The sequence below is a fragment of the Papaver somniferum genome, chromosome 7, assembly GCF_003573695.1.
Source record: "Papaver somniferum cultivar HN1 chromosome 7, ASM357369v1, whole genome shotgun sequence".
In the NCBI taxonomy this organism is placed as follows: domain Eukaryota; kingdom Viridiplantae; phylum Streptophyta; class Magnoliopsida; order Ranunculales; family Papaveraceae; genus Papaver; species Papaver somniferum.
Genome location: NC_039364.1, coordinates 6,736,017 through 6,808,105, shown reverse-complemented (window position 1 = coordinate 6,808,105; position 72,089 = coordinate 6,736,017). Strand labels below are relative to the sequence as shown.

General features: G+C 35.7%; 4 protein-coding genes and 2 pseudogenes across 5 annotated transcripts; 1 reads left to right on the top strand and 5 right to left on the bottom strand.

Moving 5' to 3' along the window:
* The first annotated feature begins 7,939 nt into the window (after nucleotides 1-7,939).
* Nucleotides 7,940-9,263, top strand: LOC113293990 (annotated as a pseudogene).
* A 205-nt stretch (nucleotides 9,264-9,468) lies between these two features.
* LOC113293989 lies at nucleotides 9,469-11,016 on the bottom strand (annotated as a pseudogene).
* A 15,186-nt stretch (nucleotides 11,017-26,202) lies between these two features.
* On the bottom strand, nucleotides 26,203-27,757 carry LOC113293988 (1-aminocyclopropane-1-carboxylate synthase 7-like). Its single transcript, XM_026542424.1, has 3 exons — nucleotides 27,569-27,757; nucleotides 27,182-27,480; nucleotides 26,203-27,061 (listed from the first exon to the last, which is right to left on the bottom strand). The coding sequence occupies exons 1-3, from the start codon at nucleotides 27,755-27,757 to the stop codon at nucleotides 26,203-26,205; spliced, it is 1,347 nt and encodes a 448-aa protein (XP_026398209.1).
* A 14,646-nt stretch (nucleotides 27,758-42,403) lies between these two features.
* LOC113300521 (1-aminocyclopropane-1-carboxylate synthase 7-like) lies at nucleotides 42,404-43,948 on the bottom strand. The gene is made up of 3 exons (XM_026549726.1): nucleotides 43,757-43,948; nucleotides 43,363-43,661; nucleotides 42,404-43,262 (listed from the first exon to the last, which is right to left on the bottom strand). The coding sequence occupies exons 1-3, from the start codon at nucleotides 43,946-43,948 to the stop codon at nucleotides 42,404-42,406; spliced, it is 1,350 nt and encodes a 449-aa protein (XP_026405511.1).
* Nucleotides 43,949-48,139: 4,191 nt separating this feature from the next.
* Nucleotides 48,140-53,124, bottom strand: LOC113295001 (far upstream element-binding protein 1-like). 2 transcript variants are annotated; one of them, XM_026543363.1, is made up of 6 exons: nucleotides 52,668-53,124; nucleotides 52,225-52,544; nucleotides 51,910-52,008; nucleotides 51,756-51,827; nucleotides 51,492-51,608; nucleotides 48,140-49,422 (listed from the first exon to the last, which is right to left on the bottom strand). In XM_026543363.1, the coding sequence occupies exons 1-6, from the start codon at nucleotides 53,038-53,040 to the stop codon at nucleotides 48,301-48,303; spliced, it is 2,103 nt and encodes a 700-aa protein (XP_026399148.1). In that variant the 5' UTR covers nucleotides 53,041-53,124; the 3' UTR covers nucleotides 48,140-48,300. The 2 variants fall into 2 exon arrangements, with proteins under 2 accessions (XP_026399148.1, XP_026399149.1); XM_026543364.1 differs by having other exon boundaries at nucleotides 51,910-52,005.
* A 730-nt stretch (nucleotides 53,125-53,854) lies between these two features.
* Nucleotides 53,855-58,504, bottom strand: LOC113295000 (NADH-quinone oxidoreductase subunit B 1-like). Its single transcript, XM_026543362.1, has 2 exons — nucleotides 58,060-58,504; nucleotides 53,855-54,337 (listed from the first exon to the last, which is right to left on the bottom strand). Exons 1-2 carry the CDS (start codon nucleotides 58,437-58,439, stop codon nucleotides 54,103-54,105), a joined length of 615 nt encoding a protein of 204 aa, XP_026399147.1. The 5' UTR covers nucleotides 58,440-58,504; the 3' UTR covers nucleotides 53,855-54,102.
* Nucleotides 58,505-72,089: the final 13,585 nt, after the last annotated feature.

Here is a 72,089-nt window from a genome sequence, read left to right as displayed (position 1 = left end):
ATACTTCAACCTTACAAAATAAGAGGTGGTTGATTAGAGCCTTATATTATCAACAACGAAACCAAACATTGAATGTCTGTTAGCCCATCGACATCACATTTACGGTAATTACATCCACCATAATCATATATGAAGCTAGCAAAATTAGTGGAGTTACTTTCTTGAACTAAAAGTTCAAGAAATCATAAGCAAAAGACAAAATACATTAGTGATATATCAGTGTACAAGTGAAACCTATATTATGAGTATACAAGTGAAACTGATATATCGGTCCGTATGGACGATACACGCGTTTTTATCTTTTCTCCTTCGTATCGCCGATATTCTCAGTATCGTAAAGGTTTTTTCCGATATCCTATAAAAACTTTTAATATCGGCCTGTACAACCGATATTGACTACCTTGGGTATATGAATGTGTTCATATTGTTGTGATGACTATGGATGGAATTTGGAAATTAAGTATCAGATGGAGCCATGTATCAACCATGTATATTTTCTTGGTAGGCTTTTTCTTTGTAAAAAGTTGTGGTCGTTCCCCTGCTTATTTGGGTTATGAGTTTGATTTTCATTATGTAAAACCATAGATATTGAACTAGGAACCGGCGTTAGTTATTCGATTATGGTATAGGTATAAACTTCACAGCTAACTAGATAAAGCTTCCTTTTCTTTATGTGATCTAGGTTACTAGTACTGACAGGAAATGTTTCCACATTACCTTATTGAGGAGCGGATTTGTGTACTAATAGAGGTATGCTTACATCACTGTCTTCCTTGGGAATGATTCCAATTAATGCTTTTATTAATATTTTCCATATGGTGACAGGTTAATACTTTATTACTTGACTCTTTGTCGGACTTGAATATATTGTATGGTATAGGAATATGTTCATATTGTGATGACTATGGATGGAATTTGGAAATTAAGTATCAGATGAAGCCATGTATCAACCATGTATATTTTCTTGGCAGGATTTTTCTTTGTAAAAAGTTGTGGTCGTTCCCCTGCTTATTTGCATTATGAGTTTGATTTTCATTATGTAAAACCATAGATATTGAACTAGGAACCGGTGTTGGTTAGACGATTCTAGTATAGGTATAAACTTCACAGCTAATTAGATACAGCTTCCGTTTCTTTATTTGATCCAGGTTACTAGTACTGACAGGAAATGTTTCCACATTACCTTATCAAGGTAGTACAACTTTTGCATATGCTCAATGTGAATTGTTGCCTGTTGCATTCTCGTTTCCTTAACCTCTTGATCTCTTTCCATTTTGTTCTTTTTTTTTAAATGTGTATTTGTAGGCACATGTTGGCGTTGCGATAAATTTTCCTCGTACTACAAGAAGCTCAAGATGGTATTGAAGGTAGATAGGAAGAAGATGAGAAGGCTTATGAGGTATAGTTGTTTTATAAAGTTTATGTATCCAACTGTGAGGTATGAATGTTAGAGATGGACATGGAAAGTTCACAATAGGAAATGGGTTCCATTAATGTATATGTATTGTAGCCTATAATTTGATTTACCCCGTTGTTATTTTCTGTGAATTTTGAAATATAGTTCTTCTGATTTTAGCAATTGGTTAAGCCACTGGTAAGACATCACAAGGCTATTCGACTTGAAACTTCATACTGATGTTTGAGCAGTTGAGCATGATGATTTCGGTAGTCTGGTAAACTACCAACTTCTTAAGTTTTATGACTTTTGGTTAACTTGTCTTTGCTTAACATTGTTTTTTTGCTTGAGTTTTTGTTTTGCATATACTTGTAACAAGGTCTTGTGGTTATAAGAACTGATTTTCACTGGACATTTTTAGTTTGCTGAGAAGTTCATCTTATTTGAACAATATATAATGGAAAAAGATAAGAAGAAAAAGGTAAAAGTTAGAACCGCTGCACCCACGTTGTGATTGCGTATCTATACGATTTGTTATTTAAAGGATTCATTTGACATGAAACAATAACCTATTGTGTAATTTTATTTGTTACATTTTCTTGAACTGTATGAGTAGTACGTAATACCTTGATGTACCAATTCATTTTCAAACTTCAAACACTTATGGTGTTAATAATTTCTCGAATCTGTACACTGGTTTTGTTAACAACTTCATACACTTTATTTTTATTAATAACTTCAAACACTTTGGTGTTCTTCTAGTTTGGTGATCATAGCCCTTAGATTAATGATGCTACTTTATCTGCGTGAATTTTTGTTCGTCCAATTTGATTAAGCACATTCTTTTGGTTTCACTCTTTTCTGGTGGTGCTGTGTTTGATGTGGGTTTGAATTTTTTCATTGTTCTTGATCGTTGAATATGGGTGATATATTCGAATTTCTAAGAACTCTACCTTGATTCCATCTTGACAGGAGGGATTTATTGTTTCTAGTTGGCATTTTGCTGTACTGGAAAGGGTATACATTTTAGTTGTGCAAGTATGATCACAATTGTCCATTTGTCAGTTGTTTTCAGTTTTTAGGGATAATTGCTAGTGGAGATTCTATTTCATAGCCTTCTATTGATTCATATTTCTAGTTATGGTTTGAATTGCTTTTTATTATGGTGACACATTTGATTTGTGTAGTTGTCCGTCTAATTTTCCCGACCAATGCCTTATGTACATCTGATAAAGGTGATGCAGATCCTAATTCTTTTTTTTATATGTGATGCATTACAGGTTGATAAACTAATAAAGAAGGAGACCCACGAAATGGATGTAAAAGAAGTAAAATGGAGCTCTCAGGTCGGTTTTATTTTTCTGAATTAAACACACTTCATAATGTTAAATAGATCTGTCCCTGGACTTATAACTATTACTTACACAAACTTATGATGCAGTCTAAATTTCTGAATTGTATTTAAGTCCCAAATATTTAGGTTCAGATACATGTGGTTCTAGCTAGTTCCAAATGGGTTCATTTCACTGTCTCTAGTCGCATCCTCTTATGCATTTTGTCATTAAACCAGTCAAATATTGACTACTCATGCTTGCACGTTCTATCAAAATTGTATTCATTATATTTTTCATTGCGACTGAATATCAGATAGTTTTTCCATAAGAATGCAAAGCTGTAGAAGTGTATCTCTTGGTATTGGTACATGGTGGTTTGTGAGCCTGCTGGTGCTTATTGTTTAAACACCTGTTGTGATGTTTCCGGTAGTAATGGGTTCATTAGTAGGTATTTGTTTCCTCATGGTTTTCTCAATCACTGCGCTAATAGCAACTGGCTTATCAGTAGGAAGAACAAAACTATTGAGTACTTTTGGTTATTCATCTTGGGGCCTCTCTGCAATCTTACCTGCAATACCTTTTACCGTTCTTACATTAGGATTCCATGTAAAACCCATTCTTTATCTTATGCTTGAGATATGTCAAGGTCGTGAATTAATGAACTAGTTATGTTTGTGACGTTGTGTCGATGTTGGACAGAGACAAGTAAAGAGATTGACATCATATTGGTTAGGATACCCACCTTTATAGATCATTTTCCTCTCACGTGCATGGCATGGTTATTGTTTTTATAAGCGTTTTCTTTAGTATTGTGACCTCTCCACATTAATCAACTGATGGATTTTGCTGTGAAGGTACACCATTATGAAGTAGGAATAAGTTCTTCATCATCATCGGAGTTTATAATTTTGATGTTTAATCAATAGTTTTTTAGTTCATCGTTTTGTAATCGAATCCTAGAACTACAGATTCCACTGGTCAGAACTACAGATTTTAATCCTTTGTGTATTTTGAAACCAATGAATCAATGAATGTTAAATCGAATGATTATTTGTGTGCAAGTTTAATTTGATTTGGTTTTCATTTGATTTCTATTTTGAGTTTCATTTGATTCTCATTTGCATTTGGTTTTAATTTGATTCTCATTTGAGTTTCATTTTAGATTTAGTCAGATTCAGTCAGGCTAGATAGCCAATCTGAATCATTTTTTTTATTAAGATTTATATATATGCTTGATTGAAGTCAGTTATAAAGTATTGACAGTTAAAATCGGTCGTTGATATAAGATTTTCAACGACCCCCAGAGACACATCATACTTGAAAAAGACGCCCAAACAGCGACCCTTTCTTCGACCGACAAAGAAAGTCATAGATACGAGTTAAATGACTCGCTTTGTCGGTCGCGAAACTGCTGATTTCTACTAGTGGGCCACCTGTACATCATATGACCACTAGGTCTCAACTTGGCATTGTAAAACCCAAGTACTTACCAGACTTCGTCATTCATTACACTATCACTCATCCTATACATTTTTCCTTTACCTCAAATATTATCAATACTTATGAACCCAAAACCTTTAAGACGGCTACTACCAAAACCTGATTGGGTCACAGCAATGGAGAATGAGTATGGTGCTTTAGTGAAGAACAACACTTGGGAACCTATTCCATCTGATCCGTCAATGAATATACTTGGTAACAAGTGGGTGTACAAGGTAAAACTCATGTCAGATGGGATTCTAGAAAGGGTCAAAGCCAGGCTTGTTGCAAAAAGGTACCATCTGCTGGATGGTATTGATTATCATGAAACCTTCAGCACTGTCATCAAGTTTACAACTGTCAGAACCATTCTTACTCTTGAAATGACAAATGGGTGGTATATCAACCAACTTGATGTTTCAAATTCTTTTATTCATGGTGAATTAAATGAAATCGTATACATGCAACAACCAAAAGGGTTTGTCGATGCAGATAATCCTGATTATGTGTGAAAGATCAAGAAATCACTATATGGGTTGAAACAAGCACCCAAGGCTTGGTTTGAGAAGTTTAGTGGCTTTCTAATCTCATATAGGTTCATCATGATTGATTCAGATCATTCTTTGTTCATTTATTTCTCTAGTAGTGATATTCTGCTTCTCCTTTTATATGTTGATGACATCCTTCTTATAGGAAATACAAAACCATTGATAGACAGCTTCACGTCAAGGTTGAGCTCATCTTTTGCAATGAAAGACTTGAGAGATCTCCATTATTTCTTGGTTATTGAAGTTGTCAAGTCCCAAAGCAGCAGTTCCTTACTACTCGCTCAGACTAAGTACACACTTGAGTTGCTTGAGAAGACAAACATGATGGATTGCAAACCTTGTTCTACTCCATCCACAAGTTGTACAATATTATCTTGTCATGATGGTGAACCTCTCTCCAATCCAACAGAGTATAAAAGCATTGTGGGTGGACTTCAATACTTGACTCACACAAGGCCTGATATTACTTTTATTGTAAACTATGCTTCCGAATTCATGCACTCTCCAACTTCTAATCACATGATGGTGGTTAAACGTATTCTCAGGTACCTGAAATCCTCCATTGGGTCTGGCATCACTATCACTTCAGGAGACATCACACAAATTTTAGGATACTCTGACTCGGATTGGGCTGGATATCCAGATACAAGCAGATCCACCACTGGTTTATGTATTTTTCGTGGCTCTATATTGGTTTCTTGGGAATCTAAGAAATAACATACCGTTTCCAAGTCATCCACAGAAGGAGAATACAAAGCTCTATCCACCCTTGCTTCTGAAGTCATGTGGCTAGCTGGCCTTCTTGAGGAACTGAACATTTCATTCACCACTCCTCATCACTTTTTCTGTGATAATATTGGTGCTCGTGCTTTGGACATGAACCATGTCTTCCATGCTCGAGAAAAACACACATTGAGATGGCCTATCACTATTCAGAGACTTGGTTCAAGCTACAACAATATATGTTGAGTTCATAGCTTCTTCTCTACAACTTGCATATATTCTTACCAAGGGACTCACTTATCAAGCCTTTGATAATCTCCGTGACAAACTAATGCAATGCTTCAAGAACCTTGCTTCAGTTTGAGGGGGAGTATTAGAGATAATCATTGTGTCTTTTACTTACCTACTGTAAAGAGGAAGTCTTGTTCACTCCTCTCTATCTGTTACTTCTTTTACTTTTCGTTAGTTGTTTTCTAGCTAACAGGATACTCAATGGTTTATCCTTTTATGATTTCTAATCTAGTAGAGTCATATTTAATCTTTCCTTGTAAGGTCTTTTTCATCATCTCTGAATAATAATTATTACAACTTATCATCTTATCATTAATAGTTCTTACAAGATCGATGTATTTTGTTGCTTAAACTTTGACTCGATCTGAAAACTTGTTGCTCAAACTTTTCTGCAAACGCATCTATCGTTTTGTGGACAAAGTTGCAAAGTGCTTGCATGATCATGTACAAGACATAAAGGATCCATGTCAACAACAAAATGGGATGAATATACAAGAATGAATTTGTGATCAACGAACCATAGTTTGAGAATAATCAATAATCTTTTATTTGAACAAGGATTAGTTCGTATCTTTAAAAACCTATTTATAGATGAGGCCTGGACTCCGTTGATTGAGAAGAATGCTTTTGAGATTAAGGAATGCATTTTCTTTTGGGGTTTAAAAGAATATTTATGGGGTTTTGATCTACTGGGTTCCTTAAAACCTTTATTTGGCGATGTTCTGATCTACTGGGATTTTAGTTTCCTTGGAAAACCTTTATTGACCGATGATTGATTGACATAGATTTTGATAATAACCTTGCGGGATCTTTAGTTTTCCATGTAATGCAGGACTAATCTCAACAAACCTCTAAAAATTATTAAGGTTATGTGACATCCTCCACTTTAAGGCTGGTTTAGGCGGTCGTTGTTCTCATCTCTTGTAGGTTGTGGTATTGTTGGTAGTAGAGGTGTAAACTGGGCTATATCAGCACGAGCACAGCCCAGCCCAGCACGTTAAAGTTTGAGCACAGCACGTGATTAGCCCAGCACATCCCAGCATGTTAGTTTTGTGGGCTGTACTGGGTTAGACTAATTGGCACAGTGGCACAGCAGAACACGCGGCACGGATAAGAGGGTGGCACAACACGACACAACACGTTAAGAAAGCACGTCATAATATGCATAAAACGCTACAAATTACATCACATTTTGTGTATATTTCATAAAAGAGTGTTTATTCTAGTCAATTTTTGACATTTGATCATCGTTATATTGACTTATTTTTCTAAAACTCATAAAATACATAAATATTTGAAAAATATTTCCTTTGAAAAACATAAAATAAATGTGGCCGACCCAGCACAGCACGGAAAGCCGTACTCTCCGGCACGGCACAATACGGCACACATCACGCTAAGCACATGACTTTGTGGGCTCAGTTGTGTTGTGTTGGGCCGACACGTTTTACACTTGTAGTTGGTAGAGACAGTAATGGGCTTGTGGAGGGTAGTCTTGCTCAATCCTCCATTGATGGAATTTTGGGGTGTTACCTATGAGTTTCGGATCGCTCAACTTAGGGGATGACCAAAATTTGGTTAGAATGTGATCATAGTCCTTGTTATCATGGCAATCTGGAATATCTCTCTAATTCCTTCGAAGATCCTGGTGCACTGGAAAAATTGTTTGAGATTTCTATCTGTATTCAGTTTAGGTTCTTGGGTATATACAGGGAGGATAATGTAGTTGTTGATCTTCTTGCTAAATAGGGAGCCACTAATGGCACAAAATGGTGGAATCAACCGCCTCAGTTTATCAATGATGTTATTGGTCGGAACCGAAGACACCTTTCTACCTATAGATTCAGATAATTTTGTAACTTGATTCTTATTATATTTCATTTTTTTTTCGGCTTCTCTTAAATATAGTCCACGTTTTTATTAACTATAACCCAAAAAGTTAAAAGTTAAATGACACTCAGGCTAACTGCCAGCCTTCCCAATTCCTTAAAAAAAAATCCAATAAAAGGAAGGCCAACGGCATTTCAAACTTAAAGTTGATAGAGTCCAAGTACCCTCCAAATTTTATGCTATATAAACTTCTCCCACTCCTGTCATCCGTACCTATCCCCTGCACAACTGTGTAACTCTTTCTGGTCCGGAGATACTCGCACAAAAACACTAAAAAAATGACTTCTTCATGTTCTAAAACGATGATAATCTCGAAATGCACAATAAAACCAGATGAAACATCAACCATGAAAGATCTTAAGCTCTCTGTTTCTGATCTTCCTATGCTTTCATGTCATTACATTCAAAAAGGAGTTTTATTATATCGTCCAAGTAACATTCCTTTGGATTCTGCTCTAATTCCTCTTCTCAAACTTTCACTCTCTAAGACTCTTTCTCATTTCCCTGCTCTTTCCGGTCGTATGAATACGGATTCTTCGTATACATCGACTGTAATGATCAAGGTGTCGATTTCATCGAAGCTAATGCAACACATTTATCAATTCGTGATATTTTACCACCAGCATCAGATGCTAAGAATAATGATGTACCTCAAGTTGTTAAAGAAGAATTGTTTACTTATAATGGAGTTGTGAGTTATGATGGTCATTTCAAACCTTTAGTTGCTGTGCAAGTAACGGAACTGTGTGATGGTATTTTTATTGGTTGTGCCCTTAATCATGCCGTTGCAGATGGTACATATTTCTGGAATTTCTTTAATACTTTTGCTGAGATTACCAAAGGTGTTGATAAAATTACGAAACAGCCTGATTTTACTCGAAACTATGTGAAAGATTCTAAAGCTGTTCTTCAGTTTCCTGATGGAAATCCAAAGGTAACATTTGATGCTGATGCTCCAATAAGAGAAAGAATTTTCCATTTTACTAGAGAATCAATTCTGAAATTGAAATCCAAAGCCAATAATTTCAAGAATGGGTATGAGAACGGGAAGACGGCGGAAAATCATCCAACAGTGGAGATTTCATCGTTTCAATCATTAAGTGCTCAATTATGGAGATCAGTGACACGAGCAAGAAAATTTCCGGCATCAAAATTAACGACATTCCGAATGGCAGTTAAATGCCGTCACCGGTTAGAACCACGTATAGATCCGTTATATTTTGGTAATGCTATACAGAGTATCCCAACCACTGTTCCTATAGGTGAATTATAGAACACATAATCATGATGCAGTGGTACACGGAGTAGAAGAATGGGAGAAGAACCCATGCTGTTTCCCACTAGGAAACTTTGATGGTGCATTAATAACCATGGGAAGTTCACCAAGATTTCCAATGTATGATAATGATTTTGGTTGGGGTCGACCATTGGCTGTGCGTAGTGGTAAAGCTAATAAATTTGACGGGAAAATATCGGCCTTTTCCAGGAAGAGATGGTGGTGGAAGTGTTGATCTTGAAGTTATTTTATCACCTGATACTATGTCAGGTCTTGAAAATGATATTGAATTCATGCAGTATGTATCAACAGATGATATGCTTTGATTTTGCATTTCGCTTTTGATTGTTGTTGTTTTCGTTGGACAAGAAAATAATATTCAAGGGCAATCAGTTGTTAAAAAATAAATTTAATATATTCTTTAAATACAATAATTTCTTTTTCCTTATCATATATAGATATTTGAAGATGAAAATCATCTAAAAGAATCAATATAAATACAAAAAATAATGACTATTAATCGACCAATATTTAGCTCATGCTTCTTTGATAAGTTTCCATGAATCTGTAAATTCTCTTCAATACTACTTGTAACGTTTCTTCACTCATGTTAGCAAAACAAACTCTAAACCAACCAGGTTCATCACAATGACAAGATGAACCAGGAGATATGTTCAACTTCACTTCATTCACCATCGAAATCCAAAGAATCAATTCGCTTTCTTTTGTGCAGCTCTTCAAATATGGACTTAAATTCATCCAGCAAAATAATCCAGCATTTCCTTCTAAACACTCAATTCCAGCTTTCCTTAGTCCATCAATAATTAACCCATATCTTTTTTTCAATCTTTCTCTATTAATCTTAATATAATTTTCCGTAAACTCCGTGTCCGATAGCATGGCAGCTAAGAGATTTTGAGTTTGTGATGAGACTAAACTAAAACTTGACATCCTTCTTGCCGTTGTCACAACTTTGTCATTGTATGAATAAATAGTTCCGACTCTAAACCCTGGTAACCCTAAATCTTTTGATAAACTGTAAACAGTATGAACCCTTTCCGCATCTTTATAGTTTCTTTCTTCTAGTATTTCTGCAATGCTTACGAATTCGGTAGAAGAAAAAACTGATCCTGAGTATATTTCATCCGACACAAGATGAATGTTTTTACGTGTAACGAAGTCCAGGATCTCTTCGAGCACTTTACGTTCCATTGCTATACCTAATGAATTTGATGGGTTTGTGATCAGAAGTCCTCTAACTTTGAGGTTCATTGATTCAGCTTCTTTATATGCATCTTCTAATGCTTGGGGAGTAACTTGAAAGTTATTCGAGCTGTTGCAATGAACCGGAAAAATTTTCACCCCAGTTCTGCATCTTAAATCCCTATCAAATCTGTCAATCGAGAAAAAACATACATTTTATAAGCATACAGATATAGATCATCAAATCAAATTATGCGATTACATATTGATTCTATTTGGAAAATGTAATCATTTGCTTACCCTGGGTAGTATGGAGTTGCAACCAACAAAGCATCGCCAGGGTTTGCTAAAATGAAAGTTAGGAGTTCATTGGCAGCTGTTGCACCAGCAGTAAGAACAACGCTTTCGGGGTCGAATTTCAGTTTGTCGCCTCGGATTTTCCCCATGAAACTTGCCATTGCTTTTCTAAAACTTTGCATACCATGATAATCTTGGTATAGTGCGTTCTCTCTGAAGCCTGAAATCCCACTACTTTTCGTCGTAGTTGGTTGTTTTTTTGCAGTGTTTTCCAGGTATTCTTCAAGTAAATCAAACGAAACCTGCTCAAAACAAAGAAATTAATAAATTAGGATCTACATTATTGGTAAAGACATGAATGTACAAGAATTTTGAGCTGATAAATTCTTACTTGATTTTCAGCTAAACCCATTTGAATAACACCAAACGGATTAGTAATCTCATGGGGTTCTCATCATAAGCTTTCCATCCAGCAAAATATGGAGAATCTTCTCCATGAGTATCAGAGTTTGCAATGTTTGATAACTCAACACAACTACTACTAGTAGTACAAACTTGTTGGTCAATCTCAATAGCCATTATCTAATCTAGCTAGCTATAAAGATATACGGATATCAAAAAGAATTTGAATTCAGAATTTCAAATAATTTATGTTTTTGATCGTGAAAAGATTTTAAAGAAGAATCAACAAATAGCTAGTACTCTCCTCTTAATAATAATAGATGTAGAGAGATGGAGATAGAGAAGAATGAAGAGTGAATTGAGTGATGAGAAAACTATGATAGAAAGAGTGTACATATAATGGGAAGCAAAAGTAAGGTCTACAAAAATGATTAACGAGCCGAGAATTAACACCGTGAGGCGCACCGTGTGAGAGTGCCGGTGGGGATCATTTTTGCCCGCTCGATGCTAAGCAAGCGCATCCAGACCGTTCATTTTTGTAAGGTCTAACCCCTTTTACTTGGAAAACGATAAGAATTTAATTTAGTTTCAACAAAGAAGTACCAGTGATTGATGTGGTCATGAGCAAAACCATACCTCAACAGTACAGATAGTACTAGTGGTAGTTTTATTATTTTATCTCAATTTCTTAATTTCCATGACAGCTATCTGGGTATGTAATCTTGTCATCACAATTCTGACTCCCAAAGTATTTAAGTTTGTCTTAATCTCACGTCTACTTCCTGGAAATATGGTGGTGGTTGTTGTTGATATATTATAGATGATGACGACATACAAATATGTTTAAACTAATTTCTCTATCTATCAATTTGTGTTTTCCTTTAAGAGTTTTTACCAACGGTTTGCTTTTTTTTCCTTTCTTTCTTGTGGATATTTAAGAGTGAAGGGTCCATGGGAGCATGACGCCATGTGCCAAACCTCAACAGCATGATGATTTCTCTATTCAACACAATCATATAAGAAGAAAATTTGATTTTATCACCTATCATAATCTGAGAATAACTGAAGTCACCCCAATAATTCAATCAATCAATCAGGAAAGATATTTATTGAGAGCCATTGGTGCATGGGATTCACCACTACCAGCTGCTTACTGTCTGAATCAGGTAACCAAGAATACAATTATGTTCCTAGTTCTCTCCTCAGCACATGAATTCCTAGTTTGCTGGAATCAGATAGCACATTATAAATTAAAGAGGATAATATCTAATAACTAGGGTATAATCTAAATGCCAAACCTAGATAAATGTAAATATCACCCTATCAAATGCTGAAAGCGGTGAAGTCACTGGGTGATGATACCAACGACCGAAGTTCGAAACTCGCTAATACCAAATTCTTCACCGGTCAAAAAAAAAATGACATGAAAGCGTCAAACCCGGTCAAGAATACTAACAAACCTTCACATTCCCATAGCTATATATAACCGCAGCAAAAATGCAAATTGAGTCATTCACACCGTCAAATTTTGAACTCACCGTCAAATTTTGAGCATTTTTGCATGCATGGATCCACCATTATTATGGGGCGTCACAGACCATAATTAACCTTCAGGTGTGTGTATGTGTGTGTTTTGGTGGATATATGTCTTGGAGTTGTACGTATGAAATGACTTTAAAGAATCTTGACTTATAGAAGCTCAATTATGTGCATTTGCATTAATGCAGTGCCCGTATACAACCTGCCAACACTCGTACACACAAGAAATGTAAACTCTACAAAGGCTAATGAAGGGTTATAATGAGCTAAGCATTATCGATAAACAGTAGTACTTTAGTAAGTCTGAGGTACTACCTAATAATTCTTAGCCAGTGCTCACCAATGTACACAACAGCGTGTATTTACGTATAAACACAAGCTGTGAACCCCAACTTTTATGGATAACTCACTGACATTTTAAGCGAGAGTTTAACTAATGATTACTTTATTAAGATTTTGGGGGGAAGAAAAATTGGTCGGTCCGACTCCGACCGTTGATTAAAGATCATAATTGCACACGAATACGTGCTAATTTATGGAGGTCTCACGCATATTAATATATCAAGCTGTACCTTTACGTACTGTACCTATAAGTACGAAAGACCAGGCTCACACGGATACAAGTACCTATCAATTATTTGGAATCTATATTATTTGGATCAAGATAAAGGTCATAAACCATAACCATATAGCAACTGCCTACCGACGAAATGAGGTTCAAACACAAAGAGTAACTATACACTCGAATTGCTTAGATCAAAAGGGATAAATCGAGGAATCATATAATTAACATCGAAGCTTATGTCATTTTGGGTTTGAATTAATTATTTTATGTTTTGATGTTGGGAGATTGAGATCATAGTTTACAACTAGACTGATTTTGACAAACATTTGCTGGCTCTAAAGCTACTAAGGAACTTTCTTATTAGATCTTAGAAAACCATAGTTTAATTATGATTTATTTCCAAACTATTTAATTAATTGACTTCCACACCATATGGTCCAAATCATAATATTCAGTTAGGTCAAAAGGAACGAACTATGCTACTTGCTTGCCAGTGGTACTTGCTTGGGCTCCTTTTGTGAGTGTCTCGAGCGTTTTCCCATGAATTGTCAAAAATGAAATCATAAAATAAAACCGAAAGTGGGTCACTTGTCCAAATATTTTTAAAATATGGTTTTAATGGATGAGTAAAAATTAGTATGGGTGAAATGGACACCAAAAAAGTAGCAAGAATGAAACTGGATTCATCCTGGCTTAAACTTAAAAAAGAGCGATGATGAAACTAGATGCATCCTGATGTAAATTAAAAATAAGAAAAAGTATTTGAAAATGAGTAGGTTGAAACTGTTTACATCCTGGCTATTTTTACATTTTCGTCCATTTAAACAGTATCAAATTTTACATTTGTTTTTCGTCCAAGAATTATTGATTTTGGTCTTTTTAACCAATTTTGTGAAAATAAATCGTACAGTGGGGTGGTCCATAAACCATACAGTGCAGGTGCAGTGTAGGTCACCAATATTGTTACGTAGAAAACTCCTTGGTCGAAATTTCTTGGAAATCATCTAGCTAGGGAGACACTAATTCTTGAGAGAAGACTACATCTACGACCCATCTATTCAATCCCACAGGCCACCACCATAAACATGAAGAATAAATATCACACGGGCACCCACGTAAGAGGGATACTAATTGAAGGTGGTGGTTGTGAAACATTAGCTGTATGACATTACTGATCACCTAACTAAATTTAGTAGGAGTAGGACAATCTAAGTATCCCTCGGTCTTGATATTTCACGTGCAACGACATTGTGTACGTGTTTAGGATCTGGGTGTGTGTATGGTCAGTTGTCTGATTAGATTGATAGTACCGTGTGGGGACTGGATCAGTGTATCCTCCACCTTCGACACCACCAAATTTGGACTTGATCATCCTGCATTATTGTTCATTTACTAGTAAAAATGAAGCTGAATAATTACGTCTCGCGCGAACGCATAAACATTTACATATAGATAGATGCGTACGAGAAAAAGAAGAAGAAGAAAAAGGTATTTTAGGGGTTTAGGTGCAGTGTAGTTTTAATAGAGTTTAGCCACTTAATGGGTGTGAGAGGCTTAATTAGTTTTAGAAAATCATCATCTTGGTAACAACTTTTGTAAGAAAATTCCTAGAAGTGCCCAGTTTATCTAAGAAACATAATAGTAGTAACTTCTTTATACTCGTTCCGTTTTTTGAAAAAGAGAAAATATAATATTATTTTTTTAATTTAGCCTAAAAATAAGCTAAATCGAAAAAGTGATACTATATATATCCAAAATCGAAAGAAATATATCTTAAGGATGTAATTTTAATATCTTACAATAAACGAGCAAGATACAACGTAGGGGTTTTGCACTGAATCGAAGTTAGGTAATCATTTCCAAGCATTTCAATCTCTACAAACAGTACAAGCTACAATACCTCATGTAGCTGCAGGAAATCCTACAAGCCAAACCCAAATCTCCAATTTCTAGATCTAAACATATTTCACGTAAAAATGAAGATGAAAGTGTTATAAATGTAAATGAGATACAAATTTTTTACATGGTTCCATCCATAATGAGATCTACATCCATGTTTCTTCACTAAAATATATTCGTGTTATATATCTACTAATGAGTTTTTGTGGAGCACTAGTTCTAAGTTGATGGAGGATTAAAGAGAAGAAAAAGATAATAATACGTATCCTTCTTTTCATGGTTTTAAAAGCGTAAGCTTCACGCTTCGGAGCGTACGCGTCGCTTCAAATTTCAGTATTTCGCTCCGAAGCGGTCATGTGAAGCGCATCTTTTATGAAGCGTACGCTTCACGTTTCAGAGCATACGCTTCGCTTCAAATTTCAGCATTTCGCTCCAAAACGGTCATGTGAAGCGCATCTTTCATGAAGCTTTAAAAATTTCGCCTAATTTTTAAAGCTTTTAAAAGAAAAGTATGAATTTTTAAGGGAGAATTGAATGCCCCACCTCCCACTCGTCTGGAGTAGGTTGAACGTACACACGCTTTGTTTTTAATAAAAATTATTTATATAAAATTTATATAGATATTATCTTCCTAATAAATTTATAGTTACTAGTTACAACTAATTTATTTATAAGAAAACATCCGCTTCAAACATCAACCATGAAGCGACGCTTCACGCTTCAACATACGCATCGCTTCCTAAAAATGAAAAACGTTTCACGCTCCGCTTCACGCTTTCAATACCTTGCTCCTTTCTCTCCCTTGGACATTTTCCTTATGCACTAGGGTAGTGAGGTGCAAATTACACGCATAGCCTTTGCATTCAACCTAAGCAAACTAAGTTAAATAAATGTGTGAGTGATTCTATACTACTAAGTTGCTACTATTCTAAGATGATGCCACATGTACAGTGAGATATTTTGTATCCACACCTAAACTACTATTTATAGTAAAACATTTGAGACTTTATTATTGTTCCACGATGGAGATGATAAATTGGAGAGGAGGATTAACCCCCAGGATTCATTCAAAAGGAACTTTTTAGCATGTTGACAACTGCGCGCATCAGCAGTATCATAGATTACAAGACCTTTCAACATGAAAATATTTAAGACTCCTAACATCCTCCAACAACTTATTAATATCCGGAAGGAGATCGTGGTCTTGCCATTTAAAATAACAAAATTAGAAGTGGCAGCCTCTATATATATAGAAAGGCTTACAATCTCCTCGATTATTATCTTTCTTAACCTTTTGTTCTTAATCCATTCAGCTCCACGAAGAAAAGCCGAAGCTTCTGCCTGTTTAGCATCTCTGGCTTTCAACAATCAACAACACCGTTGCCTCTATTTCTTGCTTACACTCATAAATTGGTACACGTGAACGATGCACGGACTACACCACAACTGCAATAGATGGGCTTATTTTTGTGATCCCAACATGGCTTATCTAGAAGCCCGGATATGGCTTATCTTAGAAGCCAAAATACATTTTACATCTTAGAAGTCCAAATATGGCTTACCATATAAGCTGAAACATAGCTTATCGTAGAAGTCCAAAATGGCTTATCGTAGAGGTCTAAATATGAACCTGTTTTAGGGCATACCGAAATCTTTTAGGACATACAAAATAGTTTCCCCATCTAGGATGTGATAAGGGGTGTCTAAAAGGCATGCAATGACATATATGCCCTTAAAAGGTTTACATTATTAAATTACCCCTACCCATAATTTAAAAAAAATCATAATCAGTTTTAAACTGAAATATCTTTTCTTTTTCTCCAGTCGATCCTCTCTCGCGGAATCATCTTTTGTTTTTTTCCATCCTTACAGTTAATTGTTGTCTCTTGAAAATTTGATCGTCGATCAAACACAACTATAAAATGACTCGCACAACAAAACCAGCAGTAGGTAGTCACTCTAAATCTTCTCATAATCTGTCAATTGAAGAACAAGAAGAAGGTGAAGGATTTGAAATAGAAATTAAAGCAAAAATTCAACCGAATGAAGAACCAACTCCTGAAATGAGGATTATAATATATTTCATGTACACCTATATCTAATTTTATGGTTTTTGATTGATAGAATAGGATTAACTCCAGGTTCTATAAATAAGTCAGATTCGACTGATTCGATATTTAGTTTATAAGCCGAACTTGTAATTCAAAATGGTTCGACTTGTTTGTTATAAGCTGAACCTATAACTTGATTTTTCTTCTCAAAATTGATGTGTGTCGTTTTAGGGCTTTGGATGTCTTCTTTATGATATTGAAGATAATATGAATTATAGGCTTTAGAATCCTTCCGCGCCGTGTCTGTTTGAGATAGAAGTCAATTTCGCATCCAAATATGTCCTAGAACAGTGTCAGGTTCGGCTAATATATATCTTGCCAACAAAAAGAATCTGTAAATGACTACTACTTTTTCTAAACTCCATCTTCCCCCAAATTAACCATTTCATTGTCTGCAACAATTTCGCTAATTTAACTTTTAGAGAATGTGTTTGATCTCTATAAAGAAGTGAAAGTGATGAATAAACAAGAACGATCAAGAATAGAATAAATGAAGAATAGCTCGTCTAAGTGGTGGGCGCATAAAACTAATAAATATGATACAAACTCTTATACAAAAGTTTAAATCCTTATAGTATAAAGGTACATGGTGGGTATGGGGCGGGCACCTTGGATCATGTCCCCACTCATCCCATAATTTAGGGTTCGTGTATTACTAATACCCAAACCCATCTCCATTTATTCGGGCGAAACCTTACCCAAACGGGACGGATACCTACAAGGATGGATTTGGGCGGGGAAAATGGCCATCCTAGCCACATCCAATAATTTCATTGCTCTACAAGGATCTGAATCAGTAATTAATATTTGTTACCAAAATATGAACAATTTCGTCATCCTTGGACTTGGAGAGCTGCTAATTTGGAGAACCAAAATTGTACCCCGCGAGAAGTGCTTTGTGATATTATCAATTTCCATAACAATTTCATGTTGAACTCCCTAGAGGGCGTCTATTGAACTCCCTGGAGTCTCTATGATTTTGTTATGTAGCCGAGTCCATGCCATGAAATTACAACTAATCATGAGGCCCTTAGCTAATCTAGGACTGTCACTAAACGAGTCTGGTCTATCAGTTATGAAAAAAATTATATAAAAATAGAGTTTTTCCGAGCGACGTGGTTAATCGGAGCTTCTGGTTGATTCTGGCCCCACCATTTTTATTGTTATGGTAATTGTAAAAAATTCTGGAAAAGAAAATCCAAGAAGATATATATTTTGCCCCCTAATATATTTTATAAACAATCACATTCAACAAAAATTATTTCCGAAAACAGCTACATCTTGAAAAAGTCTTATAAAATTACAAAATGTATATTGAAAATTAATCATAATATATTTTATTTTATTTTAATATAATATAATATAGAATTTCACAAACAAATTAAAATAAAATCACATAGAAACATGCATTATTAATCATGATTTCATCACAAATTAAATCAATCATACAAAAAAAATATAGTGTCCATTGTCCCTCTTTTCCCCATCCCTTCATGTCCCGCCAACCAGTACATGAAATCTGTCCCAAACTTACTCACCAAATTTAAACTGTTATTTGAGTTAACGGAGACGTTATCAGGAAATCCAGTATTCCGAGTTTCTTCTTCAATTGATCTTAATTTTAGGAAACAGTAGACAAAAAAGTCCGAAAAGGTATGTCTAAGCAATCACCACCATTTTTGATGATCGAAGAAAACAAAAAAGCCTATAATTTTTTGTTATCCACCGGTTACCAGTCTAATTAAAAAAATTGATTCTACAAATTTATTTCTGTGCATGACCAAATGCCATTCCTCATCCCGTGCTTCAAAAATTCAAAACTATCCAAGTTGATTATTTTTACTGGGTTATTTGGTAAAGGGTTCCCTTTTTGGATCAAATCACCATCAATTCAAACGCCATTCAACTAATACACAAACGCCTTTGTGTGCCCAAACAGATTTTTTTTTGCCTAAACAAAATTGGAATAAACGAAATCAGATCAATTTAAAGTTGATTCATTAATATACTAATATAAATACCAGCCAAAATATCCATTGTGTCAGATTTTTGATTTGAAAGATATTTTTGATTGAGACATATCTCACACCAGTTGGAAACTTGGAATACAGACCCAAATTCTGTACAAATTAAAGTACTTGGTACAACACTATACAAGCTTAATCAGAGAATGAGAGAATTTGGTGTTATACTGATTTTCTTATCGTTCAATGGAGACGATCTGTGAGATAGCGACAGTGTGAGATAGAAATATAGAATGAATTCGTATAAAATCCAGAAAAAATCGGGAAGACAATGGTTAAGGGTGCACAGGAACTGAGCCGGACCGGCGGACCGTCCCGAAAACGGTGGAACTGTACCTGTTTTTGTACCGAACCGTGGAAGGGAGTACAGGTATCGGTCCAAAAACTAGGAACCGGGGCTAAGCAGGTACAGGTACACGGTCCTTCCCTACTCCCGCACCGTCTCGAACCTAATGTACTGAAAAATTATAACCATTGGATCTAGGGGTAGTAGACTAATGATAGCCATTAGATTTAGGGATGGTATATATAGAAAAACTTTGCTAGGGTTTCTCATTTTTTTCTCTTTTTTTTTCCGTCTTCTCTCTCTGAGAAAGAGAATAAACTCCATTAGAGTTACAGGGAAGTTTTCTTCTCTTACTTGATAGTGTATGTCTTCACTTGATGAAAGTGGATGTAACGTGCTTTATGCAAATCATTCAAATTAGGGTGGATTGTTATAGAGTCTGTAAGCTTATAGTTATCGTCTTGCTGAAATCATTATGTACTCAGAAAGTGAACAAGGTTATATAACGAAAGATTAAGATTACTGCTTTTCTGTTGTTGTGTAGTTTGTGCTTTATTTAGTGATATGGTAACAACACTTGTCTAGCACTACTGCCTAGCAAATGCGCTGCCATCATGATCATGATTGATTTACTTTATACACTTGCCAGTAGATATAACTTCCCACCAATTGACATTACTCATGGTTCTAAATTTTTTTTCCAGAATCTATTTAAATTTTACCTAAATGTACGCCAGTCTGAAAGGGTACAACTATCATGTAAAAGGTGTGGTCTGGAACCGAGACTAGTACCGGAACCGTATCTGGTACCGCACGTGTACCGAATGGTACCGGAACCGAGATACAGGGTACAGGTACCGGTCCAAAATTTTGGAACCGAGATTAGGGAGGTACAGGTACTCGGCCTCGGCAATAACCAGCCGAACCGTACCGTGTGCACCCTTAACGATGGTAGAACAATATCTACTGGTAACGTCCGTAGTAAACAGTGTTAACCCTTTATTATATGCTGAACACATGTCATGCTCTGGTTGGTGGGACACGAAGGGATAGGGGAAAGAGGGACAGGGAATCCGGAGCCCAAAAAAAATTGCAGATAAGTGCGGAAATAATATCTCTTTTCTTTCGAATATCCTAATTTTATTACTATACTTTTTAATATTGCTTATTTAGAAAAATATTAAATTAAATGCACTAATAAAAATACTTTCAACTACGATTGGAAAAAAAATATACTTCAATATCTAAATTTGTGATTTTCTTTGATTGAGGTTGCCAAGAATATTAGAGCATCTCCAACGGTGGGTGCTAAAAATCCTACGTGGAGTTTTTATTTAGGTCCTTATTTATGGGGTTTTATACATGTGGGAAAAATAACAATGTTTTGCTCATGTACCATCTCCAATGGTGCAGGGTTTTATTTTTATGATTAGTTTTTTGGATAAAGAATAAAAATGATTTCTTTTTTCCTATTGGTTTAGAAAAATTTATTTGAAAATAATAATTAAAAAAATTGTTAAATTGATGACATGGAGGTCATTCTCAATGTCTAAATAAGACTTTCTATAAGACCTTCTTATTTATTTTGACACCCTTCTTTTTTCGTAGGACTTACTATTGGAGATGGATTTATGAAAAATGGGGTGTAAAATCCTACGTGTCATGAAAAATAAATAACTTGACCTTCTATTGGAGATGCTCTTACAATAGATGGATATAATCGGAAAAAATGTAGATATTGCTTAATATTATGTTCAAAACAAAAAGGAAATTCCAAATAATTTTAGATATTAATTAATACTATATCAAAAATAAAATCATTTTATTTTTGGGTCTGTTGTCTCTGTATAAAGCATTCAAACAAACCCAAACTCCATTTTTAGCCAAACCCTTTTGTTTCCGCATTGCTTTCTAAAATTTTGTTGTTATTTCTTTTCTTTTTCCTGCGATTTAGGATTTTTCGAGACATTTGTCGTTTTGTTTTGCAGGCATCCTCGATCATGCACCTGTTGTAGTTGTTCCAAAAGTAGCAACATCAAGATATCAAACCAAACACCGTACGCATGTTTTGGGCATAAAATGTGTTTTGTTCTTGCCATTGTTTATTTAGGTTGTTACTTCTTCACTTGTTGCTAAATCATCAGGAAATTAAGGTTTTTTTTATCAATTTTATTATCGATCGTGTATGTATGATTGTTCTTTGTTTATTTTCCCTTTTTATGTTATTACAGATAACTAAATAGATCTTGATTGACGTAAGAAATATAGAAGTAGCAGTGAAGAAGACTCATCTATTATGGTTGCAAAATTTAGTTTGCCCGTTTATAGTTATATATCTAGCATATGCATTATCTTCGTGCGATAATGGCTAGTAATGTGTACATACGTGCATATTCTTCTTATCTATTATTTTGTTATGTTTTAATAATTTTGCGGTGATAAAAATATGAAGTCATCCTTTCTTTTTTGCAATTCTTGATGATATTTTCATCATGTGGAGGACCAAGAGTATAATTTAAGTTGGATTCCGTCTGGTGCTAAGTTTTTGTATGTTAACTGGATCATCTACGTTTATGGCGGTTAGTCGGGCTGTTTTTCCTTTCCCTGGTATATGCTTAATTAGTTGTTTGTTCAACGTTTTGTATCATCGATGTTTGTCGGAAATTTAATTAATTATGACAAAAATGGAACTACGGTATTGGTTGAGTTTGTAGAGGGGCATGTATTTGGGTTTGTAGAGTGCCGCATTTGCATACTCGTGATTGATTTTTGGAGGGAGGAAGTGTGCGTGGTGTTTTTGTTCTTACCTTCCACTCATAAGAAAATCCGTCATTTTTTTTTGAAAATAAGAATTGTAGTTATATGCCCCCCCCCCCCCCCCCCCCCCCGCCCCCCCACACACACACGAGAAAAAAGAAAAAATAAATTAAAGCTAACTTGTAGCATAGGGTATCTCAAGAGGAACAAAAACTTGAGACACCACAGCCAAATACAAAATGCAAGTCCACAAATTAACGCTAGACATCAGAAAAAGATTCACATTAAATTTCCACAATATTAATCTTCTTGTGATTATCCGCAAGATTATGAAAAATATCTTGCGCCTCTTCCTTTGAAGAGGGAACCATTCTCATTGCAGAGAGAGATTCCATCAGGCCTTTATAAGAAACCTTATTAGAAAATTTTATAGTTTTTGACGTACTAATTCCAATTACACTTTCAGTTGGTATTAAAAGAAAATATAAAATCTATATTTCAGTTGGTATTAAAAGAAAATACCTGATTTGTGGATATCACACATGAGTCAAGAAATCTTCTTTCGAGGGTTTGTTAATGATGTACAGATAAAAATAATACAACATCATTAGGAGTAAAGATCATCAAAAAATAAAATTTGCAGAGAGGAAAAAAAAATACAAAACATACGGCTAAAGGATTCTCAACCCCACAACAGCTATTTCGTCAACTTTATCAGGAAAAATAAAATTTAGGCAAGTTGCATTTTTTGAGTAAGATAGAATCCGATAAGTATAGAATTTTTGGACGTCTAGAAGATACACAAAATTGAAAGAAAAAAAAAGTCCAACCAATAGATATAACTATCCAAAAATAATATTTACTTATTTAGTTATGGAAATAAAATACTACATAAATTAGGTAAACTCTGATTTTTATAGCCTGAACTTGCCAAATGTAATCCAAAGTACACGGTATGGGAAAAAGAACAGCTAGCCAAAAATAAAAATAAAAAATCTCAAATATATTTAGATATTGATTTAAATAAATCTTTTCATTTATATGAGAAGTGTCTATATATAAATTATTAGAGCATAAGCCAAGCAGCATCTTCAATGCCGCTTCCCACTTCCTATGACGGCTTCGTTTTTTGTTTTTATTTTTTCCAATATGTTATTTTGTTTTTTAATCCGCCATCTGGAAATTTGCAGGTATCCTTGAAACCTTGGCGCTGCAAATGTCATTCTATAGGATTCCTAATATATATTCGTGCAGGGTACTCTTTCTGTTTTGTGTCGGTTCTCGCTTTACTTTTTTTTTTATATTTTTTTTATGGTGGGTTTGGATGTAATTTTAAGATTTGTTGGGAAACTTATCAGGGAATTTATGAACCCACTATTTTTACTCCAAAACTCATATATATACAATTTTAAGATTCTTAGGGCAACTCCTAACAATACATGGACTTCAGCACAAGAAAATTTTGTGAATCCTAGGAATCTCAACTGAGTTACCAAACATACAAGGGATTTACATGAATCCCATGGGGTTACAAATTCCTGGAAATTGTGAATTCTGCAACCAAATCCACCATTAGGGTTTTGTCATCTGATTTTTATTTTTGAAGCAATTTTTTTTTTGGTCATATGATGTTTGTTACTATTTTTTTAGCAGGTATCATTAAAAAATGTAATCGATTGCTTCTTTTTTTTTTGTCTCCAGTTGGTGTTGCTTCTTTTTTGCCTGCTGCTGCTATCGGGTATGTAATCTACTAAAAATATCTTGATTTCTGTTGATTTTTAAGCTTTTTGGTTTTTCGCATTCCACTATACGTTTATTTTTCTGAAATCTATTGCAAATCAATTCAAGAATTTGACGTTGTTTTGTAGAATGCAGATAGAAGAAAACTTTGGTTCGCAGGTGGCATGGACAGAAGCGATCAAGTAGCATGTAGCTTGTGATAGTAGTCTGTGAAGGAGAGATGGTGATAAAACTGATATTAGGTGGTGGCGGACCAACATGCTACAGATGATGTAGGAGGTATAACAACTGGTGGTGCGTAAGAAGAGGTGATTTTATCAACGATCCATAAATATTTTGATTTTTTCTGTGGGGTTTATTCATGATTATTATGCGAGATTTGCATTGGTAAAAAGTGCACTCGACAAGTTGAAAGAGTATTAATTGTTTGGATGATCCATTGTTATATGTTATTGAGGTATGTAAAACAAAAAGAAAAAAAGTCTTTGTGAATTTTATGATGATTGCTGAATATGAGTTTTGATTAGTTTCTTCGCTGAACAAGATTAGGATTATCAATCAACTACTAAACAATAGTCCATATGAGTCTTTAGGGTAGAGTTGTGTAGAATAATACGGTGTGTTGCCGTGTGTGTAATTGTATTATCTGAATTTACTTTATTACAGAAATGTGGCGGTTCTCAAATAAAGCAAGGATACAAGGTATAGATTGGATCTATTCAGATAAAATTTGCGATGAAAATAACTATCCGACATACATTGGCATTTCAAATACAGCTAAGGAACCATCAAAATCAAAAATCACCACCATCAGAAAGAATGATTGACAAGATGGATATACCAAAACTGTTTTCCATCAACACATTCGTGAAAATACCGGGTCTATAGACTGTATTATTCTCCAAGCAGTGACCTATAGGAATGAGAATCATGAATAGAAGGTTAAAGTGATTTAGGTACTTAATTAGAGATTTGCTTTCATTTTTCTTAGGAATGAGTTTTGCTTTTATTTTTCTTTGGAATAGATTTTTTTAGATGGGACAAAAACAATTCCAACTTTGTTATGGTTTCCCTTTTTGTAAATGTTATAGTACTTATATTTTTGCTCTTATGCTACCATTTTCAGAACAGGGAATAAATTATTTTACTCAAAACGTTATTGTGAAGTAGTTTTTCGTGTAATAGAAAATATTCTCTGTTATTTATGGACTGAATTGCCAAACAATGACGCATCTCAGAAATCCTCCCAGCGCATTGACCCTTAATTTATTAGTTTTGTCCAGAATATCCCAGCACGTTGACCCTTAATTTATTAGTTTTGTCCAGAATATTTACAAAATGATCGTAAGGTAATCAATCTTTCCATCATCCTATATATGGTGTGGGATAATTACCACATGAATTTAGATCTTTACTATCATAAATTTCAAGTAGTAAATTAATTTCAATAGCTACATTCTAGATAAGGGTAAAATAAACCACGTGTAAAACAATATCTTTTTTACCCTAAATAAATCATGTCTATTTAGAAACCCTAAAAAACACAAAAGATATCTTTTTCGTATAACGAAGATATCTTTAGAATTTAACCAAAATTAGATAAAATATGGAAACAAAATATGGAGGAAAAAAAAAACACTAAACCCGAATTATCCTCTGTATATAAAAACTAAATGTAAGCGATCTTTAACCAAAAAAAAATAATACGATAAAGTTAGAAGAGCTTCGTAATATATATACAAGTACGAGTATCACTACCTACAAGCGGTAATCAAAAAGAACAAAAAATGGCAGAAAACAACAAATTCACAAAAAGAAGAACAGAGAAGACTTGTGGAACAGTATGAAAAGGCAAAGTAAACTTATCTCTATCTTGAAAAACTTCACATTGACAAAAAGAAGAAGAAGAGACATACAAAGACAACAAAGAAAGCATAGGCAAAAGGGGTGTGAATCTTCGATTTGATACGAATGGTATGGTTTTATTCAACCAATCAAAAGAAGTTTAATCCGGACCAAATAGTTTAAATTTACCTTGCTTGCTATTTTCAGTCAATTCTTTGTTATTTGCAAGCTAAAAAAATAATAAAATTTTGTTACTATCAAAAATTTTGAATTGTGCTTTAAAGTTTGTTTTTATTTAACAATAACTTATAATAAAGATAACTATGATCAGAACTTATGAAATTTTATTTATTTTATTTTCTTGCACAATTTGGTTTTGTAATATATTATCTATATAAAAAGAGCATTAAATATTCCATCAACAATAAACAGACCCGTGCATCGCACGGGTGAGAAACTAGTAAATTTAATATATCAGAATATAATATTTCTTTTTCTTTACAATATTTTGAGATGAAAGATTTCATCCAAAGAATAAATAAATATAAATACAAACAATAAATTAATATTTACTTGTTAGGTTTGGATTTCAATTCTTCATGCTTCATTTTGGTAAGTTTCCATGAATTTGTAAATTCTCTTCAGTACTACTTGTAATGTTTCTTCACTCATGTTAGCAAAACAAACTCTAAACCAACCAGGTTCATCACAGTGACAAGATGAGCCAGGAGATATATTCAACTTCACTTCATTCACCATCGAATTCCAAAGAATCAATTCGCTTTCTTTTGTGGAGCTCTTCAAAAATGGACTTAAATTCATCCAGCAAAATAATCCAGCATTTCCTTCTAAACACTCAATTCCAGCTTTTCTTAGTCCATCAATAATTAGCTGATATCTTTTCTTCAATCTTTCCCTATTAATCTTAATATAATTTTCGGTAAACATCGTATCCGATAACATGGCAGCTAAGAGATTTTGAGTTTGTGATGAGACTAAACTAAAACTTGACATCCTTCTTGCAGTTGTCACAACTTTATCATTGTATGAATAAATTGTTCCAACTCTAAACCCTGGCAATCCTAAATCTTTTGACAAACTGTAAACAATATGAACCCTTTCCGCATCTTTATAGTTTCTTTCTTCAAGTATTTCTGCAACGCTTACAAATTCTGTCGAAGAAAAAACTGACCCCGAGTATATTTCATCCGATACGAGATGAATGTTTTTATGTGTAACGAAGTCGAGGATCTCTTCGAGCACTTTCCTTTCCATTGCTATGCCTAATGGATTTGATGGGTTTGTAATTAGAAGTCCTCTTACTTTGATGTTCTTTGATTCAGCTTCTTTGTATGCATCTTCTAATGCTTGTGGAGTAACTTGGAAGTTATTCGAGCTGTTGCAGTGAACCGGAACGATTTTTACACCAGTCCTCCATCTTAAATCTCTATCAAATCTGTTAACCAAATAAAAAAAATATCAATTAATACACTTTAAAAGCAATTATAAGAAAAGGAAGAAAAAAAAAATTCTAATAGCAAAATTATGAGATTCATTAAGTTGTTGAATTACTCACCCTGGGTAATATGGAGTTGGAACCAATAAAGCATCACCGGGGTTTGCTAAAATGAAAGTTAAGAGTTCATTTGCAGCGGTTGCACCGGCAGTAAGAACAACTCTTTCAGGATCGAATTTCACTTCGTCGCTTCGGATTTTCCCCATGAAACTTGCCATTGCTTTTCTAAAACTTTGCAGACCATGATAGTCTTGAAATAAAGCGTTCTCTCTGAAGCTTGAAATCCCGCTACTTTTCCTAGTTGTTGGTTGTTTGTCTGCATTGTTTTCCAAGTACTCTTCAAGTAAATCAAATGAAACCTGTTTAACACAACACAATGTTAGGAACTAGTCTCCTTGAATAGAAAAGACATGATTATACAAGAATTTTGAGGTGATGAAATCTTACTTGATTTTCAGCTAATCCCATCTGAATAACACCGGATGGGTTAGTAATCTCATCATAAGGGTTTTCATCATAAGCTTTCCATCCAGCAAAATATGGAGAATCTTCTCCATGAGTATCAGAGTTTGCAACATTTGATAACTCAACAGTACTACTACTAGTGGAAACTTGTTGATCAATCTCAATAGCCATTAATGAAAGATATATATGAATATGAATTCAGATAATGAAATATTTTTGTTTTCTTTTAACAAATCCAAGAGATAGAGATGGAGAAGAGAAATGGAGGGAGAGAGAGATTGTGGACAATGAAGAGTGATTTGAGTGATGAGAAGACAATCAGAGAAGACTTTATATATAGTCGAAGGCTCTATGCCCTTTTTCTTGGAAATGAGAAGAATTTAATTAAGTTTCTCTCAGTAAGTGTTTACCAATGATTGATGAGGTCATGAGCAAACCCAAACCTCAACTTTACAGATAACTGCAGGTGATGATAGTAATAGTTTTTAGTTTATCTTATAATTTTCTGTGACAGCTAGCTGGGTATGTGATATTGTCATAATAATTCTCTCCTTCAAAGTATTTAAATTTTTCTGTACCCCCAACAAATAAAAATATCTACATCAAGGAAATATGGTGGTTGAGATATACATGGTGATTGAGATAGCATATTACAGTGATGATCCCTTTAATAATCATTATATACTCAACATGTTTATTTTGACATTTTACATTTCATTGGAACTGTGAAAATTTAATTACTCATCAGATGTAAATTGTTGCTTAAGCTTTTTCTCTGAAAACATTGTCGCTCAAATTTTTCTACACATGCATCTATCACTTCATGGACAGCTAGCACATGCATTTACTCATGGACGTATAAAGAATCCATGTGCAAATGACTGATCAGTACCACAGAATGAGATGAATGGAGAAGAATGAATTCATAAACCAATCAGATTAACTTGAGGATAACCAGTAATCATTCAATCACATCAATCAACCAATGATTAGTAAATATATTTGTCAAGTGACAAATCGATTGTATCCAATCCATCACTAGATGTTAGTGTCCTCTTTTGAAGATGTGAGTACTTTGTTACAGTTTTATCAAGATACTTTTGTTCTTCTTTTTGGCTGGTGATCTTTTCTGTTTTCAATTGAATTTCCAACTCAAGTTGCTATCTATCACGACTACGGGTGTTTTTTCTTTTTTGTTTTTTGTTTTTTTTTTTTTTTTAATTTAAACAAGTAATTTTTTTTCTTTTAGCTTGTGGAATAGCCAATGTTGTTGTATTAAAATGGTAAAATCATCTGCTGATGATTCAATGACGTGTGTGGTTATGTTGTTGAGGAACTTTAGGCTCAAATTAGACCCTTACCCCAATTATTAGTTTGTTATCTAAGTGAATATATACAAATTAAGTTTGCAGTTTACTCCTGTTGATAGTATAATGTGAGAAATAGTGCATGGGAATTACCACAACGAGCTGCTTACTATCCAAATCAAAATTAATTGGGTCTTGTTAACTTGTATACCCGTATACATGTTAAGTTTCATTAAAAAAACAATTTTTACATTGGAAATAAAATTTGTTTGTTTTATTATATTGAAATTACATTAAAAACAGTAATTCTTTACATTGAGAACAAAAAATATCGTTTTTAGTGAAAGAAAACCAATTTTCAGTAGAAGAAGACAAAAAAATTAAGCCCGAAGGCAGAGGCAGGAACCGAAAGTTTACACTTTATCTCTGCATGTTTTTCCTCTCCACTTGAATTAATGCCAATCACATGTTACGTACACCTTTTTAGAAATCACACATTATGTAAAAAGATAATGTTGATTAAGATGTTCGTTGAGTTTGTAAAAAGAATCAGATAATGCTAATTATCATGTCAAATCACTGTTACACCCTCTCTGGGTAAAACCCAGCTGTTTCTGAAGCGGAAAATGGATCATTTGTCCAAATGTTTTTAAAACATGGTTCAAATGGACGAGTAAAAATTAGTATGGGTGAAATGGACACCAAAAAATAGCAAGTATTAAACTGGATTCATCCTGACTTAAACTTAAAAAATAATGAGGATGAAACTGGATGCATCCTGATATAAATTAAAAATAAGAAAAGGTATTTGAAAATGGGTAGGATGAAATTGTTTACATCCTGACTATTTTTACATTTTTGTCCATTTAAATGGTATCAAAATCTAAATGTCCTTTTCACCCAGGAATTGTTGATTTTGGTCTTATTAACCAATTTTGTGTTTTGGAAGCGTCATTACCCATGAGAAGGGTTACGATCATTCGTATGAAGCTCATCCCCCTACAATCCTACTACTCCATTTATGTGATCAACAGGCCCGGTTCTGAAGTGGGGCATCTTGGGCAGCCGCACAGGGCGGAAATTTTTGGAGGGCGGGATTTTTTTGGATTAGTGGAGGGATATATATTACTCCGATCCCAATATTTAGTGGCCTGGGAGGCCTGCTACGTTTTAGTCACACATCATGCATGTTCGATCCGACGATTCCAATATTTCTTATATTCCTGAGTCATCGCTTCTGACTTAATCTATTCAAGAAATAGAAAACTCTTGAGGGTAAACCCTAGCCGAGATTCCAAAACGCTGTGAAGGAGAAACTTCATTCCAATTCCATATTTCCGTTCATATGTATTCTGGTAGCAGAAAAAAATTCCTTCCATTCAATTCATAGGTAATCTCTATCTCTTATCTTATAGTCTTATTATTTTTTCGTATTCTGGTAGCATAAAAAATTTCACTTGAAGGCTAGTTGCGTTTTTGGATGTTACTGCCTTACTGGGGCTAGTAAATTGGTTGATTAACTTGATTTCTATTTGTTGATTTCACTTTGAATCTTTATGATATCTTACTGGATGGCTGCTTTAGTGCTTTTGATAGTTCAATTTGATTAACTAATCTTAGTGGATGCATTTGGTATTTGAATTTGATTAACTGATTTCTCTTTTTTTTTTTTGTTGCTATCTTACTCCTGGAAGCTTTTGATTTCATATGATTCATATCTTAGTTTGTAATCTTATCGTTTCTTTTGTGTTAACTGTAAAATTGCTTCTTTGAGTTTGATTAATTCCAATTAGTTTGTGTTCTCAAAATCTAACTGTTTTCTTCAATATGCAGACTTGGTTTACTTATAAAAATGCGTAGTAAGACGGTAGTACCTGGTGAAAGTGGACATGCTAGACGTAAATGCAAGGAAAAAAGTGATGCGTTCGTACAATCTCAAGCGGGAGCTATTGATATGTTTGTCGTTAAAAAGGCACGTAATGTAGTTGGAACCTCATCAGCTGGAAACGAAGGGGTTCGTGATGATGTAGGAAATGAGAATGCTACAGATGAAAATGTCAATGTCCATGACCATGATAATATAAGCCACATGGAAAATGAAGGTGTGGATAATTTGGGAGATGGACTGGGACAAGAAGAGCTAGTAAGTCAATCAATTCCTTCCGCTGTGAATATTTATGATCCAAGAAGTTGGGATAACCTTGACATAAAATCAATCGAAAATGGGTTATTTGTCAGTAAAAATTAGTATGGGTGAAATGGACATCAAAAAATAGCAAGGATGGAATTGGATTTATGCTGACTTCAACTTAAAAAATAGTAAGGATGAAACTGGATGCATCCTGATGTAAGTTAAAAAATAAGAAAAAGTATTTGAAAATGGGTAGGATTAAACTGTTTACATCCTGACTTTTTTACATTTTTGTCCATTTTAAACGGTATCAAAATATAAATGTCCTTTTCACCCAGGAATTGTTGATTTTGGTCTTTTTAACCAATTTTGTGTAAAATTAAGGGATATTCTAGTAGAAAATAGGCCGCGTAGAAACCATTTATTGAAGAAGGGTCCTAAAGGCAAGAATTATGGAAAATTCCTGACTTATTAATGATGCTCTTACGTTGCGCGACATAAATTACTTCATTTTCAGCGTTATGTAATAGATTTTATTTGGAAAACATATAAATAACAAAAATGGCGATTTTTTTTTTTGCGTAAAGGGAGTTCTGTACTCTTTGGCACAAGGTCATTGAAATGTCAAGACCGCCCTGGTTATCAAAGTCGTATATCATTATGTAGGATAACAAGACACGCTATTCTTCCAACGAAAATTCACATTGACACCGCCAATGTTGTGCATTTTGCATGCATGGCTCCGCCATTATTATTGGGGCCGGCGGGACGGTGCAGTATCCGTGTATCTTTAAGTATAAACACCAGCTGTGAACCCCTACTTCTATGGAGTAGTCACTGACTTTTAAGAGGAAGTTATATGAATCAATAGTTAATTAAAGACCTTAATTAAAACAAGTTCGTGGTCCAACTATATGAAAATTTTGGGTAGTAAAAAAAATTGTATTTTTCGTGTTTATGAATTAGAATTTTAATTAAGTCAATAGATTTAGGAAGGAAATTATTAGGTTTGTCATAATTTAAACAAATATAAAGAATAAATTAGTCATTTCCTAATTTTAGGACACCCATTATAAGTCTAGGAAAGCTAGCCTAAGCACATCATGGTCCAAAAAGGCTAGACCTCGAAAAGGCTTTCGATAGGATTAATTGGAAGTACTTGGAGTTTGTTCTAGGAAAAATGGGTTTCGGCACAAAGCTGTGTAAATGGCTTAGGTTCTGTTACTCAACCTCAACCTTTTCTGTGTTAATTAATGGCTCACCATTTGGATATTTTTCTAGTTCTCGTGGAGTAAGACAAGGTTGTCCAGTCTCGCCGCTACTCTTCAATATAACCATGGAAGGTTTTTATAGATATATGTATAGAGCGTCAAATCTTCGTCTTTTCAGTGGTTTCTCAGTGTCTCCTACTGGTATTACTGTAAATCATTTACACTATGCTGATGACACTATATTCTTCCTTGATAATAGCAGGGACGAGCTCCAGAATCTTTTTTCTGCCCTCAGGTGTTTTGAATACACTGCAGGCTTAAAGGTTAACAATTCGAAAACACGGCTTATAGCAATTGGGGATGTACCTGAGATATCATTTTGGGTTTCAGAATTAGGATGCGCCACTGACAATCTACCATTCATGTACTTGGGTATGCCATTGGGAGCAAAAGCAAATTCTAAGCAAATTTGGAATACCATTATTGAGAAGTTTGAAGAGAGATTGTCTGCGTGGAGGCAAATCTCACTGTCAAAGGGAGGTAAACTAACGCTCCTAAAATGCATTTTGAGCTCAATTCCTATTTATTACTTCTTTTCGTTCAAGGCCCCAGTTTCTATTCTAAAACTCTTAGAGCGTAAAATGCGAAACTTTCTTTGGGAGTATAATAGTTCGGCAAGGATTTCTCATCTGGTTAGTTGGGATTTAGTTTGTGCTAACAAGAACAACGGTGGTTTAGGAGTTTGTAATCTGAGGAAGATGAATCTAGCAATGCTTGCAAAATGGTGTTGGAGGTTTGGCCAAAAGAAAAATAGATTGTGGTATAAAATTATAGCTGATAAATATGGTTGTAATTTCTCTAACTGGATTCCAGATCAAGTCAAGTATGCACACGGCGTCTCTTGTTGGAAAACAATTGCATCCACAGCCTCCTTGGTGAGTACAAATTCAAGACTAATTCTTCACTCTGGTACAGTGATTGCATTCTGGAATGATATCTGGAAAGGAAATTCTCCTCTGTCTATATCTTTCCCAGCTCTCTACAAACTTTCAATGAACAGAGATGCAAAGATGGTTGATATGATCTCTACAGATGGCAGTTGGATGTTCAATTTTAAACGTAATCTCGTGAGTGCAGAGGTTAACTCTTTGGCAGATTTGTTGGTGCTGATTGGAAGTAACCCACCAGCTCTGGATGAACTTCCAGATACAAGGCGTTGGACGTTAAACAGCTCTGGTATTTTCACAGTAAAATCTCTTTATTCTAATCTCACCTCAGACTTTGGCATCCCTGATTTCCCACACAATTTTGTAAGGAATAGTTCTATACCTCCTAAGATCAATTTCCTAGTGTGATGTTTAATCCATGACAAGCTAAACACCCTGGATGTGATGCAGATAAAAGGCATTGATATTTATAACTCCTGTGTTCTATGCGGCGACGACACTGAATCCCAGGAACACATCTTCTTGCATTGTAAGATAGCTCATAGGGTTTGGTCTTCGGTGTTACCAAAAGAGGGTTGGTCTTAAGCAATTCCAAGAAATATGCAGATGCTTGCTCTAGGCTGGAACCAAGTTCATTTCACCACTGCAGGAAAATTTCTCTGGGATCTAATTCCAGCAGCAGTAATCTATACCATTTGGTCAGAACGTAACAGGCGCATCTTTGAGATGAACTACAACTTCAAGACAGACTCCGATCTTTGTATAGAAGCAAAGTCATTGATCCTTGCTTCGGCGAGTGCTTCAGGACAACGTATCCAGAATTTCTCTAGCACCATTTTTAATAACTGGGATGCTCTCTTCATGTAATTTAGTTGTTTTTACTTTCTGTTTTTCTACCACTGGTAGATCTTCATTGTACTTCCTTTTCTCTTAATACATCTTCTCTTCTTATAAAAAAAAAACATCATGGTCCAAAAAAAAAAAAAAAAAAACCTTGGTCCCAAACAAAAATCGTTCCTACCTCAAGCATATCTACTGTATGATCGTGATTGCACACGAATACGCGCCAATTACCCTCATAATTGTTCCATAAGAATTGTATATAGAGGTGTCAGCTGAGTACGGTACGTACATGGCCAGACGCATACGGACTTGAAGATCTTTCCTGTTCTATGTGGCAATTTCAAATAAACTCGACATCAACATAATGATTTAACGATAAAACAACGACGTAACCACTGATTATCTGAAATTGATACAGTAACCATTTCAGATACAATAACCTACCGACGATATCATTTTTCATTATCCATGATTAAGGCGACGATACGCAACGAATAAAATTCATTTTAAAAAGGTTATTAAAAGTGAATTTTGTTTCTATTTAACCACATTTCTTTGTTTTTTTTTTTGGATGTTTTGTGGAAAAACATTTCTAGGTGGTTTTTCGGTTCATGATGTGAACCACGATGAGCCACATACCACAAGTAAGACCCAAAATCTCAACTTTGTTTTGATGACATTTTTGGTTAGCAATAAATTAATTTCTAATATTCTTTAAAAAAAACTCCAGCACCATGACAACCCACACACACAGGCTAATATGCTGCTTCATTAATCAATTACCTTGGAACTCATGAAAATTTGCACTTTTTTAATAAATTGAAAAGAAAAATAATACACTGATGAGATTGCCGCATAAAATCAAACAGATATAGAGTGACTACACACTCATATTTTAATAATAATAATAATTCAGGAATCAAGCATGAAAAGTGATGTTAGGCTTTTATTTTATGTTTTCGTGTTGGCAGATTGAGATAGTTTACAACTATACTGATTTTGACAAACGTTTGAACTTTGAAGCTGCTTAGGAACTTTCCTATTAGAAGCACTAATTTAATTAAGGTTTATCATCATCTAATTATTTTTTTTAGATTGACTTCCACATTTCAAATCATGAGTTTTGTCCTATATAGCCAATAGTGCTTGCTTTGTCAACTCACTCGTGATGGTTGATAGGTTTTGAACATGAGTGCATCAAGTGTTAATTGGCTTTGAGGTGCAGTGGTTCAGTTTTTGCATGATGGTTGAGAATTCAACTATCTTTGGTACTAAGTAATAAAAACATCACTTTGTGAAAAACGCAGAAGTATGTTTGAACAGTGATTCCCCTTTGTAGCAAAATTGAGTTTCCTTCTAGGAAAATAAAATTCCAACTTTCTTCGAACATCATTTAGGAAGACTATATCCATAACCCTCATATCCAATTCCTCCATAAAGAAGCAGTATCAAAATCACACGGATACACACATCACAGTGACAACACTATGAATCAGTCAAAAAGTGACACTAATTGGTGGTGGTTGTGAAACATTAGCTGTATGACATGAATGAAATACCTAATTTAATTTAGTAGGACACAACCTAAGTATCTCTTGATCTCGCGTACGTGCAACGACATTATGTACGTGTTCAGGATTAGGGTTTTGGTGGTCTGATTAGCTATATTGATAGTACCGTGTGGGGACTTGATTAATGTCTCCTTCTTCATCACTACAAACTTTGAACTTTGATCATTTTGTATTATTCATCATCATTTATTAAAGCAAAAGTAGCTTAATAAGAATCCTTGACTACTATATACACACGAACACATATTTGTAATATTTATATATATGCATATTTACTGAAAAATAAAATGGTACTGTGGGTTAGCTGTAAACTTGTTTCTTGATGTTGCAGGGTTTTGAATTTGTAGCTTTTGTCAGCTCTAGAATGAGAAGACCAAAAAATAAGAAATTAATATACAAAACGGAAGTAGAGATTCAACGCTAACAAAAGTTACAAGAGTGGTGAACTGGTGATCATCAAATACAAAAAAAAAAAAAAAAAAAATGATCTCCCAACCAATTCAGATCCCAGAAAACAAAACAAACTAAAAAAAAATAAATAATGAAAATCTAAGAAAATGGTTGCAAGATTAGACCAGACCTTCAACTTTGAGGTAATGCCTTTGCCCTTTGCCGCTCCGCTCTGTGGAGCTGGTAGTGTGACGGTTTGGGACCCGGAAACTAGGACCCATTACTCAGTATTCGTTCCCTAACTTTTCCGGACCGGTAGTATCCTGATGAGCGGGCTGCGGGATACCTAGTTTCCCCTCTTCAAACCTAGCTATCTAGTGGAATGTGTTAGTTAATCAAAGACTAATTAATTACTTCCTAAAGATAGCGGTGACATTTTAGGAAAGGGTTTTTTTAAATCGGTTATAATTCTTGGTGGCCAAGTTTGTAACCTATATAAATAGGTAATTAGGCCTTGTAGAATTGTATTGTGTAGAAAACGATTAAGAGATCGGTGAGAGATTTCTTGTATAGCTTTTAGGGCTAAAGTTAGAGTTTCATGGTGAGAGCATATTGCTGAGGAACAAGATACAAAGTTATCGTCTCGGGTAATTGTTGCGGTGTAACCAAGGGTTTGCTGGAATTCACACGACGTTGTAATCGTTTTTCTTCATAGTGGATTTGAGTTGGTGCGGCTCAAAGTGGACGTAGACAATATATACACGTTGTATGTATTGGTCGAACCACTATAAATCTTGTGTCTTGTGAGTTGATTTATCTTTCTCGTATTTTCATAGTTACTTGTGCTTGGTTTACTTATTATTCATCATAATATCTCAAGATCCGTTATTCCGCGGTTGTCAGTGATTCCCTAAGAAAATCCTGACAACTGGTATCAGATCTCGGGTTAGAGCTTTAGGGTTTATCGTAGTACGATTGGAGTGGGAGCGATGGATGATAATAACGAAAGTACGGTAGCTAGAGTTAAAGTTCTTAATGGGAAGAAATTTGCGTTTTGGAAGTCTCAGATGGAAGACTACCTATATGAGAAAGACCTTGTTGATCCATTGGGTGGAGTTCCGAAAAAGGGGTCACGCAAAGACGGTGAATAGACAACCCTTGATCGCAAGTGTGTAGCCGTTATCCGTAGATGTCTAACGGAGGAAGTCTACAATAACGTACAAGAGGAAACTAGTATGAAGGATCTTATGGATAAACTTGAAAAGTTGTATCAAAAGTCATCAGCCTCGGGGAAGATTATATTGTGTGAACAATTATTTAATCTGAAGATGCAAGAAGGCGCGCGAAGCAATTTCAGCACATCTTGGGAAGTTTAAATCAATTATTTCTCATCTTTCAAAAGTTAGTATTACTTTTGATGATGAAGTTCAAGCTTTAAGGTTGTTGTCGCCATTACCAAAGAGTTGGGAGACTGCAAGGACAACCATTAGCAATTCCACAGGGAGCGAGAAATTGAAGCTTGATGATGTGCAACAAAGGTTAATTGTTGAAGAGGAAAGAAGAATAGAACAAGGTTATGGTTCTAGTACTTCAAGCTCGGCCTTAAGTTTGCAGGAAGAAGATAGAGGCAGGAGTTCAAATCGGAAAAACAACAACAAATCTAGATGGAAGTCTAGAGGAAAGTCTAGGGGGAGATCTCAATCCCGGACTAGAGGTGTTGTTGAGTGTTGGGCGTGTAAGAAAGTAGGACACTTCAAGCGCAATTGTCCGGAAAATAAAGGTGCTAATAATGGTGGAAACAAAGGTAATCAAGAAGAGATCAACATAGTTGCAGCTGCAGAACCGGTGAAGGTCCTTGTTGATAAAAAGAAGGTGATTACAAAAGGTTTTCTACTACTCTCTGAGGACAAGCAAGATGAGTCTTGGATTATAGACTCGGGAGATTCTTTCCATGCGACAGGTGATAAGAGTATTATGATATCTTATAAAGAAGGATACTATGGCCAAGTATTCTTGGGTGACGGTGAACCATGCAACATCATTGGTTTGGGTGATGTGATCTTGAAAGTCAACGGTTCTACATGTAAATTGAAGGATGTACGACCTGTTCCAAATTTGAAGAAGAACTTGGTGTCTGTGGGCAAATTTGTGATGATGACTGTGAGGTTGTGCTTACGAAACACAATTGGAAAGTGAAGAAAGGAGCTATGGTAATATCTCGTGGAGTTAGAGTCGGTACTCTATACCGGACTTCAGATGAAACTACTTTAGCAGTGACTAGTAATGGTGAAGACACTAACTTGTGGCATAGAAGATTAGGACACATGAGTGAGAATAACATGAAGATTCTATGTTCGGGAGGATATCTACCTAAGGTGAAGTCTTTTGATAAGAGTTTTTGTGAAGATTGTGTTCTTGGAAAACAAAAACGGGTTAGTTTCAGCACAGGAGGAAGAGACTTGAGAAGTGCAAAACTTGATTTGGTTCACACGGATGTATGGGGACCAATTGATGTTGCATCTCACAGAGGGTTCCAATATTATGCCACCTTTATTGGTGATCACTCCAGGAAGGTGTGGCTTTACTTCATGAATAATAAGTTCGAGGTGTATGAAGTGTTTAAGAAGTGGAAAGCTTTGGTTGAAACAGAAACTGGTCTGAAGTTGAAGTGTCTAAGGTCAGACAACGGTGGTGAGTATGACAAGACAGAATTCTTACAGTTGTGTGCTACAAATGGAATTCGTTTGGAGAGGACAGTTCCAAGGACGCCACGGGAGAATGGAGTAGCAGAACGTATGAATTGGACGTTGAATGCACGTGCTAGGTGCATGAGGTTGCGGTCTGGTTTGCCCGAGACCTTTTGGGGACATGCAACAGAGACGGATGCTTATCTAATCAATAGGACACCTAGTAGTCCATAAGATATGAAGATACCATAGGAGGTTTGGACCGGCAAAAAGGTAAATCTTTCATATTTGAAAGTTTTTGGTTGTGTTGGTTATGTTCATCTTAGTCCCGGTGAGAGGTCTAAGATAGGTGCTCAAGCAAAGAAGTGTATATTTCTTGGTTACGGAAATGGCGCTTTTGGGTATAAACTTTGGGACTATGAGAGTTACAAAGTTATTAGAAGTAGAGACGTCACTTTTAATGAGAATGAGCTGTACAAGGACAGAAATAAAATACAAGTTGAAGATGTCGGATCAATCAACGTCGATAAGGAGTTGTATATCGACATTGATGATGTTTCTGGAAAAAGTGTGGTACAAGAAGAGCACGATGTTGATGATGGTGGAGAAGCACAAGAAGGGACTTCTTCTGCAGTGAGAGTTACTCCTACAGTTCCACAAGAAGTACGAAGATCGTCAAGAACTCCAAAACCAAACCCAAGGTATGCTCTGAATTATCTATTACTTACGGATGGAGGTGAACCTGAAGATATTAAAGAAGCACTAGTGGCTGATGATTCAGGCAAGTGGCAACTTTCTATGGAGGATGAGATGAATTCACTTGACGAGAATGGCACATGGGTGTTAGAAAAATTACCAAGAGGTAAGAAGGCGTTGCATAACAAGTGGGTTTATCGGATGAAATCTGAAGCAAATGGAGAAATTCGCTACAAGGCGAGGTTGGTTGTGAAAGGTTTCCAGCAGAAACCTGGTGTTGATCACAACGAGATATTTTCTCCAGTTGTGAAGATCACTACTATCAGTAGTGTTAAGTCTAGTGGCTTCTGAAGATCTCTACCTTGAACAGTTGGATGTAAAGACAGCTTTTCTTCATGGTGAACTAGATGAAGAAATTTACATGAAGCAGCCAGAAGGATTCATAGTAAAAGACAAGGAAGATATGGTGTGCAAGCTAAAGAAGAGTTTGTATGGTTTAAAACAAGCCCCGAGACAATGGTACAAGAAGTTTGATAACTTCATGCATAAAAGTGGTTATTCACGGTGTAATGCAGATCATTGTTGTTACTTCTAAAGGTATGGTTCTGAATACATCATATTATTACTATATGTGGATGATATGTTGGTTGCCGGAACATCTCTACAAGAAGTTGAAAATTTGAAGAAACAATTAGCAAGTGAGTTTGCTATGAAAGATCTTGGTGAAGCAAAGCAGATTCTTGGTATGAGGATCATAAGAGAGAGAGCTAAGGGTGTACCTATGCTTAGTCAGGCTGAATATATTGAACGAGTGTTGAAAAGGTTTAATATGGAGAATGCTAAACCAGTTAGTTCTCCACTTGGAAGTCAAATGTCTTTCAAGTATGCAGTGTGCGAAGACAATGAAGAAAATGAGTACATGGCTAACGTACCATATTCTTCGGCTATTGGGAGTCTAATGTATGTTATGGTGTGCACGAGCCGGATACTGCACATGCAGTGGGAGTAGTGAGTAGATATGCAAGCAACCCAGGAAAACAACATTGGGAAGCTGTGAAGTGGATTCTCAGGTATTTGAGAGGTAACAAAAACGTACCATTATGTTATGGAAGAGGTGGTTCTATCTTGAGGGGTTATGTGGATGCAGACTTCGCAGGTGATGTAGATAAAAGGGGAAGTACAACCGGTTATGTTTATACTATGGGGTCAGCTGCAGTGAGTTGGAACTCACGGTTACATAAGTTGGTAACATTGTATACTACGGAAGCAGGGTACGTCGCAGTAACAGAAGCGATCAAGGAGATGATTTGGTTACGAGGTTTGTTAGATGAGTTGGGAAAGGAACAACGAGATAATGTTCTGTTTAGCGACAGTCAAAGCACTATACATTTAGCCAAGAACTCAGCCTATCATGTTAGGACGAAGCATATAGATATTCGTTATCATTTCATTCGGGATCTATTAGAACAAGGAGAGTTGAAGCTCGAGAAGATTCTTGGTTCGAAGAATCCGGCGGATATGTTTACCAAGGGAGTTATATCAGACAAGCTAAAGCTCTGCAAGGCTTTAGTTGGTCTCTCAGAATGAGGATCTGGGAGGGGAGCCGCACTGACATGAAGATGTTTTAGCACCGTCAATCCAAAGTTGAAGAAAAGGAGAATTGAAGACAATAAATGAGTCTTCAAAGTGGGAGATTGTTAGTTAATTGAAGACTAATTAATTACTTCCTAAAGTTAGTCGTGATATTTTAGGAAAGGGGTTTCCTAAACCGGTTATAATTCTTGGTGGACAAGTTTGTAACCTATATAAATAGGTAATTAGGCCTTGTAGAATTGTATTGTGTAGAAAACGATTAAGAGATCGGTGAGAGATTTCTTGTATAGCTTTTAGGGCTAAAGTTAGAGTTTCATGGTGAGAGCATATTGCTGAGGAACAAGATACAAAGTTATCGTCTCGGGTAATTGTTGCGGTGTAACCAAGGGTTTGCTGGAATTCACACGACGTTGTAATCGTTTTTCTTCATAGTGGATTTGAGTTGGTGCGGCTCAAAGTGGACGTAGACAATATATACATGTTGTATGTATTGGTCGAACCACTATAAATCTTGTGTCTTGCGAGTTGATTTATCTTTCTCGTATTTTCATAGTTACTTGTACTTGGTTTACCTATTATTCATCATAATATCACTTGTACTTGGTTTACCTATTATTCATCATAATATCTCAAGATTCGTTATTCCGCGGTTGTCAGTGATTCCCTAAGAAAATCCTAACAGAATGTTGAGAAATAGGCCACCATAGTGATTGTTTTCTCTACATTCATAAACAGTTGATACACATGTTTTGAATTCGTAACTTCTAATGCCTGCAAATCCACCTCCATGCATTGGCCAAGAATCTGAAACTTCTTCCATGTTTCTTACATTCAGGCCATTGCTCTACATTGTCTACAAACTGAATCAGTACTTAATCAATGTTAGTTACCAAAACATGAACAAGTTTATCATCCTTGGAGCTGTTAATTTTTATCCATAGTTCAGTTTATATATTCTCACATATCGTGAAGGTAATGCTGTAGCGGAGTTATTGTCTAAGATGGGATCTTCTACAGGTTCACCTAATCCCCTCATTCTTTTTTCTTGCTTTTTAATAAATGCTCCTTGTGAGTTTGCAAGAAAAAGAAGAAGAAAAAAAAAAGAGCTGTTAATTTGGAGAGCCAAAATTGTTCCACAGAGGAAGTGGTCAGTTAGTGATATTGCTTCTGGTCAGTTAATATCAAATTGTAGGTTCTGATTTTGTTATACGTAGCCAAGTCCTTGCCATGAAATTACGACTAATCAGTGGTCCTTAACTAAGGTTGGACTGTCATTGGGTCTGGTCTGTCACTTATGAAGAATTAATTTAATACTTTAATTTATATAACAATCAAAATATTTCTTTACAATATTTAGAGATGAAAATTTTTCATCTAAAGAATCAATATAAATACAAAAGAATAAATGAAAATTTCTCGGGTAGGTTAGGATTTTCATTTTTCATGCTTCTTTTTGATAAGTTTCCATGAATTTGTAAATTCTCTTCAATACTACTTGTAATGTTTCTTCACTCATGTTTGCAAAACAAACTCTAAACCAGCCAGGTTCATCACAATGACAAGATGAGCCAGGCGATATATTCAACTTAACTTCATTCACCATTGAATTCCAAAGTATCAACTCGCTTTGCTTTGTCGAATCCTTCAAAAATGGACTTAAATTCATCCAACAAAATAATCCAGCATTTCCTTCTAAACATTCTATTCCAACTTTCCGCAATCCATTGATAATTAACTCGTACCTTTTCTTCAATCTTTCTCTGTTAATCTTTACATAATTTTCGGTAAACTTCGTATCCGATAACATGGCTGCTAAGAGATTTTGTGTTTGTGATGAAACTAAACTAAAACTTGACATCCTTCTTGCAGTTGTCACAACTTTATCATTGTATGAATAAATTGTTCCAACTCTAAATCCTGGTAATCCTAGATCTTTAGATAAACTATAAACAATATGAACCCTTTCTGCATCCTTATAGTTTCGTGCTTCTAGTATTTCTGCAACGCTTACGAATTCTGTCGAAGAAAAAACTGACCCTGAGTATATTTCATCCGATACTAGATGAATGTTTTTACGTGTAACGAAGTCGAATATCTCTTCGAGTACTTTACGTTCCATAGCTATACCTAGTGGGTTTGATGGGTTAGTTATCAGAATTCCTCTAACTTTCATGTTCATTGATTCAGCTTCCTTATATGCATCTTCTAGTGCTTGTGGAGTGACCTGAAAATTGTTCGAGCTGTTGCAATGAACCGGAACGATTTTTACACCAGTTCTCCATCTTAAATCTCTATCAAATCTGTTAATCGAAAAAGAAAAATTAATACATTTTAAACAAACATATAAACATGAATTTGCGTAGCAAATAATGTGAATAATTGAGTAGTTAAATTACTCACCCTGGGTAGTATGGAGTTGGAACTAACAAAGCATCACCCGGATTTGCTAGAATGAAAGTTAAGAGTTCATTTGCAGCTGTTGCACCGGCGGTGAGAACTATTCTTTCAGGATCGAATTTCACTTTATCGCCTCGGATTTTCCCCATGAAACTAGCCATTGCTTTTCTGAAACTCTGTAAACCATGATAATCTTGGAATAGAGCATTTTCTCTAAAGCTTGAAATCCCACTACTTTTCCTAGTAGTTGGTAGTTTGTCTGCATTTTTTTCCAAGTATTCTTCCAGTAAATCAAATGAAACCTGCTCAAAACAACAAAATGAATGTATTAGAAACCAGTCTGCTTCAATGAAATACATGAATATACAAGAATTTGGATCAGCTGATGAAATCTTACTTGATTTTCAGCTAAACCCATTTGAATAACTCCGGATGGATTAGTAATCTCATCATAAGGGTTCTCATCATAAGCTTTCCATCCAGCAAAATATGGAGAATCTTCTCCATGAGTATCAGAATTTGCAACATTTGTTAACTCAACACAACTACTACCAGTAGTAGAAACTTGTTGATCAATCTCTATATCCATTAATAAAAGATATATGGTATATGAATATGATTTCAGATAATCAAATAATAGTGTTTTCTTTCAGGGGTTATTAATAAATGTGTGATAGACTGATAGTGAAGAAAAAGAATGAAGAATGAAGAACGAAGAGTGAGTTGAGTGATGAGAAAACAATGAGAGAAAGAGTCTATATATAATGGGAAGTTAAGTAATTAATTAAGGTCGAATCCCTTTTTCTTGGAAATGATAAGAATTTTTTTTTTTCTCTCACTAAGTCTCGTCAAAGAAGGACCAATGATTGATGAAGTTGAGCAAAACCAAACCTCAACTTGGTGAAGTGATAGCAGTAGTTTTTAGTTTATCTTGGAATTTTCTATGACAGCTAGCTGAGGATGTGATCTTGTCATAATAATTCTCTCTTTCAAAGTATTTAAATTTGTCTCAATCCTCAACAAATAAAAAATATCTACATCAAGGAAATATGGTGGTTGGGATAGCATATTTCAGTGATGACCCCTTTAATCACTTTATATTGTTTATTTTGACATATTATGATTCATTAAAACTGTGAAAATCATATTGCCGGTCATTAGTCAGATCTTGGGTCATCAACAGATTATGGCAGGGTCACGGTGCCAAGTCTTACGAGTGTTTATTGGGCAACTTAATAAGCAGAGTCTTACGAGTGTTTCTCGCGGGATAATGTTGATTGATTAGAAACTACTCAAGAAAAATCTGAGTAATCTTTTTTATCAAATTTAATGTTGATATTGGATAATGAGAAATTGGCATGTGTAGTTTCTCGAATAATCCCCCTCAGATACATATTGTTGCCGTAAACCTTTTTCTCTGAAAATTTTGTTGCTCAAACTTTTCTACACATGCATCTATTATTTCATGGACAACTTGCACATGCATACACTCATTGACATATGCATATTTATACGGTTATCATATGTACTATGGCTGGATAAGACTCAAAAATGCATGATCATATGTTCAAGATATAAAGGATCCATGTGCAAACACAGAATAAGATGAAAGGAGAAGAATGAACTCTATCAACCAATCATATAATTTGAGAATAACCAATAATCATTCAATCCTATCAATCAACCGAAAAGGTGAAGATATATTTGTCAAGTGAGTAACGTTAGTCTCCATCACTAGATGTTAGTGAACTCTTTTGAAGATTGGAGTTCTCTATTACACTTTTGTCAAGATATTTTTGTTTTTCTCCTGTGCATGTAATCTTTTTTCCTTTTAATCCCACGAATTTCGGATTCAAATTGTATGAGTGAGATATCCCACATGTTAGTAAGTATACGAAGTGAAGACTATATAATTTAAATGAGGGAGATCACACACAGCAAGGTTGAGATGACGTAATGGATGATGTCAGCAAAGTCACGAATAAAGTGTGAAGATCTGTGCGAAGTATGATCTGTGCGAGAACGATTGAGTGTACATGAGCGAGTGTATCGCATAGAGATTCCGAAAATAAAGGATCTCTTAGCTGTCATCCACTATGTAAGATATTATATAAAGAGGAGAGGTTATTACCTGTAAGGGGTTCTTTTAGTGAGTGTTAGATAAGAAATCAGGAGAGAGAAAATAAATCTAGAAACAAGTAAGATTATTGTAATACTTGTATCCATCTTGTAAACCGACTTAAGTCTCTATAATCAATGAAGAGTTTAATGATGATTACCTAATATTGATTATAGTTATAGTGGAATATGGTTGTAAGGAAAACAACTACACAAATCATTATAACTATGGTTATATTTTTGTTCTTTTCTTTTCACAGCACAGGTAACTTCGTTTTTTAATTGTTAAAACGAAATTTAAGCTCATACTAGGTGGCTTGCTCCAATTTTCAGTTTGTTAACGAAGTGAAATATACAAATTAAGTTTGTAATTTATCCTTTTGTGTATAATGTGAGAAATAGTGCTTTGGAATCACCACCACTAGCTGCGTACTGTCTAAATCAAGTTTAACCTCAGCCCAAAGTATAGGAACTGAAAATTTAAACTCTTATCTTTGCATGTTTTGCCTCTCCACCTTGAATAAATGCAAATTACTTTTTAAGTATACCCTTTTAAATGATAATGTTAATTAAGCTGTTCATTGAGTATTAGATAAATTATGTTAATGGCAATTACATGTGATATCTAACCTCCCAAGGTAGAACCAAACTGCTTTTGAATTGCGCCACGAGAAGGGGTATGATCATTCGTATGAAGCTCGCTTCCCTAGCTACTAGCATTTATGTTGTCATTTATTGATATTCATTATGTGGGATAGCGAGACACGGTATTCCTCCAACCATAATTCACATTGACACCTAATGCATGAACATTTTTGCATGCATGGCTCTGCCATTGTTATTTAGGGCGGCAGGACGGTAGCATTATCGGAACTATTTGTGTATAAACACAAGCTGTGAACCCCAACTTTTATGGATTAGTCACTGACTCTTTAAGTGGAAGTTCTATCAATAGTTAATTAAAGATCTTAATTAAATTAAGTTCCAAGTCCAACTATGTTAAGATCGTGATTGCACACGAATACGCGCTAATTATCCTCATAATTGTACCATAATAATTGTATATGGAGGTGTCAACTGTGTACCGGTACGTACATGGCCAGACTCATACGGATTTAAGTATCTTTAGATTAAATTAAAATTGATACTATTTGTTGTTACAATCTCTTCTTAATTTTAGTACTAATTAATTAGAATGATTGTGGTTTATGGATGCCAAAACTGAACAACTTTTCTGTTCTACTGACTAATTTTCTTCAAATATTGAAATAAACTAAAATCAACATAATGGTTTGTCGACAAAACCACCTATCATCTGTGAATCCATACATTGTTTTCATTTAACCATATATCTTTTGGATGTTTTGTGAAACACAACATTAGGTGGTTTGTACAGTAGAAGATGTGAACCACGGTGAGCCACATATATGGAACGATATCATAGGCACACCAAAGAAGACCCAAAATCTCAACTTTAATTTGATAAACTTTTGATTAAATAATAAATTAATTTTTAATATTTTTTTAAAAATGAATACAAATTCCAGCACCATGACAACCCACACACACGCTCATATGCCGCTTCATTTAATCAATAACCTTGGAACTCATGAAAATTATAATTTTCTAATAAACTGAAAAGAAAAATATTAAACTGATCAGTTTGCCGCACAAAATCAAACAGATATAGAGTGACTACAAATATAAGTGCATCAAAGGTGATGTAATCCTTTTATTCTTTGTTCTGATGTTGGCAGAGTAAGATAGTTTATAACTATACTGATTTTGACAAACTTTTGTTTTGAAGCTACTTAGAGCTAAGACAACATTAGTTTAATTAAGATATATCATCAAATTATTGTTTTTTGATTGACTTCGGCCACATCAAATCATGAGTTTGTCATAGTTTGGTGCAAATAAATATGCTAGCTTGGTCCACTCACTCTTGATGGGTGTGATACGATTTGAACATGACTGGATCAATCGTTAATCCTGTGAGATGCAGTGATTCCGTTTCAGTTCCCGCTCGAGGGGTTGGGAGTTCAACTCCGTTAGGTAATATACTCAATGATGAAAGTGTCGCTTTTTGAAAGATGAAAGTATATTTTCCGTCATATTTTTGATATTGTCCCCTTTGAAATGCAGGACAACTTTGTAGCCTCTAAGAAAAGAGAACTCCTACTCGAAGTTTCCTCGAACATGTTTTTGGAAAGACTGAATCCATAACCCACCATAAAGAAGAAGAATCAATCTCACACGGATGCATGCACACATCATTAGTGCCATGAGTCGGTCAAATAGGGACGCTAATTGAAGGTGGTGGTTATGAGGATTAGCTGTAAGACATAACCCAAATATCCCTTGATATTGATCTCACGTGCACCGTACATAGTGTACGTGTTTAGGATTTGGTGGTCTGATTAAAACTTGATCAATATCTTCTTCATCACTATGTACCGACTTTGGACTTTGATCGGATGGTATTATTGATATATACTAGAAGAAAAAAAAGATCTTTGGTGTAAAGTTGTTTCTGGATGTTATAGGGTTTTGAGTTTGTGAGGCCGTAATCTTTTCAGGGTCTTGGTACAACTTTTATCAGCCCTAGAATGAGAAGACAAAAGGAGAGAACCATGTAAAACCAAAATGCAGAATACAATGCTAACAAAAGCCACAAGAATAATCATCAAATACCACGACTAGTGACATCCATGGGTGAAACATATCATTCCAAAAATCTCCCAACCAATTCATATCCAGGAAAACAAAACAAAAAGAACTAATGAAAATCTAACAAAGAACTTACAAGATTAGACCAGACCTTCAACTTTGAGGTGAGGCCTTTGCAACTCCGCTCTGTGGTGCAGGTGGGGCACCTCCAGGTGCTGAAGATTCATAGGACCCGTGACCATTGCCAGTGCTACTATCGGTTGGATATGCAGGGGCAGGCTGTGAATAACCCCCATAAGCCTCTCCTCCATAGGCCTGCTGTTGTGCTCCGTAACCTGCCTGTGGGGTCCCAGCTGGTGCACCATAATATCCTGGCTGAGCAGTAGTTGGAGGCTGTGTATATCCTGTTTGCGCAGGAGCAGTCTGAGCATAGGCACCTCCTTGGCCACTTGAAGGTGGTTGGGACTGACCATAAGCTGCTTGACCAGGTGGTAGTGGCTTTTGACCTACAGGTGGTGGTCCATAGCTAGGCTGAGCATATCCAGTTTGTGCTGGTGGCTGACCTCCATAACCTGGTTGGGATGTTGGGGGTGCTCCATAACCTGGCTGAGATGGGTAGCTTACTGCAGTAGTGCTGCTAGACTGTTGACCAGCATAGCCTGATCCTGCCACTGGTGGGGCTTGCTGAGCTGGAGTAGGGTCCCCCTGGGCTGCTCCATATGCAGGTGCAGCTGCATCTTGAGTTGAAGTTCCATAAGCAGGTGCTGAACCATAACCTTGCTGATCATACGCTGGTTGTTGACCATACCCTGGTTGAGAGGCTGGAGCATGATAACCACCACTATTATAATCCTCCTGTTGATATCCTTGCTGACCACCAGCTGGTTGAGCGTATCCAGATTCCCCGTAAGACGCTTGTTGTTGCCCATAAGTACGCGCTGCTGGCTGACCATAATTATAACCAGAGTTATCAGCAGTAGCAGGTGGCTGCTGAGATTGCTGATTGTAGTAGTCGTATCCACTGCCTTGTGCTGTTTGTTGACTTGGTGGAGCAGAATTTTGGTCCCATCCTGAAGATGCTTGGGGGGGATACCCACCATAACCCGACTGAGAATAAGGAGGTGGGGCACCAGGATATGCTCCAGGCTGCATGTAGCCGTATCCGGGTTGTTGAGACTGAGGGCCAGGTGGACCACCCCAACTTGATTGAGGTCGAGGAGGGCGGTAACCTTGCTGAGAGTACCCTCCACCCATTGAAGAATTCCTAACACGATTCTGCAAAGATTTTTTTAAGCATATGAACATTTAAGCATAGGAATACTTTACCTGGGGAGGACAACAAATAACAAACAGCACACAACATATATATATATATATATATATATACAGCCACAACAAGCACATTTATGCACATTTATGCAATTGATATTAACAACAGTCATTATGTTTTCTCAAGACAAAAGCTGATAATGGAATATTATAAAGAAGAGATAAGTATAGTAGGCATAAAGAAACTTGGACAATGTGAATAGGGATGTCCAGATGAGGATTTTCACAGTATATATATTCATATCGAGAGGGTAAAGCGCCTACATACCGCACTGGAGTGAATTATTCGATTTACGCCTGCAGATGCTCATCCCTTCCCTACTAGAAGCGAATGGGTACCAAAGAATAGTGGCAAGAGCTATCCAAGCACTTTAAAAAGAGAAGGTATACAAAAACCATTGCAGACAGGAGCAAAGGAATTCTGAGCCAGCATATCATATCACATTTTATTGACACATGTTCTATTCATAATTCCAATTGGAGACTATACAAGTTTTACCAAGAAAAGAAAGTAATAGTAAATAAGAAGCTTGGGTGGTGTAATTAGTTAATATAGCCAAGTTTCATCAGAGAATGGTGCAGGACAACGGACCAAATAAGTCAACAACCGCAATGGAAATATTGTAATACATTAATAAACTCCTAAAACCAACCCAACTTCAACACCATAAAATTGCACAAGCAACTAAGAAAAAGACCAAAAAGACCAATATGTAGCAGAAAGGAAAAATCATACTGCAATACGAAAACTACCCTTTCTGCCAAATCCTAGAAGAACCTGAAAAAATGTATAGTTTCCCAAGTCTTACAAGTCCCGATTAACACCTTCGCATTAGATTCAAGTTAGTAGACAGAATAAATTGCGATAATATTCGTAGACTAAACCTAAAGGCTTATTTCAAACATAAATATCAAATCCATGAATTGCTAACCAATTATAAATCTTGCAACATCTTCCGAGAACCTGAAGATTACACATATCTAACTTACGATATGGCCATCAAAATAACATCTTTCATTTTCCCTCCACAAACAGATAGCAGTTAGCAGGATTCATCCATCACAGCGACATTGTGAGTTGCTGGTACACCTGTTTGAAGGATCTACCAAATATTCTAGCAACCAATACTGTATGTACACATAACATTTCATCTATATAATATCCAGCAGTACTATATGTGATATATGACTTTTTCACCAGGTGATACTGAGTTAAAAGAAATTAGACGAGTAAGCACAGAGGTATCGGAATCTATCTAGATAAATTCATACTATAGAAGCGCATGTATACTTCCTCCATACACAGTTAAATGGAGATAAAGAACTGCAACCTCCCAAGATTAACTACACTTAGATTAGATTTAGATACTAATGAAACGAATTAACAAGCACAATCCAGATATATGAATATCTGAATTGACAGATCAGATCCTGTCCACTAATAAGTATGAGTTTCCTTGAATTTCTTGAAACACAACATCCTTTCTAACAAGCAACCAATATTTTGTCAATAACCAAACAAAAATAGCAATTTGAACATTAAGAACAAGCTTGATATAGTGCTTAAATAGTTTATGTTAAGGTGATTCAAGAAGGAGAATTTGGTTGAGTTTTTCAAAAGATTTAAGATTGACTGAAGTAGAAGTGTAGAAAGAAAGAAATAGTATAATGATAGTCATGAAAATCATAGATTAGTAACTCAGAAGCAGCAACAAACCTTCTTGAGGACCCAGAATGATGTTAGTTGAAAACTCAGAAAACCTGTAGTACCAGAAAGTGCACATATCCGAAGAATGCTAGAATATAGTTTTTTAGACGAAAATCCTAGAGGTTGATATATTGTACAGACAGGATATATGTTACTACAAATGCATTCATAAAACTAACTGACCACTCCTAAACACATCCATCAATCATGTTATCATGGTGTATCTAAAAACTGATACAATCAGTTGAGCTGCAACAGAATTAATATCATAGGTGCACTCCATGCGAATTAGGAGTTCAAAACATACCTCACTTATCACTTCATTGACCAATTGTTTTGCAACTTCAATCTGTTCTTCTGTACCATCAATGTACACAGTCCTTTCTGTTGATGTGTCACCAGGAGGTGGATGCAATGGAATCAGCTGGAACAAGAAAAGGCAACATAAAATTCAGTAAAACAATCATATGCAAATTCTGCAGACCATATAGTAAAGTCACAAGATCAGACCAGTACTATGCAAATCAGCAGTTCAGAAGCACGATAAGCACAATTGATTAATATATCTCACCTGAATACGAGCTCCTGAATTCAGTTGCATGCCCTTTATCGTCTCTCCTCCTTTGCCAATGACCAAACCAACCTGTAAATCAAGCCTCGTAATGACATCTAGAGAGATCTATCTAAAGTGCATTATCTCAGTGCAATGTAGAGCGCTAACTTGCCTTGTTACTTGGAACTTTCATTTGAAATTGGCCTGCCCCAGCCGCAGGTGATCCAGTGAATCTCCTTGATGCTAGACCAGAACCTCCCGCTTCTGCCTGCTTGATTGGTTGAATACACACAAAGAAGTAATAATAATCCATAAGCATACAATGGTATACAAAAAAAAAAAAAAAACAAATCACAACACTTTCATTATTTTCCCAAGAACCTTAATTATACCAAACAGTTTTATCCTCACTCATAAAGTGTCGCAACATTCTTTTAGCTTTCTACATTATATACATTTGAACTAAACAACCAAGTTATTGTATTACCTCAGACAAAACATCAGTAATCAACTGCTCAGCCTTAGCAATCTGTTCGGAATTCCCCATAAGTTCAACAAGTCTAGTCTGCGAATGTGGATCAGAATCCATATCTCTAGTTACTTGAATCTTAGCTCCAGACTGTAACTGAAGATACTTAATGGTTTCACCACCTTTACCAATAATAACACCAACTCTCCCATTAGGTATCTCAATCTTCTTACTCGAACTCTGAAATCCATACGAAACCGGTATTGACCCAGGCGACGACATTCTTCCTACTTGTGAAGCTGAATTACTAAATCCACTACTCTTATACGGCAAATGATCTGAAACACACACACAAACACACAGAACAAGTTGAGTCAAGTCAAAATCAGGTCAACAAAAGTCAAAATCAGATTATCAAAACCCTACAAATCCAAAAGTGAGAAATCAAAATCAAATCAAACCTGATTGTGGAAGAGGAGAAGAGAAACCGGATTTACTAGGAGGAACATCGTTAGGATCATCAATTGGAGTACCGTTTTCGTTCCTTGGACGTTTAGCTTCAGCGCTGTTGAAGAGACGAGCAGCGATTTCCTGAGCTCTTTGTTTAGCTATTTGGATTTCATCAGCAGGTGGTGGAACATTGTTGTAAGAAGGTGGATTGTTATTAGGGTTTGTGGAATCTGGTGGTGAAACGGAGGAGATAATTGGTGCTGAGAAACCAGTTGGGCGGCGTGGACCTGTGGACGTTGGTGGTGGTGGTGATGAGTCTTCGTACTTTCGTTTGTTGTTGTCCGAGGAAGGTCTGGTGGAGGAGAATTGAGGTTCTTCCGCCATTGTGGTGGTGGTGGTGGCGGAGCTGAGGTTTGGAGGAGATGGAGAGAAAGTAGAGGAAGTGAGTGAAAGAGAGAGAATTGAGAGGAGGTAGAGACGTTAATAAAGTAACCCTAGAAAAAAAGGATACGGATGGAATTTCGAGATTTTTTACAGCGGCACTGATATTTATATAGGCACGCTCGTATTATGTTTGGGACCGCCTGCGCTAGGCTACATGACACTTTGGGATATGATACGGCATGTTGATAAGATGGTGAAGCTTTTCGGGTGGAACTTGGAAAGCCATGATCTATGAATTATTAGGACTGTACATCAGCATCAGCGGCAAGAATCCTGTAACTGGTGCTTTGATGTATCGGTCCAGCAATAATACAAAATGTGAAACCAAGACAGCATTTGGTATTTAGCTTCAGAATTTACCACATCAAAGCACTAGGCAGTATGAGGAGGTTAGCAGACCTAACAACAATACAGTACCTGAACCCAATTCTACGGCCACATTGCCCCGTACCGCATTCTCCAAAATTCTTAGGCTCCCATTCTCCAAAATTCTAAGGCAACCAGGCGTCAAGCTCACAGCTCAAACTAAATTCTAATGCTTTGCTAGTTATAGGCTCATGGCAGGTTGCACAAGGCTCATCGAAGGTTTCTAACAAACGCTGAATGTTAACAAAATCATGTCTGCCACTGCTAGAATTGAATGGTTCACACTATAAATGCAAGTGCCAACACTTAACGGATGCTCTTCACCATCTCCTTTCTTATTAGATGACAGAAATCCAGTTGATCTTTATTAGCATTTTGAATAGGAACCTCCAGTAAAAATGAACACATGCATAAGGAGAACAGTCACAAAATTATACTTACATAAAAAACATCATCTTAAGAAATCCCAGAGCTTATAATTTACAAGACCCTGACTTTTTTTAACAAATTCAAACAAACAGGATATCCAAAGTTCTTCCAAAGAAAGATTTTATTTCAGTCAACAACAAGCATAAACAAACCCTCTAATTGGCAGCACAAGGAGTTGTTACCCACCAACTGATTGTAGCGATACACTTACTTGTTCCACCACAACTGGAAATCCTTCCTCCTGTTGATTTTCTTCTGCAACTGCAGGATTCCGTAAAGCAGAGCTTCGGCTGTTGGAGGGCAACCTGGGACATATATGTCAACTGGCACAATCCTGTCACAACCACGAACTACAGAGTAGGAGTAATGGTAGTAACCACCACCATTGGCACAGCTTCCCATGGAGATAACCCAACGAGGTTCAGGCATTTGATCATAAACCCTGCAGAAAACCCAGCATGTTATATTAATACCTCCAAGTGATTTTGTTTGATTATATATATGTCCGTAGAAATCTCATAATAAACAAGCCAGATCCTAGGATCCAGCGTTGAGCCAAGACTACCACTATGTTCATAATCCAAAACAAGTCTCGAATAGTAATGGATATTTCCATAGTAGGTAAAACATTAGCCACAGACCCATTGTCTCAAGAAACATTAACACATCTCTCAAAAATCAAAGTCCATACGGAAGGTGGTAGTTTGTTTGTTTGTTTGACAGAATATACAACCTCAATTACCATCTTATACTATCACACACAAATAAAATAAGCAAAAGTTACTGAAATATGTTGATAAGTAGACCCAATATTCTAGTACAGATGAAGTAGTGACAGATAAAGAGATAGAGAGAAATAAAGAGGATTTGTAAACTACTGATATTGGTACAAAAACCTAGAGAGTGGCCTCAAATGAGCTACTTATACTAGCTTGGGAAGATGATTGTCATGGTTAACATGCAACAGTTGACATGCCTCTTTGACATCTCGTGTGTGCACCCTTCACACATTGCGATCATCTTTGCAAGAGTAGTTTAAACACCCACAAGAGGTTGAGGAATGTAAAGAGACACGGGATTTACATGGTTCTGCCATTAATAAGACCTATGCCCATGGATCTTTGGTTCTCATTAATGATCGAACCACGTAAATCATGTATCTCTTTGCATTCTTTCTGCATCTAATATATGGTGCAGATGATGACCAAGTTAGTCATCTTCAGGGTATAACTCGAGCAGTCTACCAATTTCTAAGGTGGGAATTGAATAAATACCCCTGCTTCTCATGGGCTTCACAAATACCCTTATTTCTAAGGGGTTAGAAATAAGGGTATTTCTGAAGCCCATGAAAAGTAGGGGTATTTGTTCAAATTCCACATTTCCCAGTGAATAAGAAATTATCTATTTCAACTGCAACTCTCCTAATTTAGTTATGCTAGTATAAACCATAAGGGGTGTAAAAGTATACCTCTCAAAACAACTTCCTAACTCAAGAAGCCAGCTATAATCTACAAAGAAGCTTCCTACAGTACTCATAGTTGTGCAGTCAAACTATGCATACTTAACGGTTTGTCTTTTCATAATTAGCTCAGAATGTTCTGTTCTGCAGCGCCTAGACTCACAAAGTGAATGAACTAGCAAACCTTGAATTTATCATGAACAGCTAACTTCCAAAGCCCTAATTCTTTAATTGCATTCAATAGACATAAATAAAAAGCCACTAGTTATCATGCAAAGTCTTCAAACCTCAAATTCCCTGATAAAAAAGATAGATATATTCAATTATGATACAGAGCACCTCCATATACTTCAAGCCTTTAATTTCCACATATCCTCATTCCAAATAATTATAAGAATCACAGCTGCAGTGAAGTAATGACATTTCCATATTAGGTATAAAATCAGCGACACATTTTTTATCACTGTGCACACCAAACCAACACATACTCTCTCCAAATTATCTAAACTTCCTCTATTAAAACGTTCATAATTTTTTCTTTTCTCTTTCACAGAAATTTGTTGGTAGATATGGTGGCAAGAAGCATGTGATGCTGATGATAGGTAGTGGTGGTGGTTATGGTAACTAATGGTGACTGCAATAACAACAGACTTGGCAGCAGTGGCGCCATTAAGAGATGTTATTAGATTATTGAAACAAAACAAACATCAATTATGAATCAACTAATAGTGAATCTGCTACATTTCCAACATTTGAGATACAAACTTTGAGACTCTCTGTCGTACAAATGTAAGATAAAATCGACTTCTAAAGATATTTCCAAGGTGGAAATTGAATAAATACCTCTACTTTTCATGGGCCTTCACAAATACTCTTATTTTTAAGGGTTAAAAATAAGGGTATTTGTGAAGGCCCATGAAAAGTAGGGGTATTTATTCAATTCCACATTTCTTAGTGAATAAGAAATTATTCACTTCAACTTCAACTCTCCTAGTTTAGTTATGTTAGCATAACCCATAAGGGGTCTAAAACGCATTCTAAATCTGTGTATACCTCTCTAAACTACTTTCTAACTCAATAAGCCAGCCATAATTTACAAAGAAGCTTCCTATAGTAATCACAGTTGTGTGGCCAAACTGCACATACTTAGCCGCTTGGCATTTCATAATTAGCTCAGAATGTTCTGTTCTGCAGCTTGTGCGCCTAGACTCATAAACTGAATGAACTAGCAAACCTTGACAGCTAACTTCCAAAGCCCTAATTCTCTAATTACATTCAGTTGCCACAGATAAAAAGCCATTACTTATCATGCAAGGTCTTCCAACCCTCAAATTCCCTGATCAAAAAGACAGATATATTCAATTATGATACGAAGCACCTCCATATACCTCTAGCCTTTAACTTCCACATATCCTCATTCCAAATAATTCTAAGAACCATACTGCGGCGGTAAAGTAATGACATTTCAAACCAACACATTTACTCTATTACAGCGTTCGTAAAAATTTGTTGGTATGTATGGTGGCGGGAAGCATGCGATACTGATGAACAACGACAGACATGGCATCAGTGATGCCATTAAGAGATGTTATTAGATTATTGAAACAAAGTGAATCAACTACAAGCTAACATTTGAGATGCAGACTTTGAGACTCCGCATCGTACAAATGTAAGACAAAATGGAGGTCGCTGTAGGAGCAATTTTGATCTAGCAACATCACAACCAACCATTGGACGTATGGATGGTTACGATGATGTATGCCCAACGGATGGTTTTGATGCTGCTAGATCAAAAATGCTTGAGCAGCATGCGAGCAAAAATTTCTCCGTCCGGGTGTGTCTTTTGGAGAAACATGCCCATCATTCATTTCTGTGCAGTGTGCATAGTATACACATGTTGCAAATGCACCAGAAGTCAAAATGATTCAGCACTAATCAAGAATTCAACACATACCTCACTTAGCACTAATCAACAATTCAAGACATACCTCAATATGATTCAATCATTTCAACAAGGAATGGAACCGCACTTTACCCTATATTTAGCTTTACTAGCACTAATTCCTTAAAGGGATTAGTCTGAAAGACTGAAACAGATTTCAGAGACTATTAGAAACACTGCCACACTCTTAACAACATCATTAAACTAAACTGAGAAACTCATTTTTTCAATTTTCACTAACTTCTCCAAACAAATTCCCAACTTCAATAGCACTCACAGACTTACGTAACAACCCAAGCAATACAAATCATCAAATCAGGAAAACCCATATCCTCAAAACTACAAACGTAAATTAACAAAAAAAATATACGCACTTAAATTCCTTCTCCGAAATTTGTCCCTTTCGTGTTTCCTAAATTAGCTAAACAATTTTTCAGTTCTCCATCATATGAGCTTAACCTCAAACCAGTCCCATTTGAATCATTTACTTCTTTCATAAATATAAACCTATTTACAATATCAAATTCAATAAACAAGTAAACCCTAGATTCATCCAGCACAAAAATTCCTCCAAATCCCCAATCACAAAAACTAAACAAACAAACCCCAAATTTCATTCAAACAAAACAAACAGAACCCTAGATTCATCTTCCCCTAAAACTCATCCAACCCCCCAAATTCCCAAATCAAACCCTAATTTCAATGGAATAGAATATTCAAAACATAGAAATGAATGGGGTCAAAAGGGGAGATGGATACATACTTTCTGAGAGCAGGAGCCATCTTATTGGTCAAAGTCCCAGCAACAATCATACAATCAGATTGCCTTGGTGAAGGTCTAAAAATAATCCCAAATCTATCAAAATCATAACGAGCAGCACCAGCATGCATCATTTCAACAGCACAACAAGCTAAACCAAAAGTCATTGGCCATATAGATCCACGTCTTGCCCAATTCATCAGATCATCTACTTTGGAAATTACAAACTCTGCTGCTTTTCCACCAGTTCCGATTGCTGGTGCTGTTGGTTTCTGATATGTCGCTGGTGATGTGGATGATGTTGATGCGTAGAGTGATGGTAATGTTGTATGAAAACCAGCTGATCTTTGAGCTAATCGGATTGTTTTTGGAAGAAGCGCCATTGGAGAGATTTAAAGGAAATGGAGAGCGAGAGAGATTTTGGCATATAGGAAGAAGAAGTAATGGGAGATGTTAGTTATGGTCTAATAATAAGAGTCTGGTATAGGAACCACGAATCGTCTACAACCGCCACAAAATGCAAGTTGTTGGGTTTAGGGCTTACTTGTTCTTCTGGGCTTCGTGTTAGTTTGCCCCAACATTATGTGCGCATATGGATATCACAGGCAGAAGTGGTTCCGCTCAGAAGCAGTAGTGAGAAGCAAAACTATTTTGCTTCACGAAAATTTAACTTTAGGGTTTCTAGATTTCGTTTGAAATACTCTACCCAGATTGATTTATTGCTTTTTCGATTTTTAGAAGTCAAAAAATATTTCTGGATGCGCATGTTGGGGTTCAGAGCCATCTACATGCTAATCTTGCGAAAACATATTAGCTAACAAGAAAAACTTAATCTCTCGGATTTCTCCATGAACCTTACTATGATCTAGGATAAGAAGAATAGAAAGAGAACCACATAGATGTAAGCCATAAACAAAGCAACAAGAAGTAAAGTACTCACGGATTTAACATGGTTCAACAATATACACAATGTGTGTAATATTATCTACATCCAACAAACGTCTACGACCTCTTTATTCATTATAGAATCACCACTGAGAATTACACAACTGATTGACTATATCAATCCATCGACTCACCACATCCGTGACCGAACACAAGAACTCTCACAAGCACCCTATTAGATCCCAAGTAGCGTTTTCACCCATACGAGATAACGTTTACCACATTATCTACCACAACGAGACGATCTTCTCTGCACATCCTAATATATATTATCATGGACGCCTTTATCTCAACACCAATAATCTAATCCAGCACCACCAAGATGATCTTCTCCTCAACAAGATGTCTTACCAACATCTCCATACGAATACTCCATAACGACATATCTTCCAACATCAATAAGTATCCGATAAACACCATAATGATGTACTCCTTCCATCATTAGGTCTCTCACATAACCAACTCAATAGGTGGGATGAATCCCTCACATCTCTACGAGATTTACATTGAGGATTGCATGACTAAAACACTTAGCCTAGAGCTCCTTATATAGGAGTCACACACTTGGTTCCCAAGTCTTGGCCTCCTTGGATTAGGAAACCGACTCATACTAGGAAACCATGATCAATTTAGGTATCCCATCTTAATATGGTAATTAACTCAAACTAAGAATTTAACCTAAACTAGGAAACCCACGTTTCCTTGCATTCATGCATGAGACGATCAACTGTTATCCCTCCATCTTCTGAACATCAATTGCACCATCACTGGTTGCCTACATATCCTCAAAAGGAATCAAACCGAAATGTAGTTCACCCAAACTTGTTCCATTGAATCTCCACCGGAAGAGAGAAAACCAAACTTGAACGTCAACAACTCAGACTTAACAATCCAACCAATCTGTGATTGTACGAATCGCCACCTCAGTGAAAAATTCCTGACCGTCTCACCAACCATCATCATATGATCACCCGTTATGCAACATCTTGAGAAAATACACCTTACTCCTTTATGTTCACAACTCCACATTGATTGGCATCATTATAGATGTATTGCATGCCAACTCAATCAGATCATACACGATCGTTGTCCATATGCTACCAATCAAACTTAGTTACAGTCATTGTGCGCTCTTTAGCCTTTGCCACCTTTGGACGTGTTCCATACTACGAACACATCTCCGTCTTGACTGGCATTGCTCCTCCCGAGTTAATGTTCCGTTATTCTGAGCCACTAACTCCAAGTTGCGCACCACATCCGTTAGGGTTAACATCCATAACTACTCTATCACCAAATAAAACTACTATAGTAGCCTCCATGCGTCTGCCTAAGCATTAACTTAACAGAACTATAGTCTCCATCTCCGTCTCTGAACTCCAGCTAATCCAATTGCTTCTTCAAGCAACTGATCACACACTTGGTCCTTTCCACGAGCATGTCCACGAAAGCGTGTTAACGAGATACTTCAGGTTAGTTTATAATAAACTCGCCTCCATGTTAGCTTCCAAGAAACTAACCATCTTGTATGTACCAAAGCATATCGAGCATGACTCTAACTGTGCACCAAATACAACTAATCCACTGATCATTGCCACTGCGTACCAATCTCGAGCTCATCTCTATGAATCTTGCTTTACCGAGCCTATCTCCGACTGGATCATGATTCTACGACCATATATCACCAATTGAGTTTTTACTCCTTCAAAAAACTCATCATATACTGAACAATTGCATACATACAAAACACGTGTCCAGCTTCACAGAGACTTCGAAAGCTGACACACCAATCATCTTCACCACTTCAGCAACCTCAACGGGCTTTGACAACAATGTCCTTTTACATGCATAATTGTCAAGATAGTCTTTTATCAATTTCATAGCAAGCATGTAGCTTTGACTTCATGACAGTCAAACCACAACACAATCGGACTCGGATAGAACTGTGATCATCGTCGAAGAATTCACTGTTACCCTTGTAACAATACATAATGTTATACATTCTCTCTTGTGCATATTCCTTTTCTAATCTTGCTCCAAAGATACACCAACGTTGCGAAATCTGATAATCCGTCCTTCACACAAAGACCCAATTACATCCAGACATAATCTGAAACCTTTGGTAACTTCCTCAAGCTCCAAGCAATTCAATACGCTGTTATCTTTATCTTCTCAAACTATATAGAAAAAATAACTTGACGGAAACTAAATTGTTGTTGAACCAAATTTCTTAATAGAAATTTCTACCTTCATGTCTACAGGATCTGTCACTATTAAAATCAATTTCAATAAGTGTAGCAGACAAGCAAACCCCCAAATATTATCATTGCTAGAATGTAGCTTTCTCCAACAGAAAGTCTCACACTGATCATCAGGAAATCGAATAGCCAATAGATAATAAAAGGTTGTCGAGAAAATACGCCGAAATCGTAGCCCTTCTAAAATTCATGCACCGTGTTTTCTCCTAAGTAGTATGTAGCATCCATAGACACACCACCACACATATTCTGTAGTATTGTATCTTCATTCTTTAATCTCTTGAAGTATCCGAGTGATACATTTTTAATTCCTCACAACAGGTCTTCACCAAAGTAGGAACGTATCCACAAAACAAAAAGACCAATCTGTTTCTCCTTAAGGTCTTGCACTTCAACTAGCTCTGATCGACTTCAAATGGTGTATAACCAAACAACTTCTTCGATTGAACGTCATCAACAAGAATCAAAAGATCACAAACTATCTAGCTTCTCAATCGGAAACAGTACGAAAGAAACTCCAGAAAACATTGTTCTACCGACACAATGGCATACTCAACACAGATAAACAAACCCTACAAACTATGTTGACAAACTGCTTCTTATACAATAATAAGAATCCATAGCTCCACCACGACCAATATCACATCTCATTCAACGATCAATGTCTTGCAACTATTTCTAGCCACGTGCTTCAAATACTAAGACTGAATATCAAACTCTTCACTTCTGGAACATATAAAACCCCTTCTAACGGACAATACTTCCAAAACGAAACCTTCTACGAGATTTCCCAAAATCCTTATTGCAACAATCAACTAAGGCGGAACGAGTATGAATTCATCTTCACATTCTTGAACTTCAGGTTAAAGAAAATCAGAAACATGATCCAACTGATGACGATTGATAATCAAATTATTGTTTCCCTTGGTTTAGAATAATAATGAGACTTTAACATGCTAATATCTTCACTTCCACCAACATACAAACCAATATTTGTATCCCAACTAAAATATTCTTTCCTTCTTGTGTCTTTCCAAGCAAACACTGATTAATTAAAAACCAATATACGTAGGTCTTTCAAACAGTTCACAAGAATATGGTATAGAGTATAGATAATAAATAAACTTACTTGAAGCCATGCATAGGGTTTACGCTCCAATAAGTGTCCATATCAAATCTCCAATGTAGAGCACCACAAATATCAAGACTATACATCTTGACCATATCGAATGCAGATCACCTGATATAATCTCATTCCTTCAGAAGTACACTTTACTTTGCTTTGTTCCCAAAACTGATGAAATCAAATCATACACATACTTGAGAACATCAAACTCTTCATCTTCGGAAGCTGTAACATCAAATCCTCACATACTTGATAAAACCCAAATCCTTCGTCTTCAAAATTTTCTGCCGATCCAGAAAACTCATTACTTCTCTCTTCAAACCTTCATCCAGCCTAAAGCTTTGATACCAATTGTTGGGGTTCAGATCCATCTACATGCTAATCTTGCGAAAACATATTAGCTAACAAGAAACACTTGATCTCTAGGATTGCTCCATGAACCTTACTATGATCTAGGATAAGAAGAATAGAAAGAGAACCACATAGATGCAAGCCATAAACAAAGCAACAAGAAGTAAAGTACTCACGGATTTAACATGATTCAACAATATACACAATGTGTGTAATATTATCTACATCCACCAAACGTCTACGACCTCTTTATTCATTATAGAATCACCACTGAGAATTACACAACTGATTGACTAAATCAATCCATCGACTCACCACATCCGTGACCGAACACAAGAACTCTCACAAGCACCCTATTAGATCCCAAGTAGCGTTTTCACCCATACGAGATAACGTTTACCACATTATCTACCACAACGAGACGATCTTCTCTGCACATCCTGATATATATTATCATGGACGCCTTTATCTCAACACCAATAATATAATCCAGCACCACCAAGATGATCTTCTCCTCAACAAGATGTCTTACCAACATCTCCATACGAATACTCCATAACGACATATCTTCCAACATCAATAAGTATCCGATAAACACCATAATGATGTACTCCTTCCATCATTAGGTCTCTCACATAATCAACTCAATAGGTGGGATGAATCCCTCACATCTCTACGAGATTTACATTGAGGATTGCATGACTAAAACACTTAGCCTAGAGCTCCTTATATAGGAGTCACACACTTGGTTCCCAAGTCTTGGCCTCATTGGATTAGGAAACCGACTCATACTAGGAAACCATGATCAATTTAGGTATCCCATCTTAATATGGTAATTAACTCAAACTAAGAATTTAACCTAAACTAGGAAACCCACGTTTCCTTACAGCGCATCCAAACACGCTAGCACCACATTGCAGATGAACTTTCAGTTTGATTTTTGTGTAATTTTTTCTTTTTACATTTTTTTAGACAAAGGCCTTGAAGAAAGTTAACGGTCTGTCTAAGCATACACGAGATAGATTGGAGGTCTAGACCAAAACATAAATGGAGAGTTAACTTTAGCAAAATGGCCCAAAGTATGATCTACGTCGTTACAATTACGAGGTTGAAATGTAAATTTATAAGCTTTGATGATGGAACTGAAAAAGAATATATGTAAAGTGGGAATTTTGTTCTTTCGGCATCACCAAAGTTTCCAACTGAAAACTTGTCTGTTAGGCCCGGAAGAGGACCTAGAGGAATTTTCCCGAGCTAATGGTAGTGGAACTGAAGAATGGTCGCCTCGCTATATATGTTCATGAAGGAGAAATTAATATCTAAGCTACAAAGATTAACTGAAAATGTATATTTCATGTGACAATTAAGTCGTGTTGCTTACTCGAGAAAGTTTCGTGGTGTGTAAGCATCATTGTTGTTTAGTTGCTAAAACGAGAATGCATCATTTGATGCACTGCGAAGCAAGGTATCTTGCCATACACTAGGCTTTATTTGGCATTTGGAATTTCAAGACGAGTTGGTTTTAGTTTCTAGACCCGTCGCTGATGAACTACAATCTTTGCTTAATACCTTCATGGTACTGGTTGGGGGCATCCGCAATGCACGACATTTGTGGTCCAACGCGTTGTTGTATATATTATTTAATTAGGATATAATTGCTACATATTCGATGAGTCTATGTACCCTTAGCAGGACAAGAGTAATTTGGAATAGTGCATAGCTACGTACGGAGACTACGTTTAAAGCATCAAGCTTGCAAAGCATGTCGAGCATAGGAAAATCAATTTTCCATAAAAATATGATGTGTTTCATCCTATCGAGCATAACACTGGAGGCAATATTTTCCGATCTATCACAGTCATACTCCATATCACCTGGTCTTCCTCTTAAAAGTTATAAGGTGTGCTTAGGATGGCATTGCAAACATCTTGAGGGAATAATTCCTTCATATTTTTAATGTCCCATGTACCATTATTAGTGAATACTAATTGACCAGAGTCAGATCAATTGAGAAGTTAGGAGGTTTGGACAGAGTAATGTTGCAATATTTTATCCATTTTCCCTTCAAAATATTAACCTATTTTCCTTGTTTAATCATGTATCAGTTGTTTCCTGAATATCGGAAATAAACCTAAAACTATTCTCCAGGTCCAAGATTAGTGCATCTAGATTGTGAGCTTATTTATAAGACAACTTTATCCCTAAAGTACTAGGATGTCATTAGGGTATACTATACAGTATCTTTGTCCTAGATTAATCTCAAGACAATATTGACAATTAAAGCATTAATAAATAATACCACGCCAATGAATACCATATATTCCAAACTCTTACGCTTGCAAACAGAAGTCCAAGTCTTGTATAGATACTTTTGGTTAATCATGATATTTTCCTCAGAAGAAGTCCCTTTAAACTTTAATAAGTTCATTTCATGTGTGTTTTGAGAATGAAGTAGTTCATCTGGTAAATATTTTAGGTGGAAGTAACAGTTGTAATCATAGTATCTAGTTTTTCCTGCATGGGATAGAGTATTTCTTTTCCATCCAGCAAGTCTGAAATGGATGTGTCAACATAATGCTTGAAGTTATTAAACAAAGGAATCTAAGATACGTATCTTCAGTATCAATTATTTTCACACCCATAGAAGTTCTTATATCACTAACTACCATTTGATAAGTATTCTTACTGAGAATATTCTAGATTTATTAAAGTTGATTAGTTGACAATAAGGAGCACTAAAGTTTTTAAACTGCTTAACCAAATTGGTGCATTCCTCCATAATAGCTTTATGAAACACCATGTAGTCATTCACAAATAGGAGATGGCTTATATAATGGGTCTTTTTGCACATTGTAATACCATGCAACAATTCCAAAATATTCAGCATTTGAGATACTTCTAGAAAGGGATTGCATACAAAAATGAAAGGTATATGGGATAATAGAATCCATTTGCTTTAACCCTCTTGAAGATATGAAATATTCTCTAGAAACACCACAAAAAAAAAAACATAAAGATTGGTAGTGATTGCATATTGATAGAGAAAGTTGCACCATCTTTCACGGAATTCCATCTTTTGCATCACAACTTGAAAAACTTCCAATCCACTATATGAAAATCTTTTGCCATGTAAAGTTTTCTACTGTCCTCCCCTGGTTTTTATGTTATGGATAACCTCATGAGCAATACCCATATTTTCAGAAATTTTCCTCCTAATTATTGAAACACATTAGAATTGGATATGAGTTTGTAAAGGAAAAACTTTATTCTTTGAGAAAAGAGTTCGGATATTATTTTATAGCTGGTATGACAGAGAGATATAGGTATAGAATGAGCTAGAGTGGTATAAGAGCCTCAATTTTGGGCATGAGAGACAAAAGGTGGATCATCTCTTTTAACGCATCCAAAAGAGAGAATTTTTGAACCATGCCAAATAGGTCATCCCCAACAAAAAATTGATTAGCTAGGAAAAATTTTGGAGGAATTTTTTTATCACCTTTCATGTTGAACAAAATATTCTTGGTTTCCATAGGCTCAATGATAGCAAGAATGAGAATGATGCTATCAGAATATCTTATAGAAGAAAGAATAAAGTTTAAATAATTAGAGAATTCAATCTAGGATTATAAGTTTTTCGAATCACCGAATAAGATGAAATGATTTCAATTGGAAAAAAATAGGGAAGGATTTACAGTTGAAGAAGAAGAAGAGCTGATTTGAATTAGAATTAGGTTTTAATTTTAGTTTTAAGGTTTTTATTTTAGATGGAGGGCAACTTAGAAATTTGTTGTTACATGAAGACACTCCATAACCAACTTTTTAGTCACTAGGAATCCATGTGAAGCCCCTCTATTGGAATGTAAAGCCCCTATATTAGGTTACTTAAAAAAAGTTGTCCTCTTTGTTTTATCAAAATCATTTCATTTCCTTCTTTCTCTTGTTACCATAATGACCACTTATTTTCTCCATCATTTTCAAAAGAAAAGTAGTCGAAAAAACACGTCGATTAATCATCTATAATTTCGTCGACTTGAATTTACATAGGCGATTAATCCTTCCAAACATGAATCGTACAAAAAAAAACTGGTATAAACTAATAGTTGTTACCCTGAAATTGGAAAAAAATTGCAACAATACATATGAGAACAAAAATTAGTTGTTGATGAAGAAATAGTTGGAAGTGAAGAAACCAAAGAAATGGCGAGAATGAGAAAGTAAGTGATGACATAAACTGAAGCTACTAATTTATTTTTTTGTTTCATTAGAAAATTAGATTAGAAAATTTGAAAATATTTTTTTTGTCGTAATAGGGTCGTCGTGGTATATCTTTAACTACCATGACTATTGTTTATGTTTAGTTATGGCCGTCATGTTCGTAGGATGATAACCTACAAATGTCTAATTAGTTAAACTACTGAGTTACCACCATGTTTGTTTGGATCTGAATTGTGATATGAATTTGAATTGGATTTTGACTCGAACATCAGATAGGTTGTCTTTTAATTTTTCAAATGTGTGACTTGAAGTCTGACTCGGTTCATACACCTAACTTGGAGCTATTTGAGTTGGGTATCATTTTGTCCCTGACACGCTGACCACATATCTGAGTGGAATAAAAAAAAAATCTATAACTCTATAATTAGTTTTGAATTAGATGTAGTGAGTAAGATTCAGATGTAATGAATTATATTTAGATGAGTCAGATATCCAGACGAGTCAATTGATTGAGGAAAAAATAACTTAATCAAATACTCGGTGGTCTTACCAGAAATACAAATTCCATTTACATTGGAATTAGCTTCGCTAAATATTAAGAAGTTCATAGGTCCAAAACTGATTTTATAACCAATGCAGTCAAACAGTTCAAATATTATATGGTAGTAAATAAATTAATACATCTCCACTACAACTTAGAAACACTTTGTCATTTTAGTGGATGACCTAAGTGAAAGGATATTATTTTCTATTTACGATGTGCTCGAAATCTTGAACCTAAAACCAATAACTGATGGTCCACAACTATTGGAAACTGTATGACTTAAGCATCTACCATTTTATAAATTAGTCAATACGATATTGCTGGATTAAGTTAAAATTGAGTAGATCGAAAACTAAATCATTAAAACAAAAATAGTGTAACTCAACTTCAGCTAAAGATTTTGCCATAATAAAAACATGTATAATGAAATCCGACGTAAAGATATCCCATCTGAAAGGGTTTAAACCTTTTTGGGAAGGGTGTATATCTATTACAGGTATGGTCATTAGAGTTCCATGATGACGCAACATTGCATAGCCAGGTATACACAGGAAAGCGCAATGATGCTACCATGCATAATTAGTGAAGTACAATAATGGAGCTACATTGCAGTGCCAGTGAAGTGCAATTATGATGATACCCTGCAAAGTGACTGGCAGATGAATGAGACATATTTTCCAAAGCAATGAAGCTTCATTCAGAAAGGCAAGGCAATGCGAAATGAAAATGTGACATGCGATGTTGCATTGATGCATATCTGTGGAATTAAGTTGGCCCAATTCAAGGATGATGCAAGAACATGAAATAGGCTAATATATTTAGCATATGCATTATTACAAGGCTGGCCAAAACTTGGACAGTGCATGCAAGTTAGTGGTGCAAGCATATGCATAAATATTGTATAACTTCCTAAGTAAAGTAAATGACACATATGATACATGTTGGATTATTGGCATCAGTTGGAAGGTATTTTGGCATGAGTTTGGATTAGAGTAGGTTTCCAAAAAAGTTCATCTCAAGATGGCAAAGTGATGCGCAATGATGGCGATACGTGGCTCAATGACATTACAAGTTGGCTTAACAAGCATGTCATTTTGTTGTTTCATTAGAAAATTAGATTAGAAAACTTGAATATATTTTGTTGCAGTCATATGGTCGTCATGGTATATCTTTAACTACCATTACAACTTTTTATGTTTAGTTATGGTCGTCGTGTTCGTAGGATGATAACCTATAAATGTCTAATTAGTTAAACTATTGAGTTACCACCATGTTTGTTTGCATCTGACTTGCGATAAGAATTTGACTTGGAATTTGATTCGAACATCAGATCGTTTGTATGTTTATTTTTCTAATGCATGTGTGACTCGAAGTCTGACTCGGTTCATACACCTAACTCGGAGCTATTTGAGTATGTTATCATTTGTTAACTGACATCATGGTTTTGAAAATTGCACGATTCGAATCGTGCGGTTCGCGTCAAAAAAATTAAAAATCGATTCATATCGTTACTTTGAATCGAATCTCAACAAAATCGTGTTTATTCCTTTTTAATATGCGATTTTGACCTTTTTTTTTCTCCTCATTATATTTCTGTCAGTTGTGTCCCCAACGATCCCCTCATTATACTTTTGTACTTATGGACCCCATAAAATATTAATATATCATGAAAATTCAAAATTTTAAGGTTCCATGCAGGGCTGCACCTTTTATATAGCACAGATTAGTTGAGTAGTGGGGTATTGTATCACAGACTTCTTTTATTTGTTTATAAATATCTATATATTATCCTCATTATTGTTGAAATTAATATTATTTACTAAAATCGAATTATATTATTAATTTTCAATGTATATATAAATGACTACGAATCTACGTTTTACGATTCATTATACGATTTGATTCTTAAAATATGTAAAACGATTTACGTTACGGTTTACGATTTCACAACCTTGCCTGACATGCTGACCACATATCTGAGTGGAATAAAAAAATAATCTAAAACTCTATTATTTGTCTTGAGTTAGATGTAACGAGTACGGTTCGGATATAATGAATTATATTTAGATGAGTCAGATATCCAGACGAGTCATTTGATTCAGGAAAGAAATAACTTGTTTATCAGATACTTGGTGGTTGTACTAGAAATCTAGATTCCATTTACATTGGAATTAGCTTCGCCGAATATGAAAAAGTTCATAGGTCCAAAACTGATTTTTTAACCAATACAGTCAAATCGGTTCAAATATTATATGGAAGTAAATAAATTAATACATCTCCACTACAATTTAGAAACACTTTGTTATTTTAGTGCATGACTTAAGTGAATGGATAGTATTTTCAATTTACGATGCGCTCAAAATATTGAACCTAGAACCAATAACTGATATTCCACAACTATTAGGAATTTTATGACTTAAACATATACAAAGATTAGTCGAGCCGACAATGCTGGATTAAGTGAAAATTGAGTTGCTCGAAAACTGAAGCATTAAAAAAAACATAGTGCAACTCAACTTCAGTTAAATATTTTGCCATATTAAAAACCTTTTGGGGAATCCGACATAAAGGTATCCCATCTGAAAGGGTTTAAACCTTTTGGGGAAGGGTGTATATCTATTACCGATATAGTAAATGGCGTTCCATGATGACGCAACATTGCATAGCCAGGTATAAACAAGATAGCGCAATGACGCTGCATGCATAGTTAGTGAAGTACAATGATGGAGTTACACGGCAGTGCCAGTGAAGCACAATTATGATGCTACACTGCAAAGTTACTAGCAAATGAATAAGGCGTATTTTTTTACGTAATGAATCTTCATTCAGAAAGGCAAGGCAAGGGCAGGCCAAATGACAAATGCGACATGCGATGTTGCATTGATGCATTTCAAGGATGATGCAAGAAAATAAAATAGGTTGAGAGTTGGCCTATGCATTATTACAAGGCTGGCGAAATCTTGGATAGTGCATGCAATTTAGTGGTGCAAGTGTATGCATCAATATTGTATAGAAACTGGCTAAGTAAAGAAAATGACACATATGATTCATGCTGCACTACTGGCATCAGTTGGAAGGTATTTTGGCATAAGTTTGGTTTAGCGTAGGTGTCCAAGAACGTTCATCTCAAGATGACATTGTGATGCGTGATGGTGGTGATACGTGGCTCAATGAAATTACAAGTTGGCTTAAAAAGCATGTCATTTTGTTGTTTCATTAACGAATTTGATTTAAAAAATTAAAAATATTTTTTTGCAGTCTTATGGTCGTCATGGTATATGTTTAACTACCATGACGACTTTTTATCTTTAGTTATGGTCGTCATGTTCGTAGGATGATAACCTACAAATGTCTAATTAGTCAAACTATTGAATTACCACCATGTTTGTTTGAATCTGACTTGCGATATGAATTTGACTTGGCATTTGACTCAAATATCTGATTGGTTGTTTATTTATATTTCTAATGTGTGACTCGAAGTCTGACTCGGTTCATACACCTAACTCGCAACTATTTGAGTCTGGTATCATCTTGTACCTGACACGCTAACCACATATCTGAGTGGAATAGAAAACAAATCTATAACTCTATTATTAGTTTTGAGTTAGATTCAGATATAATGAATTATATTTAGATCAGTTAGATATCCAAACGAGTCAGAAATAAATAACTTGTTTATCAGATACTCGGTGGTCGTAGTAGAAATACAGATTCCATTTACTTTAGAATTAGCTAGCTTCGCTGAATATGAAAATGTTCATAGGTCCAAAACTGATTTTATAACCAATGCAATTAAATCGATTCAAATATCATATGGAAGTAAATAAATTAATACATCTCCACTACAACTTAGAAACACTTTGTCATTTAGTGGATGAACTAAGTGAAAGGATAATATTTTCTATTTGCGATGCGCTCGAAATCTTGAACCTAGAACTAATAACTGATGTTCCACAACTATTGGAAACTGTATGACTTAAGCATCTACAATTTTATAAATTAGCCAAGCCGACTTTGCTGGATTAAGTTAAAATTGAGTAGCTCGAAAACTAAAGCATTAAAACAAACATAGTGTAACTCAACTTCAGTTGAAGATTTTGCCATATTAAAAACATGTATAATGAAATCCGACGACAAGGCATCCCAGCTGAAAGGGTTGAAACCTTTTGGGGAAGGGTGTATATCTATTACCGGTATGGTCAATGGCGTTCCATGATGACGCAACATTGCATAGCCAGGTAACACAGGAGAGCGTAATGACGCTACCATGCATAGTTAGTGAATTACAATGATGGAGCTACACTCCAGTGCCAGTGAAGCCCAATTATGATGCTACACTACAAAATCACTGACAGATGAATGAGGCATATTTTCCGATGCAATGAAGCTTCATTCAGAAAGGCAAGGCAATGTCAAATGACAAATGCGACATGCGATGTTGCATTGATGCATATCTGTGGAATTAAGTTGTCCCAACTCAAGGTATGATGCAAGAACATGAAATAGGTTGAGAGTTGTCCTATGCATTATTCCAAGGCTGGCTAAAACTTGGACAGTGCATGCAAGTTAGTGTTGCAAGCGTATGCATCAATATTGT

Excerpts from the sequence above, each read along its gene's own strand:
- LOC113293988 (XM_026542424.1), bottom strand. The coding sequence starts at position 27,757 with ATGGCTATTGAGATTGATCAACAAGTTTCCACTAGTAGTAGTACTGTT. Across the intron at positions 27,481-27,568 it reads TGGGATTAGCTGAAAATCAA|GTTTCATTTGATTTACTTGA; the intron begins GTAAGATTTCAT and ends TGTGTTAAACAG. Across the intron at positions 27,062-27,181 it reads CCAACTCCATATTACCCAGG|ATTTGATAGAGATTTAAGAT; the intron begins GTGAGTAATTCA and ends TTTGGTTAACAG.
- LOC113300521 (XM_026549726.1), bottom strand. The coding sequence starts at position 43,948 with ATGGATATAGAGATTGATCAACAAGTTTCTACTACTGGTAGTAGTTGT. Across the intron at positions 43,662-43,756 it reads TGGGTTTAGCTGAAAATCAA|GTTTCATTTGATTTACTGGA; the intron begins GTAAGATTTCAT and ends TGTTTTGAGCAG. Across the intron at positions 43,263-43,362 it reads CCAACTCCATACTACCCAGG|ATTTGATAGAGATTTAAGAT; the intron begins GTGAGTAATTTA and ends TTCGATTAACAG.
- LOC113295001 (XM_026543363.1), bottom strand. The coding sequence starts at position 53,040 with ATGGCGGAAGAACCTCAATTCTCCTCCACCAGACCTTCCTCGGACAAC. Across the intron at positions 52,545-52,667 it reads TTCTCCTCTTCCACAATCAG|ATCATTTGCCGTATAAGAGT; the intron begins GTTTGATTTGAT and ends TGTGTGTTTCAG. Across the intron at positions 49,423-51,491 it reads TCAATGAAGTGATAAGTGAG|AATCGTGTTAGGAATTCTTC; the intron begins GTATGTTTTGAA and ends AAATCTTTGCAG.
- LOC113295000 (XM_026543362.1), bottom strand. The coding sequence starts at position 58,439 with ATGGCGCTTCTTCCAAAAACAATCCGATTAGCTCAAAGATCAGCTGGT. Across the intron at positions 54,338-58,059 it reads ATGGCTCCTGCTCTCAGAAA|GGTTTATGATCAAATGCCTG; the intron begins GTATGTATCCAT and ends GGTTTTCTGCAG.